This window comes from Sarcophilus harrisii, chromosome 1 (assembly GCF_902635505.1).
Source record: "Sarcophilus harrisii chromosome 1, mSarHar1.11, whole genome shotgun sequence".
In the NCBI taxonomy this organism is placed as follows: domain Eukaryota; kingdom Metazoa; phylum Chordata; class Mammalia; order Dasyuromorphia; family Dasyuridae; genus Sarcophilus; species Sarcophilus harrisii.
Window position 1 is genome coordinate 425,584,658 of NC_045426.1, and position 72,089 is coordinate 425,656,746.

The window sequence follows — 72,089 nt, forward strand, 5'->3', positions numbered from 1 at the left end:
GAATTGTTATTTAAGTATTTTGGTATTCAAATTGTCAGTTGCTTTTCTTTCTATTAAGTAGTCTCTGCTACCAGGTAATGAGTTTTCTAGGGGTAAGGTCTATGTTACATTTGTATATGACACATCATCTAGCCTTTCATATATGTGAATTTAAAACTTGGTGTGTACTGACATTTTTTGGGGAAAAAAACCTTGTCTCTATAAACTTTAAATTTCAATGGAAGGATAGTGCAAAGGTTAGAGCACAGACCCTAAAGTCAAAAAGACCTGAGTTTAAATCTGGCCTCAGACACTAGTTATACTAACCTGGGCAAGTAACTTAACCCATTGCCTTCCTCCCAAATAAAATGTCAATGTCATAGAATATGTTAAACTTATTAAACATGAATTGAGGCTTGAGGGAGAGCCTTCTATTGGCTAACCAACCTACCTGACAAGCAGTCTGACAGTCAATGCTTGACAACCTTAAGACGCCCCTCTATTGCTTCTTGAGGAAACCCATTTTCCTTTAAGAAAGGCCCAATCATTAGAAAGCTTATCCTTAAACTGAACAAAATTTTATATTTTTCCTTTCCCACCCTTTCCTTCTAGTTATGACAAAGTAGAATATTTCTAAATTCCCTTCCATTATAACCTTCAAATACTTGAGGATCGCCATCATATCTTCTAATCTGTCTCAAAAACAAAACAAAACAACAACAAAAGCATACTGTTATCTTCACTAAATACTCATATGGCAAGAAGTCAAAATCCAACTTATCTGTAGCCTTTCTAAAATTAAGCACCCAAAACTGAACATGGTGTGATCTGATTGGAACAAGTAAGGAAATAATCTCAGTTCCCTAGTCTGGGACACAATGTCACTGTCAAAGAATCATGGGGGATTCTTTACTTCCTTGGCTGCCACAGCATAGCATTTTTCATGCATAGAGAAAGACTTCCATAGGGAAGAAGAGGATAAATTCTCAATTGAAAGAAAACATGAGGGATAAAAACAGTTAAATTAGGGTATTATGAGGTACCTTTTAGATGAGGAGATTTAAAATAAGATTTTTAGAAATGAATATGGATGGACACCATGGAAATACCACCATTGGGAGATATAATATGATGATTTTCAAAAAGAGATCACAGAGATTGACAATGTTTCAGTAGATGTCCTCACTTTAATGACTCATTTTGAGGCAGAAGGGATAGTGAGCTATGGGAGTCTCTGAAAACTGAAGGAAAATTCAGGCAATTTCAACTAAGTAAGATGAAAAGATTTTAAATATATGTCTTAAAATGTTAGATATTAAATAGAACTATGTTATTCATAGCATCAGCACATTACATATTTAGAAACAACATATATTTGAATTTCACTTATGATTCATGGCTCCTGGGTGATGTTGTACATAGCGGCTAATTTATGTGTTGAAGCTAAAATAACTCTTTAATCTGTCTATTAAGATGTATAATGTTAGAAATCAGTTCAGGGGTTAACTATACACATGAAAGTTTATACACATGAAAGATTTCTATAGTACTGAAGACACAGGGTGATCTTTCATAAGAGACAAGGTAGTTGGTAATGCAATAGGTTTCAGAATCAGATATATCAAAGCTAGGATATCTTCTACCTCATTACCCACCCCCTCCAACCCTATCTGGCAAGATTATATTAGTTTTTTTAGAAAGTAATTTTGGTGAGCTTCAAAAAATGATAATTCTTTTGGACTTCTTTTGCCATACCTTTTACTATTTTTAGCTTACTGAGAATCTTCCCTGTTGGTGATTATGAGAGACACTAAAAATGATGAAACTAAAATTATTTATGGTTTTTGCTTGTTAAATAATGCTCAGACTTGTGTTTGGGAGAGGTGGTTGAAATTATTGACATAAAAGACATTTGGAATTTGTTTGGGGATTTTGATTATTCATGAGATCCCATTTTCCCATTACTATTATAAAACTGAGAGTAACAAAATCTGCATACAAATAGTATTCTGGTGGCCTGGGATAGAGTCTAATTTACTCTTAAAAGCAGAAAGAATCCATTTTGTTATATGAATTTATAATGATTAGACCAAGTTTTCTTTTAGGAAGGGAGTTGAGGGGTCAGTCTTTGCGTGCTTCCGAGTTGACCCAGTTTAAAAATCACCATATATTGTTTCAAACTATTCAATAAACAACTCATTCTGGTATTGCTAGATTTTCTCTAAATCCCAGGAGATAATTAATAGCAGTGCTATGAGGCAATAAAATGCTGGAAAAGAGGTTGAGAAGTGAGATATGAACAGCAATCCAAAAATGAATAATGCAATATTCAATATTTAAATATAAAAGGTATTGCTTCATTAGCAAAAGACTACTGTTAATATTGTCATTAGAGAATACAATGTATTTTGCCATGTGGCTTTCTTGTATTTTTCAAACTTTTGATAGTGTCATATTGAAGATAATTAAAAACTATGAAAGTAGTAGCAGCTAATGTTTATAATTAAAATATAAACATTTTTTTAAAAAATATTTAAGCAAATAGAACTGTTTTAAATTATTTCATCATTTATTTCCCAGGGAAAATTTCCCATCTCCACCCACTTCATTTAACAAATAGAAACACCCTAAAGTTTCTTTATGCTTCAAATAAAGAGGTTTAAAATTATCTTCTATATAAATCATACCCATTGAAATTTAGAGAGACATAATATTCCTATATTTGTAAGAATAAATTTTGTAGCATCAGGAATGTTGTTTGTATTTTAGATTATTTTTCAGAGGACAGGATTTCAGATGGCATGCATTTGTTCATCAGCCTGGTAAGTAGAAGTCATATGGGAAAACAGTGCTTGTTCATTTTCATTTATAGATCTGGATTTTTAAAATAGTGGGGTAAGGCTTGGTGTGATAGAGTAAAAAATCAAAGTATATTTGCACAATGTACTAAAATTTTCAACTTCATTCAGATGCAGAGGAAGCGAAATTAATCACTTTCTCTCTGTGTGTTTGTGTGTATGTGTGAGTTATAAGAGAAAAGTTCTGACTACAAATATTTTCTGAATAATTTGTCATTCATTCTGTTTTTCCTGTCATGGAAAATAGTAGTTATATAAGACAAATATAGCTTTAAAAACCTTGTTTCTAGAATGTTACCTTCCAATACTTTTTTAAAAAAATACTTCCCTTTAAAACATTGTATTATTTTATTCATTTTTTTCTAGTTGTGAAACCCAAGAAAACCAATTTTCTTTCAAAAACATTACTGGATGTCATATAAGCACGAGAAATTTATCAACAGGATCAACAGAGAAGAAATATTATTTGAAAATACACTTTATACTAAAACTTTTTCATTTTTATAATTTTTATTTTAATCAATTATACACATTCATTATATCTAAGAATATGACCATTTACTTTTAAAGAGTAATAACAAGCACTATTTGTTCTTTTCTCTGACTCATAGTAAGGGAGATGAATTCCACAAATGTAATCAAATATTCAATCATTTTGATAATAGAACAAAATGAATCTTTTACTGAAGATCAAATAATAATAAATACCAGGAAAAAATAAGGAAAGAGAGGCCTTAACAATATTTTCAAATTGGAACAGAGCAAGTCCAGTATAAAAATAAAGCAAAACACCTATCAACTGCTGTGACAAATGATTATTTTATTCCTTTGTTTGATAAAACAATGGACTGTGATTTTGGTAGAACTTAATTTTACTTGGGTTTGATTTAATACTTCAGTTATGGACAAATAATACATCCCAAAATCATGAATGATAATAATCACATATAGTACTGCATCATAAAATATTTTATAAAATCCCAAATAACAAATGTATTACTATGTTATATAATTTAATCAATTTAAATCTCTTGACATAACTAAACAGTGAACAGTGAAACATTCCTTCAAAATATGCTTTATTAGCAGACATACAGATTCTCCAATTCCTAGTATTAATACCTGAAATGTGTCCCCCATATATATTAGAGTTAAAATAGGAGAATCAAGATAATTGTAATAAACAAATTTAATATAAATATGTATAATTCACAATAATATAACACTTTAAAAACTGAAATTTTCTTTTTTTCTTATTAATCCCCAGTGAGAAAGGCAATGGAAGTCTTAGTCACTCTGTTTTGTATATAAAGAAATTGAGATTTAGAGAGGTTGTGATGTTTCTGAGGACCCACAAATATATATGAGACAATTGGGCATATTTAAATATATGCTCCCAAACTATAAAATAGAAGAGCCCAACATTTCAGTGTTAAAGTGATGGAAGAAGTATTTGATATAATACATAACTAAAAAAGACTCCACACTACATAATATCCAGCAAGTGAGAGGAATCTTCATGGAATAATATGTTTTGAATTTGGACAGTTCTAAAGGTTGGGAAGTTTTTTAGTTATATTGCATGAATCTGGCCCCTTTCAAATTTGCCCCTCTGTCCCTAGATTTTCTATGTAAAGACAACTTCAACTGAAGTTGGGAGGGAGAAAATAGCACATGAACATACAAGTGCATAGGGAAAGAGTATAAAGAAGGCGATCTTAAGAGGACCCTTAATTTAAACCCATTATTGTATTATTGTATGTGTTCTATGAACACATAGAAAGTGTTTTTTTTTTTCCCCAAGTTTTATAGCATAGGATTAGTAAGAGGAGGAAAGGAAATTATCAAGAATCAAATTATCAATGTGCAAGGACAAACGATTCTGCCAATTTTGGACAGTTCCAAAAATGTTAAATCGCCCATTATATGCTGTGCTAAGTATCTGATTTTCTGATTTATTTACTTTTTTTCTCCTTTCTGTTGCAGATTCCTATGATAATATTACTTCTCTTTCTGCATCTATTGTTCTTCAAATGTCTTCCACTATAATTTGCTCACAAAAGTATATCTTCTTAATACATAATTCTGTTCCTTCTCTCTTTTTATCTGTTGCTTCTAAATATGGTATGTCCTTTCACACTGGGGTTTCCTTCCAACAATGAAATCACAGTTTTGGTAAGAACAAATAAACGAATAAAACAAAACAACAACAACAACAAAAAAAACCTCTTCCAGAGGTAATGTCATTTTCAAATCCTCGAGGGTCATTTCAACAAGTCAATAATATTTAACAGGTTAAATTCACTTCTTTCCATTAGGCACTGTAATTAATTTTTTGGTCAGTATGATGTATATGATTGAAGATTGAGAAATGGAAGGGATCCTGACAATCACCTTGTCAACTCTTTCTTTTTTTTAGATGAAGAAACAGGCTCAGAAAAGTGACTTGTCTATGATTAGACAATTAATAAGCAGAAGCTCCAGGATTCAAACTTCAGATTCTTTGAAGGCAAATTCAGTATTGTTTCCACCATATGTTTCAATTCTCTCACTATAAGTTTTATTACCAATGTATCTCTAGGATGTTGTTCCTTAACAGAGAAAGGGAGAGAGAGAGAGAGAGAGAGAGAGAGAGAGAGAGAGAGAGAGAGAGAAAGGAGAGAAAGGAGAAAATAGATAGACTAGCTAACAGGTAAAAAGAGGAGGAATGTGTGTGTGTGTGTGTGTGTGTGCACACGTGCATGTGTATGTTTGTATTCCTCTTTTTCCTACATCTTAGCTGTTCCTTCTGATTAATAGCTTATTGAGTACATGTACACTATGTTCCCTTCCTTTCCTTTTCAGTACTTGTCATTTATGATGGGTAAGAGCTCAATAAGCATAATATATAAAATATAAATGAAATGGTCCTCAACTTAAGAAATATCTAGGGGAAGCAAAGCTTTGAATATTATCTAGGTTGAGGTAAGATAAATCTCCTCTCGTATCTTAACTGGCTCTAAAATATTCCTGTTTATAGATGATCATATTTGCACAGAAAGATGCACAATGATATCTTTGAATTAAAAGAGCAGAGTACTCTGCTTGAAGAAGTCTCAATTATGGAATTCACACAAAGTCCTTAAGTTTCATACTTTTACAAATTAATGTTATTCAGCCACCTCATTTCATGATTTTGCAGGACAATTTTAGAATACTCATTATAGGGATAATCATAGTAGGGATAATCTAGGAGCTGCCTATAATACAATAATGGGTTTATTATATTAGAATAATTATTAGAATATTTATTATATTATAATTATATATTACATATAATTATTATATATTATATTATATATGCATTATAATATATATTATACATATATAATATAATAATAATAATATAATATATATACTATACTATAATATAATATAATATCAGTATCAATATTAATATCAATAATATAATAATATATGATATATGTTATATATAATATTATATTATAATTATTATATATATTATATTATAATTATATATTAGAATATATTAGAATAATTATTGTAATAATTAGAATTATATTAGAATAATTAGAATAATTATATTACAATAATTAGAATCATTATATTAGAATAATTAGCATTATATTAGAAAAACCTTTGATGAAGAAAGTAGTAAAATGCTGGACTTTCATCACCCTCAACAACTCCTTGAAGGTTTGGATGGATTCAACATAGAACTCTCTGACCAACCCAAAACATTGGAGCAATTACTTGTTGATTGTAGAAACACTTTAAAATATGGAGTTAAAACAGGTAATACATAAAATAGAAAAGTACATTTTCATATTAGATTGTAATTTTTGAAAATAGAGTAATACTATTGTTAAGCTTATTACCAAATGTAAGTTTTTGGGAAATCTGAATAGTATATACATACATACATATATATATATATATATATATATATATATATATATATATATATATAAAGCATATACATGTATGTATGTAATTTTATTTAGCATTGACAGAATATTACTGGGGTACTTGCTTGAAAATATGATTTCATCAATATATTTACTCTTACCTTCATACCAAGCTACTCCACTATAGATCCTTTTAACCTGTATCTTTTTCTCATTTTTATAATCATTATTCATAATTTTTCCTTATTTTATAATGCCTGTACCCAGTATTCTGAGTTTATAAAAATGCATATTAATTCTTTACAAAAACAAGTGAAGTACATGAGTTATATATTTTATGCAAAAACTTAAAATGTGAGATATTTGCAGCATGGAGATTTCCTTCTTAAATATTTGTCACAATTTTTCTATTTCTTGGTAGCTGAATCTTGCTGAGATCCATAGAAGTTAACTAAAAAAGCAGTTAGTAAATATCAGAAATCAGAATTTTATTCAGTTTTTTCTAATTTAAAAAAACTTTTAAAATGCAAAATTAATTTTACATAGAATATTCACATTTATTATTATTATCATTAAATGAATTCATATATTTATATGAAAGGCTCTTCCAAGTCCTTCCGAAACCTTGTCAAGTGTAAAGTGTTATTAAAAAATGTTTAAATAATCTGATTTTTTTCGATGAGCTAGAACTTTGAAAAAAATTAAAATAAGTTTTTATATTCTCACCTTTCAGCCTCTGGCCTCACTCCCTATACTCCTAGCCCTAAATGGGAGGGTTAAAAAAAAGAGAAGCATAAAATCCTTACATTATATTTGTAAAACTGTTACAAGATACAACTTGTGTATAATCAAGTAAAAAAAAAAATTCTCATGTTCTCCATCTCTAAAAATGTGTATTTCATTTTGCATCTTAAGTTTATCCCCTCTCTCTTAGTGAGGGTAGTACTATTTGATTTTAGTTGTCGATTTAATATGAATGATTTTTGTCATGTTTTTCAGTGCATTTTTCTGTAGTCATCCTTGCTTTTTTTCCCCTCTTATTTGTGTTTAATTAAAAAACTTTCCCTCCTCTACAACTTATTTTGTTTCTTAGCTTTTGTTTTTATCTTTCTGCATTTTCACCAGGATTACTTTTCTTTTTCTCTATATTCATTATCTTCTTTTTCTTCTTTCTCTCTCTGTTAATCCTAAATGTTTATTTTTTATTCATACTGTTGATACATTTTTATTTATTATTTTGCTTCTTTGCATATCTCATGGAATTCAAACTTCTAAAATAGCTATGTTCTCTTTTCTAATTTTATACTATTTTTTTAATATTTTTGCCTTCATTCCTTTTTTCCACTTGTGTATCTCAATCTTAGAAATACCAGTTCATGAGAAAGATAATCAAGATAGAAACATTGCTTCATGGTTAAAATCTTCTTGTGTTCCAAATAGTGAAGCCTAAATCTACTCTCTCCCTTCTTCATTATTATTTTCTTTCTCATTTGCCTTGCAATCTTTTCTGTGGATCCAACTTTCAACACTTCTAGATGTCAGTTTCTCCTAAGTGTTCTAATTTTCTTTCTTGGGAGGCAAGATATTATCCATGAAGGCACAATACTCTCAGAAAAATTTTTCCTTCTGTTCATCAACTCTCTGAAATAAAGACCCATTGTAGATCCCTATTTATCATTATAGACTATACTTTTACCCATTACTTGATTATTTAAAATTTCCACTATTCGTTTTCCATTTAGTAGTGCATCCTTTCTTGATTTCACCCATTCTCTTCTTTCCAAGACATTATAGGCATATATTTCCTTTCATAGTTTACAATAGGCTTGATCAGATTAGGCAAGCAGGTAGCAATGGATAGAGTTCTGAGCTGGTCAGAAAAGCCAAAAGTCAAACCCAGGCTTAGATATTTATTATCTCTATGACCTGTGAAAGTCACTTTTCTTGTCTGCCTCAGTTTATTCAATTCTAATATGGAGGAATATAATTATACCCCCTATGCAGGGAGGTTCCTTTCTTTTCACCTCCACAACTGAGTTTCTCAGGCTTCATTCAAGGTCATCAAATCCCATCTTATACATGAAGTATTTCCCATATCCTGAATTGTTATATCTTTCTTTCTCGGATTATCTTTTATTTATATCTTCTATGTGTTTAGTTTTAACATCATTAGATTGCAAAACCATTTAGTTCAGGGACTATTTTTGTCTTTCTTTGTATCCTAACGGTTAGCCTAAATTAGCATTTAATAAATGCTTTGAACTAACTGACTACATTTTAAAACCTTGCTTCTTGATAACATATAAGAAGCCTCTGTTCTGTTGTTTCTTCCCAGGGTACCCTCGCTTTTTTAACCAGCTCTCCAGTGGGCTTGATATGATTGGATTAGCTGGTGAATGGTTGACAGCTACTGAAAATACTAACATGTAAGTAGTCTTTAAACCAAAATCACCAAACAAACTAATTCTTTTGAGACAATATTTTGCTCTGGCCAAAGTAGCCCCCAAATTTGAGAATCTTATCACATGGTGATATTGTGAATCACAGTTGGGATACTTGAGACATCAAAGCCTAGGAAACAGGCCCAAGTCATTTTTATATTGAGGTATCATTAGAGCCAACTTGTAGCTTGGAAATTTTTGCCATGCATATCATGATATTAATCAGCCTTATGCAATACATTCTGACACCTGAGATATTCATGTAAAATCCTTGAGCCAATCAGACACCAAATGTTCAGGGATCAGAACTTCCTGAGCACAAAGTACATCCCCAGAATAATTTAACTTGATCTTCATTACCATAACACCATTGGAAGTAGTAAATCAATTTATCTCCATAACCTGGCAATGCATATTTTAGTATCTAGGACACAAGCAGTCAATGTATGCTTGTTGAATAAATAGAGAATTGTTGAGTGAGTGAGTGAGTGAATATGTAGGAACATGGCAAAAATATAAATCTTTTGTAATTTTGTTATATAATCTATAGTGATGATATATCTTATTTGGCTCTGAAAGTCATCATCACTGTGATTCTCCAAAAAGTTCAGGATAATTTTCCACTTAAAGAAAAACGAGGAATAAATAATGCTTTATGAATATATATACATATATATATGTCTATATATGCACATATACACCTACACACATATGACAGGTGCTACACATAGACAATGAAATGGGTCAGGAATAAAATAAAATGGATTGCCTTTGGGAAATTTTAAGGTATATTAATGGCTTCTCACTTCTCCCTGAAATGAAAATCAATCTTTGTAAAATAAATATTCCTTTGGTGTATGGCTTTATGTCATAGAATATAATAGGCTCCAACCATTTAATATTAAAGGTTATCCAAGAGGCAATGGAGGGGTTCATGATACAAGTGAGTATACTATAGTATTATTATAAAAGAAATGCACAAGAGAATCAGTATGAAAGGCATCAACAGAGAGATATATGTCTAGGGGGATAAAGGCCACTTATATAACAAAAGCAAAGAAAAACCAATAGAAAGACTGAAAGCTTTACTAGTAGGTACATAAAATTAAGAGGCCTAGAGGAATACTCTATAATAATATATAAACTTCTTCTGGAATATAAGAGAACATGGGCAGAAATCACATGCAATGAAAAGGAAGGGATGAGTTGTGACTTGCATTGCTAGAAAGAATATACTCAGGGATGAAATTACCACTCTCTCTATATATATACAAGCATGCAGCAATCCCAACAATGAGGTTGCACCAAAAACAATTAACAAAGAGGAGCAATAGATAAGTTGAAGTTTTTCTTAATTTGTTCTCTTAATTTGTAGAAGAGGTAGTCAGGAACAGTGCTTAGAGAGAGACCTGGTCTTTAAACCACAAAAACATGGATTCAAGTTTTATCTGTGACACTTACTGGCCATGTGATCTTGTATAAGTCACTTAACTTCTCATTGCTCTAGGTAGTCTTAAAGACAAAAAGTTTCAGAGAAGATATCTATCTGAGATGGTAGAGGGATTTTCATTACCTAGGTTATATAACCAATAAAATTCTGAAGACCTCAGTTTGCAGTGGATCTCAGACTTTTAATAGCTTTGTAATCTTAGGCAAATCACTTAATCTGTTTACTTCATTTTCCTCAGGGGGATAATAGCATGTACCACCCAAGGTTGTTGTGAGAATCAAAGGAGTTATTTGAATGTGCTTAGCACTTAGTATGCCCTCCCTCTTTCTTTCTTCCTTCTTTCTTTTTTTCTCTCTCCTTTTTTCCTCCCTCCCTCCCTTCCTCTTTGTAATATATTGCTTTAATTTTCTTTGTAGTGTTTATATATATATATATATATATACACACACATATATATATGCACACACACATTTACATATATATGGATGTATGTATACCGACACACATACATATACATATATGGGTATGTATTTATGTATATAACCAAATGGTAAAGCTCCCAGGTTATAGATAAAATATTGCTAGAAGTCAGAAAAAAGCAATTCAAATCTCATGGAGAATGAGGCAGGAAAACAGCCTTCTACATTAAAAGATCAAGGGAGTTGGAATATGATGTTGTAGAAAGCAAAGTAGCTAGGAGTATGTTTCAAATATGAATCAAAAATCATTTCAAAAATAACTTTAGTATTCTTTAGAGAACTTTATCTTTAGTTTACTTTTTTTGTTGTTTTTACACTTCTTAGTTTAGGTATGAGCACCATATTTGTTCCATAAGAGGGAATTTGGTATGATTTATTTGCCTATTTTTCTACACTGTTTGCATAGTTTTGCAATTAATTATTCTATAGATATTTAGTAGAGTTCACTTGTGATTCCATTTTCTCCTAATGCTTTTTTTCTTAGAAAAGTGATTTATGGCCTGTTCAATTACTTTTTTCTAAGATAGGGTTATTGAAGCATTCTATTACCTCTTCTGTGCATCTGAGCATTTTATATTTTTGGAAATATTCATCCATTTTTCTTAGATTGTTAGAATTATTGGCAAGTTTAGCAAATTAAGTGCTTTAATTTCTTTTCATTGGTACTAAATTCATCCTTTTCATTTTTGATGCTCATAATTTGAGTCAATAAATCTCCTTAGATCATACCACCTTCAAAGAATTGAAAACTTACAGACCTCCAGAACAAGATCTGAAACCAGGAGCACAAATAACTGAAATTTGGAATAATGCTCCTTCCACCATGATAGTGGAGCCCAACTTTAACATCAAATTAAAAGTCAAGAAATAGATTTGAAAAATAAGTAAATGACTAAAAAAGAATTAGAACGAAGAAAGTTACTATGGTATCATTAAAGATTAAGACACAAATTAAAAAAAAAAAGACCAAAACAAAATAAAAATAGTCATAACAAAGAAAAAAAAAATCCAGATTAGACAAAAGTCCAAAAAATTCCAAGAGGAACTCAAAAAGTATTTTAAAAATCAAAAGACAGGGGAAATTGACTTCTGGGAACTAAGATGGCAGAATAAACATTAAATCACTGTATATCTTCCATATTCACCTCTGAACACTTTCTAGCTGTGTAACCCTGGCCAAGTCACTTAATTCCAATTCCAATTTTCAGGGGAAAAAGAAAGAATATAGATATGGATGTTATATTATTTGATGTATATCTGTTCAGTATTGATATTACTAAATTGCACATGGTATCTTTTAGGATAATGTAGTTTTTCTGTGTATCTCTTTCAATTAGGTTTATTATTCCTTTTGTTTTGTCTGAGAATCTGATTACAACCCCTGTGGGGTTTTTTCTTGTTCAGTCAAGGATAACAAATTTCACTTCAGTCACTTATTTTTACTTTGCTGTCTCTGCCTGTGTTCTTATCTGTAAACAGGCATAAGAACTCTTCACCTTGAAGTTTTGATCAGGCCCCTGTGACCAGAATCTAGACATAAGTGATGGCTTTTCTAGGATTGTAACCTGAAAGTCCATTTGGTCAATGTGAGAGTTATATACCCAGTAGCAGCAAAAGATCTCATGTAATCTCATTTTTTTCAATTCTCTGAGAGCTCTTAAAGCTGCTGTCTCTGATGGCAGCTGCCTGCAAGGCCGGCTGCTGGCTTGCTGGGGTGAGCCATGCTGCTTTGTGCTACAGTTTTGACCACCATCCCAGTGAGAAAGATCTTTCTTGATGAACTAAAATACTTCAGTTCCAAAATTTGTTTCATCCTGATTTTATGCTCATTCTGACAATTCAAAATGTGATTTGAGGTGATATTTAAAATCTGTTTGGAGGAGAATTTGGCAAAGTTCAAATGAGTCCCTTCTTTTTCTATACCATCTTGGCTTTGCTTCTATTAGGATGCTTCTGACTGAAGAAATACACCTCTATGGGTAGAGTGTTTTGGAGGCCACTAAGATTTGTCTTCAGAAATTTCTTCTTTTTGTCTTAATGTTGTTTCTATAAAAATCAAAGTAGGATCTCCTGTGCTTTTATAATGAGTCACCTTTTATAATGAGTGGCCTGATATGCTTAATGTTTTTCCTTCTCTATTGGAATATAAAAATAACTTAAATCATAAATCTGTTCATTTGTTTCCTCTGCCAAGAACTTTATCTAGTGCTTTATCTTTACATATTTATAGAAAAAGATCATTCACTTCAATTATAAGTTTATTGTTGTTCAGTCATTTTAATCTTGTCTTCTTAACTGTATTTGGGGTTTTCTTGGCAAAGATACTATCTACTCCCTTCTCTAGCTCATCTTATGGATAAGGAAACTCAGGAAAATAGGCTTAAGTGAATTGCCCAAGGTCACAAAGCTAGTAAGTGTCTAAAGTCAGAGTTAAACTCAGGAAGATGATTCTTCCTTACTTCAGGTCCAGGGAACTCTCTCCACTGCAGCACTTAGTTGCCTGTTATGATACAGATTTGCAGAAATTTTGCTTCCTTATCAGCTAATATAATGTGAAAAAGAAGGATATAAAGGCCAGATGATGTAATTGATGAAATTCTGTGCTTGGAATTAGGAATATTGAGTTCAGTTCTTGACTCAGATAATTACTAGCTTTGATCATGTTACTAAAATTCAGACAGCATTTTCATCTCTAAAATGGGAATAATAATAAAATCTACTTAGGATTGTTCTGAAGATGAAATAAAATAGCATATATAAAAAGCTTTGCAAAATATAAAGGTTATTAATTTTAATGCTGAATTTATTTTCACTGTGAATTTACTTTACTACATCCTTTTGCAAAATAAAACTTTAATAATCAGAAAATTGATCTCCTGACTCATGGGTTTTGTTTCCAAGCTGTTTTGAAGCAAATCATAGTTTTATACAACAGTGCCTTTGGCAATTAGGGAATAGTAGGTGATGAGTTAAACAAAAATGAAAGTAATCTCTGTCAATCAGAAATATGGAGGAAATGCCCTATAGACATGAATCTTAAAAGTCAAACTCAAACAACTGAGCTAGATAATCAGTTAATATATTTTCCCACAAAAATTCTCTTTCATTTAAATATTATTAATGCCTTTGAAAAGCTTATTTTTCTACTTTACATTTCATAAACACTTAAGAAGTAGGACTAAAACTATTATAAATTCAAAAATTATGATTTAAAATCAACTAGATTCATATCTATTGCTTGTTTTTTGTTTTTGTTTTTTTTTTCTCTCTTTTAAGAGGCAATGCAGTGTTATGGAAATGACATTGAACTTAGCTTGAGAAGCCCTGGTTTTGGATTTTCTTTTTGCTACTCATTCTGTGCCAGGAGGCAACTGAACAACACTATTTTAATCTTCATTTCCTTATCCATAAAAGGGAAAAATGATAGTGCCTATTGAACTTACCTCATATAGCTGTCATGAGCTTCAAATGGGATGGTGTATTAAAATACTTTGTAAATCTTATAGTACCCTATAAACAAGGCACTATTACTACTTTGTCCTTACTAATTTTGTTGTTTCTCCTAAGTTTATTTTAAATGTCTTTTTAAGACAATAGAAGCATCTTTAGATAGAGGCATAAGAAATTTGGCAGGACTAATTCTGTAATTATACTCATAATTCTGCTTTATGAAGCATAATTGATAATTTAGAGAATTACAGTTCTTCAAACCAACAATTTTCCTTAAACATATAGTGGGGGGAAAAAAGGAGATAGATTATTGGGTTATGCAGCAGTGAAAGGACTTTTACCTTTATTTAAAGATATCTTCCCAGTTTCTTTTTGAATATAGAAAAGATAAAATGTGACAATATTATAATTATCATTATTATCATCTTTCAAATGTATTATTATGTAATTTTGCATAGCCAATATAGAAGATATGTGGTATAGTGTAAATAACAGTAGACTTAGACATAGATTCAAGTCCTCTCTCAGATACTTATTGAATGTCTCACTTCAGGTAAGTCAGATTTGGACACAGTTTCCTCACACATAAAATGTGATTCAAAATTGGACTAACTTTACATATTGTGGTTAAGAGATTAATATAATTTATGTAAAATATCTTATAAATATTTAAATCCTATGTAAATATTACTCATTACTACAGATAATATTTATTTTATGTATGTATAAATTATAATGCAATCAACAATTTAATTTATATTATATACAGGTTTACATATGAAATATCCCCTGTATTTATTGTAATGAAAATGATACTTCTCAAGAAAATGCATGAAATAATTGGCTGGGGAGAAACAGAAGCTGATGGAATATTTTCTCCTGGTAAGCAGAATATTTAAAGACCAATTTAAAGCATGTAACGAAATATAAAAAAGAATGACTTGATATTTATTTTTAAAGGAAAATTTAGGCCCATCTTTCTTTTAATAGTAATGATGCTAATTATTTATTTCACTTGGATTTTTTTTTCTCCCCACTTTTGTTCTTTTTCTTTATACTGGAAAAAACTTAAAAAAGCATAATTAAGTTGTATTGATTGTAATGTATTGGTTGATTTTTGCTGATTTTTCTCCCCTTATTTAAAATAATAAATATTTACCAAAAGAATGTCTATTTAGAAGCAAAGAAAGGGAAAGATACAAGGGAAATATTAGGCAATGGAAAACGATAATAAAAATTACTTTAAGTTGGATACTTAGCTGTTCTAAATATATTCAAACATTTGGGTTTGAATTCTGATATTCCACAAAAACAGCTATAAATCTCTGATCCTACTTAAAATCCTATAAATTTTGACAGATGATCTCTTGATCATCTCAGATATGGTAGTGAAGAGCTGTAAAACTAAAAATAGAAAAAATTACTAGATTTTTCACATACAAAGAAAGGATAGATTCTGAGAATTATCACACAGTAAAATTTTCATTAATTTTAGAGTTGATTATTGCACTAATGACTTTGAGCACTTAAACAAGTAAAGAAGATGTGTCAACTAAAGAAGTATGTGTCAAGTTAAAATAAGTTATACCAAATTAATTTAATTTCCTATTTTTATTACAATTGCTAGACTGGTAGGTCTGGTCATTTGTAGAACCAGAATGTTTTCATTTCAGGAAACATCATGCGTTAAATACTTGACTAAAATTCATTCATCCTAGGTTTCAGTGTATTTTTTATTTTAGCTTTGCTCTTTGAAGATTTTATTTAGCATACCTATGTTTCAATATACTTATCTGCACAATAACAGTATTAGGCTAAATGATTACCAAACATTTTTCCAATTCTAATAGCCTAGGAGACTATATGGACCTCCAATTTCAAGTCTATTATAATATTTTCACATTATATATATATTCACACATATACATACATAAATTTTTTTCAATGGCAGTTTCAGGTCATATGTTTTATGGAGGAGATTCCTATTTGGGCACCAGTTAGAAGAGATGGATTCAAATCTTCTCCAATAAATGATCCCATGAATATGGTTGGCATTTTAAAAAAATTACATTCCCCTCATAAGACTTTGTGTTTTATTTTATTTTTGCTTCATTCTAGAAAAAGAACTTCAAAAAATAAGTAACATTATTAACCCTTTCTCTTAATATTATGAGAATATTTTCAAAATATAGCAATGGCAATTTAATTTTAATTGGGTGAATTTCTGAATTTCATGTTATTATCTTCATTCTAATTTGTTAAAAATTGAATAATTATTGTCCCCTTTCTCTCTTTTCCATAGGTGGGAGTATATCAAATCTCTATAGCATATTGGTAGCTCGTTATAAAATGTTTCCGGAGATTAAAACCAAAGGCATGGCTGTACTTCTACAGATTGTATTATTTGTTTCTGAACACGTAAGTAAAGATTTAAGTGAATAAACAATCCTAAACTTTATAAGTTAAAAATAATATGCTCTGAGTTACACACCAGCCCCAGCAACCTTCATTGCATCTCCTTCACCCTGAGAGACTTCTAGCTCAATATGGGGGAGTCTAGACTGCATCCCCTCCCTTTCACCCATGAGGTCAAGGCCGAGTGGACCTGGTGCTTACCTCAAGCCCTCTCTATCCCTGGCATGGAGTACCACTTGGGCCAGTCTCCAGCCTGTCAAAGTTTGGGTGCTGGAAACCTAGGCTTGTGGACGGCCTGGATTATCAAGATACCAGTAGCAGCTGATTACCTGGATTACAAGGATTAGGGTTCATGGAAATTCCAGGTGTAATAGATGGGAGGAGAGAGCTAAGTCCTTTCCTTCTCCATGCTAAACTAAGATTCCTCCTTTCTGAACAGGAAATTGTGGAATTTTAAAAAGTGAAAATTATCAAATTTGAATTCAGAATCCTGATTGCCCATTTGCCACCTTTGTAACTTTAAACAATTATCTTCTTTCTAGGTTTCTTTGTAATTTTTTTTGAGGGGAAGGGATGACCTTCAAAGTCATTGCTAACAACTTATAATGGAAGAAAAAGGCCTGTTTGGTTTGGCAGGAGATAAGGATCTCAGTTTTAACTCTGGATTCAGTGGGATCTCAGACATTCTACCATGCCACAATTTAGAATAATAAAAATTCAAAAATAAAGGTGTCTGTCTTCCAAAAGACTTAAATGATCAGCTAAATCTCCCCCAGCCAAGTAGGAAAGGACTTGATTTTTTTAGAACATTTGACAAGCTGCCTCTCCTCAGTGATGCAATGAAGAAATGTTGTTTTGGGGGTCAATAGTCCTGTGCAAATTCAGGAATCCAGACTATGCCACTGAAAACAATATGACCATGGGCAAAGACCCAAATCCTTCCATTTCAGAAATGGCAAAACTATATGAAAAATTCTCAGAAAAAAACAAACCTGTAAAGACTCTAGCTATATGGAATCTTTCAAAGAAATCTTTCCAACCTGCAAAAAGTCCCACAAAAACTCACTTCCAACTTCATGGTCTAGCTTAGATGTGGGCAGCCTTAACATGAAAATTTCATCTACTTTGGCCTCCAAAGGAACTGGACATAGTCCAAGAACTGGTTGGGGTCAGTTTAAGGCCAGCTCCATCCAACAGGTTATACTCCAAACCAGGTGGGGCCCACAGACCCTGGAGAAATAGTCGATAAACATTAAGGAAGTCCAGCATTAATTGCTTGGCTAAATTTTAGCTTCACACAGCTAGTCTGATTTGAATTTGTCTTTCTGATTCCAGGGCCAGTGTTTTATCTACTGAAACACCCAGCTGTGCTTGTTTTTAAAAACATGGGGAAAAGTCCTGGTAATGCTAGGTGGGCTTGGAATAGTAGGAGATCCTTGCAGGGATATGGAGTCACACTCTGGCTTCATTCCACATTGTTATGACTGGGGGAACCTGTTTGGGTATTGTCTGCCAAGTTCATATTTCAGTCATAACTGAATTGATTTCCTTTTGCTTAGGTGGGTCTGCAAGTACATTATGGGATTGGAACGAGTGAAATGGAGAAATTGGTGTTTAGTAACAAGAGTCCTAGGCTGATCACAGATCTGGACCATTACTGTTCATCTTAACTCTGCCTTTAACTATGACCAGACAAGGACTTCAGTTTTTCTGTGCAATGGGCAGGTTTGAACAGGATGGTATCTGACAGTATTTATTAAGCATCTACATCTGTTAAGTTGGTTGGTTCAGTGGATAGAGTGCTGGGCCTGTAGTCAGAAAGACTCATTTTTCTGAATTAAAATTTAGCCTCAGACACTTACCTATGTGACTGGGGTAAATCTGTAGGACTGGGAACCTGGATTTCAGCCCTGTGGACTGCCTTGATTTTCAAGACCTCAGTAGAATCTGGAAACTCAGTTTTTTTCCCAACAACTTATTACCTTGATTACAAGGATACAAATAGGGCGAACTCTGTTTGCCTCAATTTCCTCATCTGTAAAATAAGCTAGAGAAGGAAATGCAAAATATCTTTGCCAAGAAAACCTAAATGGGGTCATAAAGAGTCAAAAATAATTGAAAAAATGATGTGCCAGGCCCCAGGATGATAGCTAAGGATACAAAGTCCTGTCCTCACAGTCTAACTGGGGATACAATATGGAAACCACAAATTACAAACAAATTATAGGATTAATATTTAATCCTCAGTAGAGGTGCTATAAAAAGGATTAAGAAAGTCTTCTTGTAGAAAGCAAGATTTTAGTATTCCCAAAAGAAGCCATGAGATAGAGGCAAGAGATATAGGAGGAATGGATCTTTAAAAAAAAAATCTAGGAGACCAGTGTGGGAAACTATAAAACACTAGACGAGGCTAGGAGGTTGGATCATTGAAACTCAAAAAGACATGTTTCCATGATGCATGGAGCCTTTGAGTAGCTTTAACTGAAACCTGTTTAGTCAACTGAAATTAGGTTGCAGCAGAACTCAAAGTTTCCTTCCAGCTTATATTCCCAGGAGTGTAAATGGATCCCTTGGATGTATGTATCATTTATGTAAGGGGTGGTGGTATATTTCCAGTTAATTGTGAAAGAAAGTCAGTAAGATCTCACCTCTTTCCAAATTAGCCCTTCTCATGGACCTTTTCTTGGGCATTTTAGGGAGTCCTGACTTGAGAGCATGTCCTCAACTATTCCTTTCCAGAGCTTCACTCTTCTTCACTAAATCTCATCCCTAATATTCTGACTACTTAGATAATTTTTGAGTTATTATATAATAAGAGAATCTTTCCTTCCCTTAATTTTATCCATTTCAACAAAAATTGCAAAAAAAGAAAGGAAGGAAGGAAGGAAGAAAGAAAGAAAGAAGGAAGGAAGGAAAGAAAGAAAGAAGGAAGGAAGGAAGAAAAGAAGAAAGGAAGGAAGGAAGGAAGGAAGGAAGGAAGGAAGGAAGGAAGGAAGGAAGAAAGGAAGGAAGGAAGAAGGAAGAAAGGAAGGAAGGAAGGAAGGAAGGAGGGAGGGAGGGAAAGAAAGAAGGAAGGAAGGAAGGATAGAAGGAAGGAAGGAAGGAAAGAAGGAAGGAAGGAAAGAAGGAAGGAAAGAAGGAAGGAAGGAAGAGAAAGAAGGAAGGAAGGAAAGAAAAGACCCTAAAAAGACAGAAATGTTACTCCATGTAGCAGGCAGATTCATATTGTTTTTCCCCTGGGACAAGATCTATGTGGCTATATTATAATTGGTACTCTGAAGATGGCTGATATAAATAATTCAATATGTAAAACCTCTATTTTAACACATTACAAAAATAGGAAAATTGATAAAAAGATATAATATTCCCTTTATCTGAAAAATAGAAGTTTTCAGAATCTTTAAAGCAAGCACATTTTGTCTCTTTTTTAATGAAGTAACAAATGTGGGGTGAGAGGATCAAAGTTTCTGATTTTGGGACAAAGATGTTTGTTAGAAAGAAAAACTTTGATTGAAGAATTGGTTTGTAAAAAAGTAGTGTATTCCAAAAATACTATTGCAATTTTAAAAAATACTTAAGTCCTCTATTACTTTTGGGACATTGGGTGTGGATGTTTTTTCATGGAGATATGTTATGCTAAACTGTACTATGCTATGCTATGCGATGCCGTAATTAACTTTATTGTTCAGTCATTTCATTTGTATCTGTCTCTCTGTGACTTTATTTTTTAATTTTGTTTTGTTTTGTTTGTTGTCAAAGATACTGGAACACCATTTCTTTTTATAACCTGTTTTATAGATGAAACAAGTGAGGCAAACAGGGTTAGATGATTTGACCAGGTTCACAAAGCTAAATATCTGAGGTCATATTTAAATTTAGGAAGAAGAGTATTCCTAACTCCAAACTCAGTAATTTATCTGCTATACCACATAGCTTCAAAATATGTCAAATATAATAAAATATATATTTAAAATAAATATACACCTATATCTCCTGAGTGCACAATATTGCTTTTACTTTCTACTTTTGTTTTCTTTCATTATTTTTTAAATAAGTGAAATCTTGTAATTGACCTGGTTTACTCTGCCTCTCTACTGCCAAGTCATGTAAAATCAATTACCTTCCAATTGCTAATTTTCAAGTTCAACTTAAACATTGTGTTTCCTTTGGGAGATGCAATTTGTACAATCATCTTAATTTACACATGTTGTATGCAACTGCTCTATTTAATTTATTTGCCCCAAATGGTTAATATTCTGTGTTATCCTTCCATCTAGATGCAAATTTAGCACCAAGTGTACAATGTAACAATGTTAAGTAAATGAGAATTCTATTACTCTAATTATACATTTCTTGGTATTTAATTATGGTACAAGAACAATTTTTATTTTATTTTATTTTATTCTTTCTCTTTATAGCATGGGATGAAAAGGATTTTCCAACCTTTGGGAAATACTATGTTAGTACAATAAATCTTGTGCTAACAATTAAAATAGCACTTAGGCTAGTAGGTTTTCAAAATAACCTATCACTACCATCTTGGAGACATTCATGAGATGATAGCATGTGCTAGTGCTAGACAGAATGTAGAGTGGGAGTTTGAAGATCTAAGTTGTAGTATTGACTCTGTTACTATTTATTTTACTTTAAATTGGTCACTTATATTCATTCTTTTATGTATATGAGGAGAAATTGGGAAAGATGTTAGGGGGGGATCCAAGTTTTTTGGCATGGACATTTCAGAGGTGGATGGATATGCATGAGAGAACATAGGATAGTGTCATCATCTTAACCACAGGGTCAGTGATGAAGATATGAAAATAGAGACCACCAATGTAAATAGAGAAAATATCCATAATCCTGGAAAAGTATCTTCTTAAATAATAAATATAATATTGTGTTATAACAAATAAATTAAATATTACACATTAATATAACTAAATACGTGTTATCAATTCATGTTACATATATTCGTATGTTTGTATGTATAATTTATATGAATATATATAAAGCTGCATGCATGGATATGTTCAAACCTGTGAGATCATCAGTACAGGTGATGAGCTTCCTTCACAGTTGATAATCTGCTCAAAAACTGTCAATGTTAAGGATTGTTCAGGGAGAAGAAAGGTTAAATGGATTTGGGGAGAGGGTGGTCAGATAACCAGTATGTGTCATAGGAAAGTCTTGAAATGAGATCTTCATGGCTTCAAAGCACTTTTCTATTCATGAAACTATTCTTTCTCTCTCTCTCTGCATTTCTTTTTTCTCTGTTTAAATGTCTCTTCCTATGTCTTTCCCTCCCCTCCTCATATGGTTCTTGGAGGAGTAGACAAAGCAATAAAGAAGTATAAGATACCATTCTTGTTCTAAAAGAAACAAATATCTAAATCCTTTCTTGACTCTGCCTATCCTTTATATATCAATATATCTCTATCCTTTTTTTCAAGAGTTATTATTCCATAAAGAGAACAGCAGCAATACTTGGCATTGGGACTGATAATGTGATTCTGGTAAAATGTGATGAAAGGTAAGATTTAGCTCTCTTCTTATAAATCTATAATTAACCTAACATCTGAGATATTATTATGGTTTAATTTCATTCATGGTTCTTAGGAATACATCTAGTTCAAAGCAATTTAGGATTTCTGAGCATTCTCAGCATCACTGAGCATTTTTTCTTTCCCCTTTGCCTTCAAAGATATGTTTTCTCTATAATTAAGAAAAATATTTCACTAAATTCTATCATTCGTTCTAGCTATTGTCCTATATTTCACTTATCTTTTTCAAATCCTTGAAAAATCTGCTGAATTCACTGTTATCAAACTACTTTCTGACCAATGTTATCAAAATGCTTTCTAACCTTACTACTAGAAAATGTTCTCTCCAAGGTTTCCAGTGTCATCTTAATTGTCAAATCTGACAGTCTTTTCCCTGTCTTAATCCTTTGAGACTATTGATGACATTATCCTCTTGGATACTCTCTCTTCTTTGGATTTTCTTTTTATTGTTTATTTATCTCTTGCCTATCTTATTGCATCTTCTCAATTCCATTTACTGGTTCTTTATCCACTTCACATTCCCAAATTTTGGAGGTTTGTCAAGATTTTGATCTAAGGCCTCTCCTCCCCTTCTTCCCTTTCTTCTTCCTCCACCATTTTCTCTTCTCTCTCTCTCTCTCTCTCTCTCTCTCTCTCTCTCTCTCTCTCTAAATTCCATTAGTTAAATATCATCTTTATGTTTGCATGTGTGTATGTATATGTATATATATATATATTTATATACATATTATGTATGTATGTATATATGTATATGCCAACTAGTTGTTCTCTACACATTTCCTACTGGATTTCCTGGGGATAGCCTAACTAATCTAAAACTAGACTCATTTCCTTTTGCCTAAACACTGTTATTCAGTATTCTAGTTCATACTATCACACTATTGCCAGAGTAATTTTCCATAGAGGTTTGATCAATTGGAAATCAAATGTTTATATATCAAATGACTCTATAACCTTAAAGCACTATATATTTATAGAATGACAATGTTGCTATTGAATATGATTATCAATGCATTATCATGATTACTTTGAATAGACAAGACACTGCTAAGTTCAGTGGGAGATAGAAATGAGCTATATTAGAAGATGTTATAAGAAGAAGGTTTTAAGAAGTTTTAAGAAGAAAGCATCATGTTGGGAAAATGAGACTTAAATCATTTTCAAGTCAATAATAAAAGACATAATAAGTTTAATGCAACAAATAGGAAATGTTTTGTCTTCCAAATTCTGAAGAACCTACAGGCTCATGGTCAAGAATATGTCTCTTTAATTTTATATGGAATCCTTAACAACATACTAAAAATATTACTGTTCTTTCTTGTTTTAATCTTTTTTTTCTTTTTTTATTATAGCTTTTTATTTACAAAACATATGTATGCAATTTTTCAACATTGAAACTTTGAATTCCTTGCAAAACTTTCAGTTCCAATTTTTCCTCTCCTCCCCCCAACCCCTCCCCTAGAAGGCAAGTAGTTCAATACATGTTAAATATGTTAAAATATATGTCAAATCCACTATATGTATACATATTTATAGTTATCTTGCTGCACAAGAAAAATTGGATCTAGATAGAAAGAAAAAATCTGATAAGAAAAACATAAATGCAAGCAAACAATAAAAAAGAGTTAAAATGCTATGTTGTGGTTCACACTCATTTCCCATAGTCCTCTCACGGGGTGTAGATGGCTCTGTTCATCACTGAACAAATAGAACTGGTTTGAATCATCGCATTGTTGAAGAGAGCCACATCCACCATAATTGATCATTTTATGATCTTGTTGTTACCATGTATAATGATCTCCTAGTTCTGCTTATTTCCCTTAGCATCAATTCATGTAAGTCTCTCCAGGCTTCTCTTAAATCATTGTTGGTCATTTCTTACAGAACAATAATATTCCATATGCCACAATTTTTTCAGCCATTCTCCAATTGATGGGCATATATTTAGTTTTCACTTTCTAGCCACTACAAAAAGGTCTGCCACAAACATTTTTGAACATGTGGGTCATTTTTTCTTTAAGTTCTCTTTGGGATATAAGCCCGGATCAAAGGGTATGCACAGTTTGATAATATTTTGAACATAGTTTAAGGAGTTATTTTCTTTTTCTAATTCACAAATTATTTTTTCCTGCGAGTTCTTTACCTTTTCCATTTACATTTCAGGGAGGTATTTTCTTTTTCTGCTTCATCAAATCTTTCTTTTAATAAGTTATATGTCTTTTCCAAATTCTCTTGCAGAGTTTTCCTTTCCTTTCCCCATTCTTCTTGTAGCTCTCTTTTAATATCTTTTTTAATTTCTTCTAGGAGAGCCTTGTGTGGTGGGGATCAGGTTATATCACCTTTTAGGGCTTCATCTGGGGACAATCTGCTATTAGTATCCTCTTGGTTGGAAATCTGTTCTCTTTCTCTATAGAAGCTGTCAATAGTTAGAGCTTGCTTTGCTTTTTCACTCATTTTTTTTTTTTTTAAAGTTGGGATCTGTCTTTAGTGCAAGTAGGTGACAAGCTTCCTCTACAGATCAGGAAGGGATAGCAGCTGCACTAGCTGAGTCACTACTGGTGTGGGTTGGGCATAGCCAGGTCCTGTGAGCCTCCAGCATTTTGGAGTACACTCTTTACCTTCTGCATTTGTGTTTAATGTTTTATAACTTCTCTGCTGATCTACTGGTTTGCAACCAATGCAGAGTGGCCAACACTATGGTAGATTCCCCCTCCCCCCCCAATAGATTCTCCACCCCATGGAGACTGCACCCTGTCCCTGGTCTGCTCAGTGTTCTGTTTCCATGCTCAGCCTCCCTGCCTGGGCCTGGCCTTCTCTTGTGCTCAAGCCTGATCAAGAGAGACTTTTGTTGGTGATCTTTGAAATGATCTTCTGCTGGTAATTTGCTGTACTACCAATATTTGTAGATTCTACTAGTCAAATACTATTTCAGAGGCTGAATTTCATAATTAGTAGTGAGGGTAGTAGGAGAACTCAGAAAGAAGTTAGTGTCCTCTCTGCTATCCTGGCTCTGCCCCTCCCCCACTGCAAAAACCCATAATCTTTATTTACAAGTTTATTACACATATTTCTCATGCAAATAATCATTAGATTATTGCTAATAGCTTTTTAGTAAAATCTCTGGGGTTCTCTAAGTATAATTTCCTCTTCATTAGTGGCAAGTTCTCCCTTTTCATTTTTAAGACTAACAATTTGATTTTCCTCTTTTCTTTTTCTAATCAAATTAACTAAAGCTTTATCTATTTTGTTGTTTTTTCACAAAACCAAATATTAGTTTTATTTTTTTAATTCAATAGTTTTGTTTTTTTTTTACTTTCAACTTTATTACTCTTTTATTTTTAGAACTTCAAGTTTGTATTTGATTGGGCTTTTTAATTTGTTCTTTTTCTAGCTTTTTTAGTTGCAAGCCCAATAGAAATATTCTATTTCTCTATTCTATGCAAATTAGCATCTAGAAATATAAGATTTTAGAAGAGGAAGACATTGATTCTTTCTGCTTGTCCAAATGTTTTAAGGGAGATTCAATATATAGAATCATGGTACTTACTGTTAAAGAATCTAGGTTTATAACAGTTGGATCAAGTAATATATATGATACTTAAAAGAAAACCTGTTCATATTGCCAGAAAAAAAATATTAGTGCAATTCTCATTTGCTAGATTCAATGCAACACATTTTTCATCCATAAAGAGAAATTGATAAATGGTATGATTTGATGATGAGCCTTAGAGAGTTTGTGAATTGGTCTCAGAAAGCAAATTTATATAGCTCTGCATGTTGTATTAAAGGGCCATAGGCATATTCAGAATTCTGGAACTATTTTTAGAAATAGTGAGCTTGGGGGATGTCCACTTTGATTAATTTTGTGTAAAACATTTTGGGATTTCCAAGTAGCCTAGTGACAAAAGAAAATAAACCCCAACAATCCCTCCACAAGGGATTTTTGTGTATCTATTGTGTTTAAAAAAAATCTTATAAGATATAGTCATTGTGCTAGCAACTTGATATACTAGTAGTTCTATCACTGAAGGAGTTTTCCTAGTGAACAAGTGACAAAATTATTGCTCCCTCCTCCAAAAAAATCTCAGAGAAAATTGATCTCAACTTTTCTCAAAGCATTGTATACTATGAAGCTATAGATTTGTAATATTGGAGAGGTCACTCACCCTCTCAAGAATATTATAGAATGACAGTGTTGACATTGAATATAATTATCAATGCATGATTACCTTTGAATGACTATTATATATAGAACACTGCTAGGTTCAGTGGGAGATGTAAAAGAACTGTATTAGAAGATGTTATAGGACAAAGCCTTGATATCCTCAATTGTAAAATATGTGATTTTTAGATGTCTTATGAGATCCCATTTAGCTCAATATCTTTATCCTATAATAATCACAGAATAGAAAATTAAGTTGTTCATACTTTCAGAGGACTGAAAAAATGAATTTGCTTTTCCTTATTTTCTTTTTCTTTCACTGTCATTATAATGTTGAAATATCTCAATGGGAAAGGATCCGTATGTCATTATTGGTAAAGTATAATCTCAGAGTCAGGAAGACTTTGCACTTATATTGTGCCTCATATACTTGCTAACTGAATGATTCTAAATAAGTTACTGAAGGCCCTTGGAAGCCTCAGATTTTTTAATCTATAAAATGGGGATAATGATAGTAGAATGCCAAAAAGTTGTCCTGAAGTTAAAATGAGATAATTTATGTAAAGTAATTTAAAAACATCAAAGCTTTATTTGAATGTAAGCTATTAGCTGATTAGGAAAGAAAAGCCATTAACTAAGAAATGCTAAAAATTTCAAAATAGTATATGCATACTGCAGTTGATTAAAAAGACCAATTAATAATCAAAAGAATGATTTTAAGCACCCAGTATGCATAGATAAATTTGCTAGATACTTAAGATATTTCTATTAAAGTTGATATTCTTTGGAAAATGCTATACAATGAACCCGACCTTCAAAACTTATGTAAATTCTTTAGTTCCCCAAAATGAATAGCTAACCAATGTGTATATCTTTCCTGATGATCTGCACTTTTAAGGGGGAAGATGATTACATTAGAATTAGAAGAAAATATACTCCAAGCCAAGAGAAGGGTATGTTTTTAAAAGCCTGTGAATGAAATATTAAGTGCATTTAATTGTCCATACTGTACAATTGAACAAAGAAACACATAAGAAGTAAAATTATCTCTAAAAGATGACACCTAAGGGAGCTGCACAACCTCTACTGTTGTAAGACATGATGGATTACTTCTCTGCTATATTTGTTTCTGGCAAAAATCAAAAAGATAATCAGCAAACCATCAGCCTATGCTCTGATCTGTGGTATTCTTTTTTTCATATGGTAGGTGTATTTTTCTTTCACACAGATGAAATGTATTTTAAAAATCTCAACACTTTAATGGACTCAATGAGAGACTATTTTACAATAAGAAATTTATCTAAATATTTTATAATTATATCAACGTTATAAATTGTTAAAGAATTCTTTTGAAAGAATCAATAGTTAAATTAATGTTTTATCTCAGAAGTTATAAGAATGCTGACACATGTCAGTGACTTTATTCTTTTTACAGGGACTTAGCCACAGCAGGTACTACTGTGTATGGTGCCTTTGATCCTCTAGATGATATTGCTGATGCGTGAACCGCACAGCCTCTGGATGCATGTGGATGTAAGTAACTTGTTTGTGACATATATTTCCTTGAGGAAAAAAAATACTACTATAAGAATATGTCATCTACAATTCTTTGTGTGCCCTGAAGGCAAGGCAATAATTTTCTTCAAACCTCATTTACTTAAATGAATGTATGTGTGCATGGTGTTAAATTGGCCTACATTGGGGAAAAAATGAAAAGGCAATTTTGAAAAATGCCTTTAAAATGATAATGTATAGTTCCTCTTTTATTGATTGTTATATGTCACTTTAGAATCTTCAGATCTCTTTATCTTTTAATTCTAATTCTAAAGTGTTCATAATAGTGTGTCAGTACACGCAGTTGACCATCTCATTAATGCTATAGAGTCATAACTTACTTTCCTTTAACTTAAAATAATGCAATAATCAAAAGCCATTTAAGAGGATCTAAACACTTTGAAATGAGCAGTTCATAAAGCTGCTCTTTGGCAGTGTTCCCCAACTCTGTCAATGAGAGTCTTGCCCCAGTAAAAACTAATGGAATGGAATTTTAGTTGTTGTGTTTTATCACCAAATTTGATGGAAAATAAGTATTTCATCTATCTCCGGTGATTGTTTTCAAGAATTTTTCATAAATTTAAAAATAAAAACTTTGATTGACCATGCAATAGAATTATATCCAGAGAATAGTAAGCAGTAGTGTTATGCTTTTTGAAAGAGGGATTATTCAAGCCCAATTTAAAATTAATCTGCTAAATTGAGCAAATTGATAAAAATATTAATATTTTAAAAACTAAGAAAAAATATAAAAATTTTCCTGTCCGCATTTATTTTAGGCAGAATGGGGAGGTGGACTGCTGATGTCCAAAAATCATTCTTATAAACTTCATGGAATTAAAAGGTGAATAAATGTTATTACACTATTTTGGGAAAAGATTTGGCCTTGAAAGAGTGGTAGTTATTAATTAAACATGCAAAAAATTAACTGTTATTATATGTAAGGCATGGTACTAAATCCTTGATATATCATAAAAGGTAAAAATATAGGGGACATGGTACAATATGTACATATATAATCACATACAAAATTCATTTAAGTTAATCAGAGGAAGGAGAAGAATCTAAAAGGAAAAGATTTGGGGAATGAAAGAATAGTAGGTATCAATCAAAACATCACACAATATACAAACACACACACACACACACACACACACATACACACACACACACTTTCATTTTATATAAGGCATGGTAAACCTTGGATATATAATAAAAGGTAAAATGTAGAGGAGATGATACAACACATATATGTATAGTCATATACAAGGTACATACAAAATTGACTGAATGTAATCAGGGGAAAGGGAAGAATCAAGTAGTTGGGTCAACTGGTGAAAAAGGCTTCTGAGTCTAGCAGAAAGAGGAATTTTAAGAGTTGACAGTGAAGGAGGAGAATGTTCCAGACATGGAAAATATCAATGCAAAGTTATGGAGATGCGAGGTAATGCTTAGTACATGACAACCAGCATGTTATCCTCCGCAAACATTGTTACCATCATTAACAACTACCACCTGTTAGTCAATTACTATGCGTTAGTTATTATACTGTGTTAATACCAAGAAAAATACAAATTGATTCTGTATTCAAGAATCTTGCATTCTATTGGATAAAATAGAATAGGCATACATGGGTATACACAAGAAAAATGGCATCATATGTTAGGTACATCAAGTCATCTAATACAGCTTGACCACACAGCACATGGAGAGAAGAAAAGTAGAAGAACACTGGCATGGAAGGAAGAGATCAGCTTATGAAGAATTGAAAATGCCAAACAATGGGACTTATACTTGAACCTAGAAGTAATAGAAAGTACTGGAACTTACTAAATAAGGGGTGGGGGATGGGGGTGACATGGTCATATTTGTGCTTTAGAAATATGCTGATATCTTTTCTGTCTTAATATGAGTTCTATATAAATTTGCAAGTGATTTGTCACCCAGGGCCAATTGTGTGACTTGAATTCCACATAAATTGATGGGAGTTCCTCTTCAGTGTTCTGTTGTTCTGATCCAGGAAAAGGTCAGTTGTCTACATTTCTACATTATGAACTTCTTTACATATGACACAAGACTCACAATGTATAGTAAATGTCCTGGTTATGAAAGTATAGATATAAAATAAATATTTGGGAGCACCTTGGTTTGAATATCTAAAATGATGGTTGAAAATTACAAAATTAACTTACTATGAGTGAATGATTTAGCCTAGTTGCCAGCCAATGAATAATAGTGTGTCAGCTTTAGAGATAGATGTTATTTCAGGTGTGGATTATTGACAGTGCTACAAATATAAATAATCATCTCATTAATACTACCAAGAGTTATGTTTACTTGCACTGATAAAGCAATTTCAGAAATCATAGGTTTTTAGTGAAATCCCTGGGATTTTTCTGATCAATATAAACATGAATGATTATTTATGTTTCTATCTGATTATAAGAGGTTATATACATGCTTTTGAATGCTTTGTTCATTTGTGGAATTCCATCTTAGTTATTTTTCTAAATATATAAAAGTAAAGTGGAAAGAGCAATTTTATTTACCTCAAATGATTACCTTGTTGCACTTCAAAAAAAGTTAAGAGACTGTTCTCTTAAGATAATGATTCTAAAAATCATGAACAGAGAGAGTATTTGTTCCTTAAGTATTTGAAAGGAATAACAAAGACCGAGAAATAGGAGGTAAGTAATGTTGTATGGAAGTGGGCTAATTGATTATATTTTAGATTCCTGGTAGCTTTTAATTTCTGAAAGTAGCAAGAGACTTGGGAAAGCCTTGTTTTATTGCTTCATTATTTTTAGTTCTCAAAGTGTTAAAAGTCATCTAAGAAAACTATGTATACACTGATAATATGCAACATATGTATTGATAATATTACGTGAAATATAATAATACATGTAAGCTGTTTTGTAAATCTTAAGGTATTATATACATATTAACTATTATTCAACTACTAATATCATTGTAGAACTTCATTGAGGAGAAAATGTATCTCTGGATTATTCCACTTTGGATTACATATCCAAACTGTAATGTACCATATCTAGATAGACAATTTAAGATTTTCTAGTCATATTATGAGCAAAAAGTATAAAAGAATTAATATATACATGTTGCTTTTTTGGTTTTGAAGTTGATTTTTTTAATCGAGAAAGTGATGAAAAGACATTAAGTTAAACAATAATATTTAACAATACATTTAGTATCTTTCAGAAAGTCTTAGATAATTGTCAAATTATAGCTTATAACTAAGACATTAAAACTAGATGAGTTTTTTTTTTTTAATTTTGGGGGGGATGGATGATAGCTATTCAACATTAAAGAGACAAAACATATTAGGCTTGAGCACAAGAGCAGAAAAAAATCTACTTTCTCAAACAATGAATTGAAGATATAGTTATGGGGCAGGAAAAGTTGAAGGAAAGGAAGTGATTTTTCATTTCTCATGCATCCTCCATAAAGCAGTAATCTGAGTATTTCTTGCCACAAAACTAAGAGTACAAAGAATAGTTACTACTGGCAGTGGTGGTCCATAATAGAGAATATGGTGTTCCTTGTGGATGATTTGCTTTTCTGATTGAGATCAATGGGACGTGGAGTAAAGCCTTCCTACTCTGTTGATGAATGAATGGGCAATATTCTGTTGTGAAATGACATTTTCCTGAACTATCTTGAGCTGACTCAATTCACTGACCTTTTAATGTGGATAGGAAAGCCCTCAGTAATCTTTTAGATGAGAATATTAAGATTGAATTTGCATTCTGAGCAAGAACAAAATAGAGAACCACTATGTTTTATCAATGTAGGAGCTGTAGGTCTTACTGATCTTGTCTATGCATACCCATTTATATGAATGGAAATTATAGTTATTTATTGTTATTTTCTAATATCATAGGAACAAATAGTGTACCTATCATTAAAGTATATCTCATATATTTCCTATATTCTAAGCCTAACTTTAAAGGAATAATCATTTTCCTATGCTTTTTGAGTTGAGATGGTTAATTTTTGTTGAATCATTAATGAAATATAGTCCCAGTGAAAACATCTGCTAATGTTTTCAAGTTTAAACTAGGTATTTCACATTTTTCTAAGTGAATTAGATTGTATTGAATTCAAAAATCAAAATCATATTTTTCTCTTAATATTTTTATTGTTATAGCTTTTTATTTACAAAACATATGCATAGGTAATTTCTCAACATTGACTCTTGCAAAACCTTCTGTTCCAACTTTTCACTTCCTTCCACACACCCTCTCCTCTAGATGAAAGGTAGTCCTATACATGTTAAATATGTCAAAGTATATGTTAAATACAATATATATATATATATATACATATATACATATTTATACAGTTATTTTCCTGCATAAGAAAACTCAGATCTAGAAAGAAAGAAAAAAAAGTTGAGAAGGAAAAGAAAATCTAAGCAAACAATAACAGAAAGAATGGAAATGCTATGCTATGGTCCACACTCATTTCCCATAGTTCTCTCTCTGGGTGTAGCTGACTCTTTTCACTACTGAACTGGAAACTGATTTGTATCATCTCATTGTTAAAGAGAGCCACATCTATCAGAACTGATCATCATATAGTATTGTTGTTGAAGTGTATAATGATTTCCTGGTTCTGCTCATTTCTCTTAGCATCAATTTATATAAGTCTCTCCAGACCTCTCTGAAATTAACCTGTTGTTCATTTCTTACAGAACAATAATATTCTATAACATTCATGTACCACAATTTATTCAGCTATTTTCCAATTGATGGACACCCATTCAGTTTCCACTTCTAGCCACTGCAAAAAGAGCTGTCCCAAACATTTTTGTACCTGTTGTTCTTTTTCTCTTCTTGAAGATGTCTTTGGGATATAAACCCAGTAATAACACTGTTGGATCAAAGGGTATGCACAGTTTGATAACATTTTGAGCATAGTTCCAAATTGCTATCCAGGATGGTTGGATTCATTCACAATTCCACCAACAATGTATCTGTGTCCCAGTTTTCCCACATCCCTTACAACATTCCTCATTATCTTTTCTTGTCATCTTACCAATCTGAGAGGTGTGTAGTGGTATCTCAGAATTGTCTTAATTTGCATTTCTCTGGTAAATAGTGATTTGGAGTACCTTTTCTTTTCTTTTCTTTTTTTCTTTAATAGCCTTTTATTTACAGGTTATATGTATGGGTAACTTTACAGCATTGACAATTGCCAAGCCTCTTGTTCCAATTTTTCCCCTCTTACCCCCCACCCCCTCCCCCAGATGGCAGGATGACCAGTAAATGTTAAATATATTAAAATATAAATTAGATACACAATAAGTATTCATGACCAAACTGTTATTTGGCTGTACAAATAGAATCAGACTCTGAAATATTGTACAATTAGCTTGTGAAGGAAATCAAAAAAGCAGGTGGGCAAAAATATAGGGATTGGGAATTCAATGTAATGGTTTTTAATCATCTCCCAGAGTTCTTTTGCTGGGCGTAGCTGGTTCAGTTCATTACTGCTCCATTGGAAATGATTTCATTGATCTCATTGTGGAGCACCTTTTCATATGACTAGAAATAGTTTCAAATTCTTCATCTGAAAATTGTCTGTTCATATCCTTTGACCATTTATCAATTGGAGAATGGCATGGTTTCTTATAAATTTGAGTCAATTCTCTATGTAATTTATCAGAATCTTTGAATGTAAAAATGTTTTCCCAGTTGATTTGTTCCCTTCTAATCTTCTCTACATTAGTTTTGTTTGTACAAAAATTTTTAACTTAATATAATCAAAATTATTTATTTATTTTGTGATAAATAATGATCTCTAGTTCTTCTTTGGTCACAAATTCTTTCCTCTGCCACAGGTCTGTGAGGTAAACTAACCTATGTCCCTCTAATTTGTTTATAATCTCATTCTTTATGTCTGGATCATGGACTCATTTTGACCTTATTTTCATATACAGTGTTAAGTGTGAGTCAATGCCTAGCTTCTGCCATACATATTTTCAATTTTCCAAGCAGATTTTGTCAAACAGTGAATTCTTATCTTAAAAGCTGGGGTCTTTGAGTTCATAAAATACTAAATTGCTAGAGTTATTGATAATTTTGTCCTGTGAACTTGACCTATTCCACTGATCAACTAGTCTATTTCTTAGCCAGTACCAAATGGTTTTGATGAATGTGGCTTAATAATATAGTATATGGTATAGCGAGGCCACCTTCATTTGATTTTTTTTTTCATTAGTTCCCTTGAATTTCTTGACATTTTGTTCTTTCAGATGAATTTTGTTATATTTTCTAAGTCAGTAAAGTAGTTTCTTGGGAATTTGATTAGTAAGCACTAAATAAATCAATTAGTTTAGTCATCTTTATTATATTTGCTTGACCTATCCAAGAGGACTTAATATTTTTCCAATTGTTTAGATCTGACTTTATTTGTGTGGAAAGTGTTTTGTAGTTTTGTTCATATAGTTCCTGACTTTCCCTTGGCAGATAAATATCCAAATATTTTATACTATTGTGAGTTATTTTAAATGGATTTCTCTTTGTATCTCTTGCTGTTGGATTTTATTTGTGATGTATAAAAATGATAATGATTTATGTGGATTTATTTTGTATCCTACAACTTTAATAAAGTTGGAGATTATTTCTAATAGCTTTTTAGTAGATTCTCTGGGATTCTCTAAGTATATTATGATATCATCTGAAAAGAGTGACAATTTGGTTTCCTCATTACCTACTCTAATTCCTTTTATGTCTTTCTCAACTCTTATTGCCGAAACTAGCATTTCTAATACAATATTGAATAGCAATGGTGATACTGGGCAACCTTGTTTCACCCCTGATCTTATTGGGAATGGTTCCAGTTTGTCTTCATTACATATGATGCTTGATGATGGTTTTAAATAGATACTACTGATTGTTTTAAAGAAAAGTGCATATTTATTCCTATACTCTGTAGTGTTTTTAATTGGAATGGGTGTTGGATTTTATCAAATACTTTTTCTGCATCTACTGAGATGATATGTTTTTGTTAATTTGGTTATTGATATAGTCAATTATGCTGATGGTTTTCCTAATATTGACAGCCCTGCATTCCTGGTATAAATCCTACTTGGTCAAGGGGATCCTGGGGATGATTTTCTGTAATCTTTTGTTGTACTCTTTTCTGTCTCCATTCAGTTTTCTTTTCTTTTCTTTTCTTTTTATTTAATAGCCTTTTATTTACAGGATATATGCATGGGTAACTTTACAGCATTAACAATTGCCAAACCTGTTGTTCCAATTTTTCACCTATTACCCCCCACCCCCCCCAGATGGCAGGATGACCAGTGATGTCAATTTAAAATATATATTAGATATACAATAAGTATACAGGAAAAACATTATTTTGCTGTACAAAAGAATAACTCTGAAATATTGACAATTAGCTTTGAAAAAAAAAAAATTCAGGTGGGCATAAATTGGGAATGGGAATTCAATGTAATGGTTTTATCATCTCCCAGGTTCTTTCTCTGGGCATAGCTGGTTCAGTTCATTCTGCTCCCTGGAAATGATTTGGTTGATCTCATTTCTGAGGATGGCCAGGTCCATCAGAACTGGTCATCATATGTATTTTGTTAAAGTATATAATGATCTCTGGTCCTGCTCATTTCCTAGCCAGTTCTGTAAGTCTCTAGGCCTTTCTGAAATCATCCTGTTGGTCATTTTTACAGAACAATTTTTTTCTATACCACAATTTATTCAGCCATTCTCCAACTGATGGACTCATTTGTTTCAGTTTCTAACTAAAAAGGGCTGCCACAAACATTGTTACATGAAGTCCCTTTCCTTCTTTATAATCTCTTTCGGATATAAGCCCAGTAGTAACACTGCTGGATCAAGGGTATCCAGTTTGATAACTTTTTGGCATGTTAAACCTCTCCAAAATGGTTGGATTCCTTCCTCCCCAAACAATGCATCAATGTCCCAGTTTTCCCAATCCCTCCAATCATCATTATTATTTCCTGTCATTTAGCCAATCACAGGTGTGTGTATATCTTAGAGTTGTCTTAATTTCATTTCTCTGATTAATAATGACTTGGGCATCTTTTCCTATGACTGAAATAGTTTAACCTCTTTCCGGAATTTCGTTCTATCCTTTGACCACTTTCAATTGGAAATGAACATTTAAATTAAGTCAGTTCTCTATATATTTTTGGTGGGTTTTTAGAACCGATTACAAAAATATTTTATTTCTTGCTTCCCTTCTAATCTTTTCATTAGTTTTGTTTTTTAAAAACTCTTCAGTTTTTATAATCAAATTTTTTCTATTTTGTGATCATTGATCTCTAGTTCTGCTTTGGTCACAAAGTCCTTCCCCTCCACAGGTCAGATAAACATCCTTGTTCCTCTAATTTATTAATTTTATTCTTTATGCCTAGGTTAACCCATTTGCCTTATCTTGGTGGTGTTAAGTGTGGATCAATCCTGTTTTCCTTTGGTTTCCAATTTTCCCAGCAATTTTTTTCAAACAGTAAGTTCTTATCCCAAAAGCTGGGGTCTTTGGGTTTTCAAAGACTAGGTTGCTATATTTGTTGACTGTTTTATCCATTAACCCCTATTCCACTGATCCTAATCTTTCCTTAGCAAATACCAAATGGTTTTTGGTAACTGCTGCTCATAATTAGTTTTAGATTTGCTAAGCCACCTTCATTTGATTTTTTTTCATTAATTCCTTGAAATTCTTGACCTTTTGTTTCCATATGAATTTTTGTTGTTATTTTTTCAGGTCATTAAAATAGTTTTTGGAAGTCTATTGGTATAGCCTAAATAAATAGATTAATTTAGGTAATATTGTCATCTTTATTATTTGCTCCCCTATCCAGAGCATTTAATATTTTTAATTGGTTAGATCAGCTTAATTTTGTGAAAAGTGGTCTTAATTTTGCTCATAAGTTTCTGATTTTCCCTTCAGATGATTCCTAAATATTTTATATTATCAGTAGTTCAAATGGAATTTCACTTTGTAACTCTGCTGTTGGATTTTGTTAGTGATATAAAAGAATGCTGATGACTTATTGGGTTTATTTTATAACCAACAACTTTGCTAAAGTTGTAGATTTCTTCTTTTAGTAAATTCTGGGGTTCTCAAATACCATTGTCATCGGCAAAGTGATATTTGGTTCCTCATTGCCTATTCTTTTCCAATCTTTTCTCAGCTCTTATTGCCAAAACAATTTCTAATACAATTTAAATGGTAAGGTGATGTGGGCCTTGTTTCAGATCTTATTGAATGGTTGCAGTTTGTCTCTATTACATATGATGCTTACTGATGGTTTAAATGATGCTGCATTATTTTAGGAAAATCATTTTTTTCTCTCAAGTGTTTTTTAATGAATGGATGTTGGATTTTGTCAAATGCTTTTCTGCATCTATTGAGGATGATTATATGGTTTTTAATTTGGTTGTTAATATAATTTTATTGTTTTTCCTAATATTGAATCACCCCATTCTGGTATTCCTACTTGATCTGTGTATTATCCTGGAGAGTGTTCTGTGTCTTTTTGTAATATTTATTTAAGTTTTAATCAATTTCATTAGGGAGATTGGTCTATAATTTTCTTTTCTGTTTTCAACCTACCTGGTTTGGTATCATCCATGTTCGTCATAGAAGAATTTGGTAGGACTCCTTCACCCTATTTTATCAAAAATTTATATGTTGGGGCCAATTGTTCTTTAAATGTTTGGTAAAAATTCACATGTAAATCCATCTGGTCCTGGGGATTTTTTCTTAGGGATTGTTTAATTGCCTTTCTTTTTTTTCTGAAATGGGACTATTCAAGCAATTTACTTCCTTCTCTTTGTCTGGGAAGTCCATATTTTTGGGGTAGTCATCCATTTCACTTAGGTTTATCAAATTTATTGGCATAAAGTTGAGCAAAATAACCATTATTTCTCTAATTTCCTCTTCATTGGTGGAAAGTTCTCCTTTTCATTTTAAGACTACTTTTCATTTTCCTCCCTCCTTTTCTAATCAGATTTCCAAAGGTGATCTATTTTTTGGGTTTTCATAGAACCCTCTTGTTTATTAATTAGTTCAATGTTTTTTTACTTTCAATTTTTTAATTACTCCTTTTATTTTAAATTTCCAATTTAGTTTTGATTGGGGTTTTAATTTTGGTCTTTTAGTTTTTTTTTGCCCAATTCATTAATCTTTTTCTTTCTCTGTTTTATTCAAGTAAGCCTCTAAGGATATAAAATTCCTCTTATCACCGCTTTGGCTGCATCCAAATTTGGTATGACGTCTCATCATTGTCATTATCTTGGTAAATTATTAATTCTATCAAATTTGCTCTTCAATCATTCTTTAAGATGGATTGTTTAGTTTCCAATTAGTTTTGGTCTATTTCCCCTAACTTTTTGTTGAATGTAGTTTTTATTGCATCATGATCTGAAAAAAGCATTTACTATTTCTGCTTTCTTGCATTCAATTTGAGGTCTTTATTTCCAAATTGGTAATTTTGAATAGGTTCCATGAACTGCTGAAAAGAAAGTTTTTTCTATCTCCATTAATTTCTCAAAATCTAACATACCTAATTATTCTAATTTCTATTTACTTCTTTAATTTCTTTCTTATTTGTTTTGTGGTTTTTTGTCTAATTCTGACAGTGCAAGGTTGAGATCTCCCACTATTACAGTTTTGTTGTCTATTTCTTCTTGCAACCTCTTAACTTCTCCTTTGGAATTGGATGATCTACGGTATATATTTTAATTTGATTTGCTTCGTTGTTTATCTTTTTAACGAATGGTTACCTTCCTTATCTATTTTAATTAGATCTATTTTGCTTTTGGAGTGGAAAGGATGGCTACCCCTCCTTTTTGACTTACCTGAAGCATAATGATTTTGCTCCAGCCTTTTCCTTTACTCTATGTATCTCCCTGCTTTAAATTGTTTCTTTAAACCATTTGTGGGGTTCTGACTTTTGATCCGTCTGCTATCTCCCTCCTCTTTATGGGGGATTCATCCCATTCCATTTTGGTTGGATTACTAAATCTGTTTTCCTGCCATCCCTAATAACACCAGATTATGCTTTTTTTTTTCTTGCCTCCCCCAACCCTCTTTCCCCTTTTGAACTTATTCCTTGTATCTTGGCACCTCTTTATAATCCCTCCCCTCCCCTTTGAATCTTTTCCCCCTTCCTTCCCTTATTACTTTTTTCTTTTCCTTTTTCCTCTCCCCCGTTTTAATGAGGCGGAATGAATTTTTCTCTAAACAAATGTCAGTTTTTTCAGGAACTCATAAATAAGATTCACAATTTCCTCCCCCCTCTAAATTCCCTCAGATATGATAAGTTTCCTTTGCCCTTCTGGGATGTGGTTTTCCCTCTTTTTATCCTCCTTCCCCTTATTCTGCCTCATCCCTTTTCCATATCTACTTCCCTTTTTATGTTATATCATTCAAAATTATACATGTATTCTTTTGTATATCCCACAACAGAAATTAATTCTCAAGGTTATTTTACCTTTTTCTGCATCTCTTGGTTCTACGGTTGGAGATCAATTTTTTGTTTAGTTCTGGTTTTTCTTCAGAAACAAATGGAATTCATTTGTTTCATTAAATGTCCATCTTCTTCCCTGGAAGAAATGTCAACTGGGTAGTTTATTCTTGGCGCATCCCAAGTTCTTGTGCCTTTCGAATATCATATTCCACCCTTTTTGCCTTTAATGTGGGCGGATCTTGGGTGATATATTTACCTCTATTTAAATTTTTTTTTTTTTTTTGGCTGCTTGTAAAATTTTTTCCTTAATCTGATAGTTCTGAAATTTTACAATATTCCGGGTTTTTTATTTTTGGGTTTCTTTGAAGGTGTTCGATAATTCTTTCAATGCCTTTTTACCTTCTGATTCTATTACATCTGGGCAGTTCTTTGATGATTTCTTGTAAAATATATCTGGCTCTTTTTTCATCATAGTTTTCGGAAATCCAATAATCCTCAGATTATCTCTCCTAATCTTTTTTCCAAGTCTATCATTTTTAAAGTAGATAATTCATGGTTTTCCACTTTGTTTTTTGTTTTTGTTGTGATTTTCTTCTCAATGAATCATTAGTTCTATTTGTTCAGTTTAATTTTTAAAAATTATTTTCTTCATTTCCTTTTTTGCTTCTTTCTGTATATGTCAATTGAGTTTTTAAATGTATTCTTTTGGTCTGTGGAATTTTTTCCCATTTCACTCATTTTTTTTTTTTAGTGAATTATTTTCTTTTTCCAATTCACAGATCCTATTTTCTTGCGAGTTCTTTGTCTTTTCCAATTCACAAATCCTACTTTCTAGTGAATTCTTTATTTTTTCCAATTCACAATTCTTACTTTCCTGAGATTTTTCTACTTTTTCCAATTCGTATTTCAGTTGTTGCTGGAAGTTGTTGCTCTTTTGTAAGTCTTCTCTTTCCTTTCCCCATTAATCTTCTAACTCTCTTTTGAGACTTTTAATGGTCTCTTCTATGAGAGCATCATGTAAAGAGGACAGTCTGGTTCATGTTGCTGTTTGAGGTCTCTTCAGGTTTGCTGACCTGCTCTTTTTCTGCATAGAAGCTGTTGATCGTTCTTTTCAACTTTTTATTCATGTTTTAAATCCTTTAGGGTATGTCTCCTAGGCAAGGGGGTTACCAGCTTCCTCTGCAGAGCAGGAGAGATGTAAACCGATTTCTGGCTCCGAGGTATGGGAGTGCTCTGAGTGAGAGTTTTCCCTTCCCCCAACAGGAAGTGGATTCAGCACTGGCAGACCTATTGAAGGGCCCAGTAGGTCTGTGTTGGTTAGTGATTGCCCTAGGCTAGAGACTAAGGGGTGAAAATGTCACTGCCCCAGGCCTGAGCCTTTTGTGGGACTGTGAGTATTAGCAGCTGACTGCAGACCACCGATTCTACCGAACTCTGCCCCAGTGTCTCTGCCTGATGCAAATTGGCCCTGGGAAAGCTCTATGGCCCCAAGCCGAGCCCCCCACTGCGCAGATTGGAGGCTAACCTGGGCTGTGTCCTCCTGCCTTACAGGATCACAACTGCCCCAAGGAAAAGCCCTGTACTGCAGGTTGGGGCTGTGAGCTTGTGCTGAGATCTGTGCTTTCACTTTCGGTTTAAGGCTCTCCTCAGAACCTAATTTCTCTCCTAGTCTGCGCTGATCTCCCCCCTGGCCCCAGAACCAACCTTTTTTGGTGAGACTGCAGATTTTCTTTGGCTGGTGAGTTGTTCTACTTCTTATCTTTACGAATTGTATCAGTCAAGACTATTTTTGGGGCTCAATATAATATTGATAAAGAGGGTAAGAGAAGAGCTTAGAAAGTCACGTGTGCCTTCTCCGCCATTTTGGCTCCGCCCCCCTCCATTCAGTTTTCTCCAAAAATCTATCATAACTAACTTTTCTAGGATTCTGTTTACCTCTTTAGCTTCTTTCTTATTTATTTTGTGGTTTGATTTATCTAATTCTGAGAGTGCAAGGTTGAGATCTCCCACTGTTATATTTTTGCTGTCTATTTCTTCTTTCAGCTCTCTTAACTTCTCCTTTAGGAATTTAGATGCTATAACACTTGGTGCATATATGTTTAGTATTGATATTGCTTCATTATCTATGGTACCCTTTAGCAAGGTATCGTTTCCTTCCTTATCTCTTTTAATTAGATCAATTTTTTATTTTGTTTTGTCTGAGATCAGGATGACTACTCATGCTTTTTTTTTTTTTTTTTTTTTTTTTTTTTACTTTAGGTGAAGCATAATAGTTTTGCTCCAGCCATTTCCCTTTACTTTGTGTGTATCACCCTGCTTTAAATGTGTTTCCTGTAAACAACATATTGTAGGATTCTGGCTTTTAATCCAGTTTGCTCTCTGCCTCTGCTTTATGGGAAACCAGGAAATCATTATTTTTTACATTTACATTTACAGTTTAAACTACTAATTCTGTATTTCCTGCCATCTCATTGTCTCAGATTATACTTTTCTCTTTCATTTTTTCCTCACCCCACTCCCCAGTATTAGTAAGACTCTATGCCTTTGGGGTACACTCTTTACCTCTTGTATTTGTGTTGGATACTTTGTAACTTCTGTGCTGATCTACTGACTTGCAACCATAGCAGAGAAGGCAACACTGTGCTAGAGTCTTCTCTGTAGATTCTCTGCCCCACAGAGACTGTACCCTTCCCCAATCTGTTCAGTGTGCACTGGCCAATATGCTCTGCCTCTCTGCCTGGGCCTGGCCTTCTCCCATACCCAATCAAAGCATAAATTTTCTGGCAATCTTTGAAATTATCTTCTGCTGGTAATTTGCTGCACTCCCACTATTCATGGATTCTGTCAATTCAGCATGATTTCAGAGGCTGAATTTTGTAATTAGTGTGAGGATAGTAGGAAAGCTCAGAAAGAAACATGTGTCCTCTCCACCATCTTGGCTCTGCCCCCAAATCAAAATTATTTAAATTACATGGTTACCATAATTGTGCAAGTACATATTTCAAATGGCATTAAGAAGAAGAACTAGAAATAAAACTGGACCTGTGATTTAATTGTTACAGGGTGCTTCCTGGCAAGCAGAGTTATCACCTTATCTACACCAAATAGTATTAAAGCATTGGTTAGAACAGAAAGATGAACTGATTTAATTGGAGTTTTTTAGGTATTAGGGATAACAATAAGAAACTTTGTGATCTGAAAAGGAAGGGATCTTTCAGTTATCAAGAGCAAGTGATAGCACACAGAAAATTCAAGTTCTGTCTGAGTACCTAAGAAAAGTTAAAAGATCCAGAGTCACCTTCCAGCATGTTGGTTTTGTCCTCTATGCAGACTTTTGAGGGAATTACATAATCCAACTCTGTACCTTTGCTTTGGATAACATTTCCCCAATTTCTTGAAAGTACCTCTGCATCTTAAAATGAAGGAAGTATTTAGGATACTATTTTTTACAGTCACTCCAATTACTTCAATTATTAATGTTCACTATTTTTTGAAATTGTTGTTTGTATACAATTAAATTCTTGGCATTTGCAGTAATTATATTGTATAAAGTCACCTTGAACATTGAATTAATGAATCCTTCACTGTTGATACTAATGAAAATGCTGAGTTAGATTCATGCAAGTCTCTGGTCACAATATTTACTTTATGAAGATCAGCAAATTTACTCTTTTTTCTGGATGCATAGATTGTTTTTTCATTTATAATTGTAATGTTCTGCCTAGATTTCTGGAGGTCCTCTGAATGGGCCTTGGTTTCAGCAGAATAATCACCACAAGAATAGTGAGGAATAAAGTCAGAAATCTTCATTATCTCCTTCACAGTGTCTCCTTCACCTGGGGCCAGGGTAGCTTTCTGGGGGATCTTCAGATGGGCTTTGGTGTCAGTGGAGAAATGCAGGAGGCAGGAGAGCCACCAGGATGGTAGGAGATGGAATGTCTCTCTTCCAGTCCTTGTTGACTCTTATATACCTTATTGTAATTACATCATTACAGCATACTGATTTATGTGTGAACTTAAAGAACTATTACATCACCATGCTAAGTACTAAGATAACCATTGCCTCATCAATTCCTCTGAGTTAACATCTTGTTTCAAGTATACATCCCCAGAGTTTTGGCTCTCTACATATAATGAATTCAGGGATAACTGAACATATAACTCATATATAGTTTAAGCTATAGCTCATGTTAGAATGAAAATAATCTAACAAGGGTTAACCTACAACTAATTTCTTCACAAGGCATACTGCAGCCTTCTTGCTTTCAGGAACAACAGACAGAATTTCAGTGCTATATTTGGGGAATATTTTGAATAGCAAAATTGCTCAAACAACCACTAAAATAAAAACTGTACTAAGTAGAATGGTAACAGAATTGTTTAAAAGGAGCTAAACCATGGAAGTATAGGATTATCTTCTTGGCCCTCAGCTTGGAACATGTATGTATGTCAAGTGATTCAAATTTTTTTTGCCATTTTTCACATGCCCACAAATGACTGAAAAAGTTCTGCAAATATTAAATTAGTGTAAAAAACAAGTTTTAGCCAAATTTGAAAATATGGAATACATGAACAGTGAGGATCAACTGTATGTTTTATGTTTATCAATAAAGGAAAATATCACTAATGATATATATTAGTGGATAAAACCCAGTAAAACTGCATTAAAATATCAAATTATTTAATGTAAATGCTAAATTGATTGAAAAAATAGTTAAAAAAATTAGAGATAAATAGGGTTTATTTACTAAATATATAATTCTTTTTCCAGGGTCTTCTTGAATCATGTAACCAAATGTGTGCTGAATATCTATTCCAGCCAGATAAATACTACAATATAGACTATGACACTGGAGATAAGACAATTCAATGTGGCCAACATGTTGATATCTTCAAACTCTGGTTAATGTGGAAAGCAAAGGTAAGAGTTTACCATTTTATATCATTTGGGCTTTGAGCTATTTGGGGGAAATGATTATGTTAGCTTATCATACCTTTTTGGGCACCACCTTCATTTGTAAGCTCCCAGAAAATCTATTCTATAAAAAGAAGCTTCATGGATCATCACCTAAACAAATCTATCTTCATAATCTAGCACTAAGGTTTTTACTTTTACTAACCAGTCATTAATTTAAACAAATGATACTGTATTAAACAGTATAGCAAATAAAATAATAAACAGAGATTTTCCAATGTACATATTGGATATTATATCATTAGTTACCATATTACCAATAGGGAAGAGCATATAATCAGAGAAGTATTTCCAAAGAACATACATGTAGGGGACACAGACATTAAAGGAACATGCCAAAAACCCAAATGAACAGGAAGCATATGTGGCCAACACACATGGTAGGAGGTGTGGAAAGAGCACATGCATAACTTGGGCAACTCATAACTCTGATACTTCAAAGTAACTGATACCCCTTGTAATTCTACCATACTGTTCTTTACTAATATATACTGGAAATACTGTCTTTTCTGGGTTTGTCATTTCTCTGATAAATAGTGAATGGTGATGTCATATACTCTCTGCTTTCAAGTATTTTAGCTTTAAAGTCCATCTAATATGTGTTTCACTTCTTATATTAACTTACAGTTTCAGGTCTGAGGCAAATCTGTTTTAAGGTTTGAAATTTCTTACAGCATACCACTCTACTGCATCTTCTGCTCAGTTATCATGTGATACACCCCTTACCTATTACCCACTTCCCTGTAAACTGAAGTAGCTCATTACATTTCTAGTATCAGATATACTCTTCTGTTTGTAAGTTACAGATTTTCATGCCCTGACACCTTTCTATATTTTATATCCTTTCAACATACATTCTAGCTATAGTAACATACTAGGAGTTCCTAGCACACAACATTTTATATCCAGATTCTGTACCTATGTACAGGTTTTATCTGTTACTTCAACACTATTCTTCTTTATTCCTTTATCCTGACCTCTTTCAAGATTCAAAATTCAGAGTGCTAGTCCATTCTTTTTAAAATTAGCTTCCATCTATTCTGGATATATATATATATATATATATATATATATATATATATATATATATATATATATATATATATATATATATCATACATATATGTATATATACATATACATACATATATATATATATATATAGTATATACAACAATTTCAATGTTGTCTCTGCCATTAGGATATGTACTCCTTGAGAATATGTACTCCTTTCTTGTCTTTTCTCCTTTTTCTTTTGTCTTTCTCTGTCCCACCCATTCAGCAGTGTCTAGCACATAGTTTATAATTCATAAATGCCTGCTGATTAACCTATTGTTATTTAATCATTTGTTGTTGTCCTATGTGCCATACCCTTTGTGTCTGCTTGAAAAAAAAAGGAGGAGGTCATGAAGAAATCAAGGCTATAAAAGCCCATAACTGCTAAACAACTATTTCTTTTTTATTTCTTTTTAATATACATTGCTTTATGAATCATACTGGGAGAGAAAAATAAGAGCACAAAGGAAAAACCATGGGAGAGAAAAAAGAACAGAAAAAATAAGTGAACATAGTATGTGTTGATTTACATTCAATATTCATATTCTTTTTCTGGATACAGATGACATTTTCTGTCCAAAGAATATTGGGATTCCTTTGGATCATTGAACTATTGAGAAGAATCAAGTCATTCACAGTTGATCATCATACATTCTTGTTGTTATTATGTACAATGTATTCCTGGTTCTGATTGTTTTACTTAACATCAGTTTGTGTAAATCTTTCCAGCCCTTTCTAAAACCAGTTTGTTCATCATTTTTTATAGAGCAATAATGTTACATTTCCTTCATATACCACAACTTGTTCAGCCATTTCCCAATTGATGGCCATCTACTTATTTTCCAATTCTTTGCTACTATAAAAAGAGCTGCTACAAATATTTTTGCATATGTGTATCCTTTTCCCTTCTTTATGATTTCCTTGGGATATAGATCCAGTAATAGCACTGCTGGGTAAAAGGGTATGCACAGGTTTATAGTATTTTGTGCATAGTTCCAGATTGCTCTCCAGAATGGTTGAATAATGTCACAACTCCACCAACAATGCATTGGTGTCCTAGTTTTTCCACATTCCCTCCAACATTTATCATTATCTTTCCCTGTCACCTTAGCGAATCTGAGGTGGTACCTCAGAGTTGTTTTAATTTGCATTGCTGTAATCAATAATAGTTTAGAGCATTTTTAATATGACTATAGATGGTTTTAATTTTATCATTTGAAAATTCTTCCTATCCTTTGACTATTTATCAATTTGGGAATGACTTGATTTCTTTTTATATTTTAGAAAAGAGACCTTTATCAGAAACACTGACTATAAAGATTTTTCCCAGTTTTGTGCCTGTAATGTGAGCAACTGAAAGAAAAAAGAACTTACAACCATGAAATATTTGACTTCTTTCCTTTAAATCAAAAGAAATTAGTTGGAATAACATTAGGTGGGATACATTAAATTTTATAAAATCAATAAGCATTAATTAAAATCTTACTGTGTGATCAGGTATTGGAATGAGCATTGTAGGTACAAAGCAAGACAAAAACATGGACATATCTTTAAGGACATGTGTGGTCCTTAAAGAGTTCCCAGTTGTAGTAAGGGAGACAATGCATAGGCAATTTGGTATTCATGACATATACAGAGTACAAAAAAAAAATTATCTCATAAGAAAAAAGCTCTAGTCTCTGGGGGTGAGGACAGGGGAAAAAAACTTCCTAAAAAAGGGGATTGGAAGTGAGTCTTGAAGGAAATGAGGGAAGGTAAGAGGCAGAAGTAAGGAAACAAGAAAGCCAGGGAAATGGTAGTGATAAGGTATCATGTGTTATATGTATATATTTCGACTGTAGAATATGTAGAAAAGAGTAAAGTGTAAAATATTCAGACTAACTCAGAAGAAAGAGTTGATCTTTTTAAAAAACCCAATTTTAAAAAAATGCAAAATGTGAAGTGAAGTGAGTTCCTTGGCTGAAAAAGTTGAGGAAAGGGATTGAGTGATTAGCTTGAAAAGAGATTGAAAAATAACCCTATTACTATGTAGAACACAATGACCTTAATTTGAATTTCAGGACCTGAAATGAACTCAGAGAAGAGACTGCTTAGTTTTGAGAATGTGTTCTCCAACTAAGCATTTCATAACTATCCTTCAAAACCCCCAGAAATAGCATATGCATTAAAATTCCTCATTATCAAAATTCCCTATCTGAACAAAGCAATTTAATGTTGCAAAAGGAATAACTTAATTAGGACAGGATGTAGAATTATCATATGTAGTTTTTGCTATTGATGACAATTTGACTTTTTATCTTTGCTTTGCCTTCACTTTTACATAGATTCACAGGATTATATAGCATTATAGCTAAAATAACCTGTCAAGTCTTCTTATCCCACCCCTTATACTGTAATTGAAAAAAGAAAAGTTCAGAAACTTAAATGAGCTTTTGTTCTATTTAATGTGTATGTCTTCCTTTGGCATACACATAGGCAGTTCCTGTTTTATGAAATGTTTAGGTTTCAAGAATTTTAACTTATGTATGCAAAACAGAGTTTTATAAATATATGGAAAAATAACCATCACTTATAATAGATAAAGATCTTAAGAGTGACAGTATTCATTGCAGGGTACCTATGGCTTTGAAGCGCTGATAAACACATTTATGGAGTTGGCAGATTATCTTTACAAGATTCTGAAGAAAAAAGAAAATTTTGAGCTTGTATTTGATGCAGAAGTAAGTTTTTAAGTGGTCTTTTTCTTCCCTTTTTTCTCTTTCCTTCCCTTTTCCTTTTCCCTTTTCTCTTTTCCTTTTAATTTTCTTTCTCTTTTCCTTTCCCATTTTCCCCCTTCACCTCCCCCTTCTTTTCTTTCTTTTTTTTCTTTCCTTTCCCTCTCCTTTTCTGTCCTTGCCTTGCCTTGTTTTGCCTTGCTTTACCCTCCCTTGCTTTTACCTTCCTCACCATTCCTTTCCTTTTTCTTTTCTTTTCTTTTCTTTTCCCTTTCTTTCTGTCCCATTCCTATATTTTATTTTTGTTTGTCATCTTCACTTTCCTCCCATTTAAAACTGCCTTCTCTCCCCTTATCTCTGCTTTCTTTCACTTTTTCAATTTTTTAAAGAGAGGTACTCTGATGAGCCAATGAAAATTGTTTTATTTTTGGTTTTGTTTTCCTAGTCTACGCCCATCTTGTTTTCCCATGTAATTAAAGTAACTGCTTCTTGTATGATATGGACTTTAATTTAGTTAAATTTATTTAAATGTAAAAGTTATTACAACTGAAGGAATTTTCTTAATAAGCTAAGTTTCAAAACCAGTTAAGCTAAAAATTGTATGCAATCTCTTTGTTTTCTACTATTATTATTTATCCATGATCATTGATATACTGTTTTTTCTGATATGATATCTGGAACAATCTAATATTTCTTTTCCCCCTAGGCTATATAAAATGCAATTTTTCTAGGTAGCATGAAAAATGGACATTGCAGATAATAAGTGAGGTCATGTAATATTTCTGTTAACAGAGATAAATTAACAAGTTAACAACACTGTTTGGTGGAGTTAAATTAATTTTTCTTCATAGCCCATTTTCCCATCCTCGGGTTTAATATGAATGTTATTCACGAAAGAATGGTAGTAAAATGAAGAGTAGGCATAATTGAAACAGTTGTTTTTAAAACAAAACTATTAGTTTTCTCAGACAATCATGTGATTAGTTTTTTTTTCTATTTACCACCAGTTTTTAAAGAAAATAAGAAATGAAAAAAATTATAAACTAAATATGGTAATTTGTATGAAGCATTTTTGATTCTTAAAATGCTGTTTGAATGTAAGTTATTATTCTTAGAAATTAAAAGAATTCTGTAGGCCTTTTCTAAAAACAAGTAAGATCAGCTTTGCGAAAATTAAAGTCACTAAGAATCTAAAAACTTTAACAATTTTATTGTATTCTTTATATGTTATCCTTTTTTCAAGCCTGAAATCACTAATGTTTGTTTCTGGTACATCCCACCAAGACTTAAAAGTGTCTCAAATAAGTATAAGAGGCAACTTCAAAAGGTCATTTTTTATTTTGGTTTGGTTTTTGATGTTGTATTTTAGACTATGTACCTAGTTTTCTCCTATATTGAGAGGATAGTATTAATGAAATTTATGACTTGCAAGCTTAATATATGGAATTGACCTAATGAATTCAAGAATAAAGCCAATGATTTTCCAGGCTATTCCTCAAATCCTCTTGGATTGGGCAATGTAGCAAAGATAGATGAGCAGTATTCTATGCCCTCTACTGAGATAAAACTAAAATAAATAATGCAGTGAAAGTGTCATTTTTCATATAGGAATGATAACAGGATATGAGGGCATTTATTAAAGTTTTATTCTTTACATCAGTGATAGAAAACAAAACAGAATTTTGTTTATTAGTTCACTACATCAATTTTGGTTTCATTGTGTTATAGAAATTGAAAGTATATTGTGTTTATATTTAAGAATGCTAGGAATTACATTGCAGAAATAGATCTTTCTACTCTTAGAAATTAGAAAAAATATTGCTTGATTTTTTTAACCAATGGTAATACCATTTCACAATAAACTTGAAATTTGAGACAAGTTCCAAAGAGAATTAATTTTTCTAGGAAGCTGAGTCTTATCACATTTCAGACTATTGTCATCAAGTGAAGAACACTTATTTGTAATGTTGATTTATTCTGTTCATTCAAGCACATAAATACATATACAAACTTGACTATCATAAGAAAGATTCTCCTGGTGCCCAGTTTTGACATTAAACCATAATGGCCTAAAACATTGACAAACACTAGTGATACAAAAAAAAAAAAAAGAAAGAAAAAGAGACTCATAAATTAAGCTGCATAAATTAAAAAGAAAAGAAAAAAGGAACTTTTGGAAACTAAAATGATGAATTAAGCATTAAATCATGGTAATTCTTTTATATTCACTTCTATATTCTCGGTATTATTTATATTCAATCTAACAACCATAAAGTAATCCTAGAACAGCAGCACCAGCAAAAAGATGAGGTAAAACAATCTTTGATTCCCAGATACTTGAAGATTGGCGGGAAAGGTCTGTCTAACTCAGATAAAAGGGAAGTGCAATCCAGGAGAGGAAGTGTCCCAACAAGCACTATTTCAGCAAACTAGCATGAGTTCTGAAGCCCAGGATAATGGAGAAGGCAAATACCAACAGCAGGATTTGCCATATGCCTCAGCATAGCCAGGTTAATGGGAAAACTACACTTTTAAGAACTATCATGTTTCAGCATAGTTTTTGGCAAACAGTCAGTGGTCAGAATACCACTTGATTCAAAATAGCCACAGAAATATTCCACCTGTCCAGCGCACACACTAAGTACTATAATGTACTACAGAGTAGTCTTAGAAATAATAAGTTACTACTTCACTTACCTACTTAATGTCTCTAGTTTCTGCTACTTGACTGTTGTTTTCTTGATGGTCATATTCTTGACAATATCTTTCTTGCAAATTCTTGTGACAAAGGAAAGTCATTGATGTAATTTTCTAATCTCTCAGTTTTCCCTTCTTTATGAGGCCATCTGGTCCACTAAGCTTATTTTACAATTGAGGAAATTGAGACTCCATCAGTTTAAGTGATTTGATATGTTACATGGGTAATCCATATTAGTGAAAGTTTTTGACCCTGGTTTTCTAATTCTTTATGTTGCCCCCTGTTTTGTGACCCTATAATTATAATACATTTGGGGAGAAAGGTGGATATTGGCTTTAAAGTAAACAACAGTATGCTTAATTTATGTAATTATTACCTAGAATGACGTTTTAATCAAGGTTCATGTAGCAAATCAAATAATAAGCTGCCCTCCAATGTTTCAGAAGTAAGAAAATGAACAAAGTAGCATTTTTTTTTTATTTAATAGCCTTTTATTTACAGGATATATACATGGGTAACTTTACAGCATTAACAATTGCCAAACCTCTTGTTCCAATTTTTCACCTCTTACCCCCCCACCCCCTCCCTAGGTGGCAGGATGACCAGTAGATGTTAAATATTTAAAATATAACTTAGATACACAATAAGTATAATGACCAAAACGTTATTTTGCTGTACAAAAGAATCAGACTCTGAATTATTGTACAATTAGCTTGTGAAATCAAAAATGCGGTGTGATAAATTAGGGATTGGGAATTTAATTAATGGTTTTAGTCCTCTCCCAGGTTATTTTTCTGGGCATACAGCTAGTTCATTTCTCCATTAGAAATGATTTGGTTGATCTCCCTTGCTGAGGATGGCCAGGTCCATCAGAACTGGTCATTATTTATTGTTGGAATACATAATGATCTCCTGGTCCTGCCATTTCCCAGCATCAGTTCTTGTCTCCCGGCCTTTCTGAAATTATCCTGTTGGTCATTTCAAGAACAGTAATATTCCATAATTTTCATACCACAATTTATTCAGCCCATTCTCCAAGTGGACATCCATTCAGTTTGTTTCTAACCAAAAAAGGGCTGCCAAAACATTCCCTGCACATGGTCCCTTTCCCTTTTTATAATCTCTTTAGGATATAATCCCAGTAGTAACACTCAGGATCAAAGGGTATGCAAGTTTGATAACTTTTTACATAGTTCCAAACTCTTCCAAAATGATTGGGTTCAAACTCCAAACAAAATGCATCAATGTCCCAGTTTTGCATCCCCCAACAATCATCATTATTTTTTTTCCTTCATCTTAGCCAATTGACAGGTGTTGGGTGTATCTTAGATTGTCTTAATTTGATTTCTCTGATTAATAATGACTTGGAGCATCTTTTCATATGACTGAAATAGGTTCAATTTTTCATCTGAGAATTGTTTTTATCCTTTGACCATTTTCAATTGGAGAATGGCTTGATTTTTTATAAATTAGAGTTAATTCTCATATTTTTGGAAATGGGCCTTTATCAGAACATTTGACTGTAAAATATTTTCCCAATTTTCTTCCCTTCTAATCTTGTCTGATTAGTTTTTTGTTTTGCACAAACTTTTCAGTTTGGATAATAAATTTTTCTATTTTGACAGATAACTTTTCGCTTTGGTCATAAAGACCTTCCCCTTCCACATCTGAGGGTAAACTATCCGGTTCCTCTAATTTAAATAATTTATTCTTTATCCTGGTCATGAACCCATTTTGACCTTATCTTGTGTATGGGTTAAGTATGGATCAATGCCTAGTTTCCCATATTATTTCCAATTTTCCCAGCAATTTTTATCAAACAGTAAGTTCATCCCAAAAGCTGGGATCTTTGGGTTTTCAAAGACTAGGGTTGCTATATTTGTTGATTTTTTTATCCGTGATATTCTTTCCACTATCAACTAATTATTCCTTAGCCAAACCAAATAGTTTTGGTAACTGCTGCTCCTTATAATATAATTTTAGATCTGGTACAGCAAACCATCATTTGATTTTTTTCATTAACCCTTGAAATTCTTATTTTGTTTTCCATTGAACTTTGTTTTATTTTTTTCTAGGTCATTAAAATAGTTTTGGGAGTCTGATTTATAGCCTAAATAAATAGATTAGTTTAGGTAATATTTCATCTTTATTAATTTGCTCGCCCTATCCAAAATTTAAATTTTCAATTGGTTAATCAGACAATTTGTGGAAAATGGTCTGTAGTTTTGCCAAAACTTTCTATTTTCCCCTTGGCAGATAGATTCCCAAATATTTTTATATTATTAGTATTACTTTAAATGGAATATCTCTTTGTAACCGCTGTTGGTTTTGTTAGTGATATATAAAATGCTGAACTTATGGGGTTTATTTAAACCAACAACTTTGCTAAAGGGGTTTATTTCTAAAACTTTTTTAAGAATTTGGGTTCTCTAAGTATAATCATGTCATCGGCAAAATAATAATTTCTATTGCCTATTCTTATTCCTTTAACTTTTCTCAGTCTTATTGCCAAAGCTAGATTTTAATACATTTAAATAGTTGGGATAGGGGCCCTTTTTTACCTCCAGATCTTTTGGGAATGGTTGCATTTGTCTCCATTACATATGATGCTTCGTGGTTTTAAATAGTGCTGCGATTATTTTGGAAAATCCATTTTTCTATACTCAAATGTTTTTAATAGGAATGGATGTTGGATTTTATCAAAGCTTTTCTGCATCTGTTGAGATGACTTTATTTTTTGTAATTCAAAATTATTATTAACATGGTTATTAACATGGCCAATTATATTGATGTTTTCCCCCCTTTTGGTATAAATCCTATTGATCATAGTGTATTATTTGGAATTTTCTGTAGTCTTTTGGCAATATCTTATTTAAGATTTTTAGCATCAATATTCATTAGGGAGATTGGTTAAATTTTCTTTCTTGTTTTCAGCCTACCTAGTTTAGGATTCCTTTGTTATAGAAGGAATTTGGTAGGACTCCCTTCCCATTTTTCAAATAATTTATATAGCATTGGGAATTGTTCTTTAAATGTTTTAAAAATTCCAATTAAATCCATCTGTCCTGGGGATTTTTCAGGGGTTGTTTAATTGCCTGTTCATTTCTTTTCTGAAAGGGACTTTCAAACAATTCTTTTCTGTTAGTCTGGGAAGTTGTATTTTTGGGGTTGTCATCCATTTCCTTAGGTTATCAAATTTATTGGCATAAAGTTGAGCAAAATAATCCTTATTATTTCTCTAATTTCCTCTTCATTGGTGAAGGTTCTCCCTTTTCATTTTTAAGACTTAATTTCTTTACCTCCCTCCTTTTTCTAATCAGATTTATCAAAGGCATATATTTTATTGGCTTTTCTTAGAACCAACTCTTAGTTTTATTAATTAGTTCAATGGTTTTTTTATTTCAATATTTTTTTCTCCTTTTAATTTTAGAATTTCCAATTTGTATTTGATTGGGGTTTTAATTTGGTCTTTTTAGTTTTTTAGTTCAAGCCCAATTCATTAATCTTTTCTTTCTTGTTTTTTATTAAATAAGCCCTAAGGATATAAAATTTTTACCCTTTGGCTGCATCCCACAAATTTTGGTATGATGTCTCATCATTGTCATTATCTTAGTGAAATTAAATTGTATCTAAATTTTTCTTCGCCCAATCATTCTTTGAGGATTGTTTGTTTCCAATTACTTTTTATCATTTCCCAACTTTTTTTGAATTAGTTTTTTTGATCATGATCGAAAAAAAGGCATTTACTATTTCCTTTCTTATTTTAATTTTAGGTCTTTATGTCCTAATATTGGTCAATTTTGAATAGGTTCCGAACTGCTGGAAAAAATTATATTCCCTTCTATCTCCATTCTTTTCCAAAGATCCAACATCCTAATTTTTCTAATATTCTATTTACTTCTTTAATTTCTTTCTTATTTGTTTTGTGGTTTGATTTGTCTAATTCTGAGTGCATGGTTGAGATTCCTCTATTACAGTTTTGTTGTCTATTTCTTCTTGCAACTCTCTTAACTTCTCCTTTAGGAAGTTGGTGCCATACCACTTGGTATATATGTTTAAATGATATTGCTTATTGTTTACACCCTTTAGAGGATGTAGTTTCCTTCCTTATCTCTTTTTAATTAGATCGTTTTTACTTTTGCTTGATTTGAGATAAGGATGGTACCCCTCTTTTATGACTTCACCTGAAGCATAATAGATTTTTTGCCCACCTTTTACCTTTTTATATGTATCCACCTGCTTTTTAAATGGTTTTTGCAAACAACAATTGTGGGGTTCTGATTTTGATCCAGTCTGCTTCTGCCTCCTCTTTAGGGGAGTTCATCCCATTCACATTTTTGGTTAAATTACTAAATCTTATTTCCCCATCCTAATAACCCCAGATTGTGCTTTACTTACCCCCTCCCCCAACCCCTCTTTCTCCCTTTTAAACTTATGTACCCCTCTTGTATCCACGATACTTTCCTTTATAATCCCTCCCTCCCCCTTTGAGTCTTTTCCCCTTCCTTCCTTTTACTCTTTTCTTTTCCCTTTTTCCTCCTCCCCGTTTTTTTGAGGCGGGAGAGAATTTTCTCTAAAACAAAGTCAATTATTTTTTCTTTGAGCCAACTCTGATGAGAGTAAGATTCACACAATGTTCCTCCCTCTCTAAATTCCCTCAGATTGATAAGCCTTACCTCTTTGTGGGATATGGTTTTTTTTTTCCTCCTTCCACCTTATTCTGCCATATCCCTTTTCCATATCTACTTCCCTTTTTTTGTTATATCAATACAATCAAATTATACATGTATTTTTTTGATATCCACAACAAAATACAATTCTCAAGGTAATTTTAACTTTTTACATCTCTTGAGTTCTATGTTGGGAATAAATTTTTTTGTTTAGTTCTGGTTTTTCTTCAGAAACAAATGGAATTCATTTGTTTCATTAAATTCCATCTTCTTCCCTGGAAGAAAATCTCACTTAGTGGGTGTTTTTCTTGGCTGCATCTCAAGTTCTTGTGCCTTTCGGAATATCAATTCCAGGCCCCTTTCCTTTAATGTAGAGGCGCCAGATCTTGGGTGATCCATTTGGCATCGGTATTTAAATGGTTTTTTTTTGGCGTTGTAAAAATTTTTCCTTAATCTGATAGTTCTGAAATTTTGCCACAATATTCCTTGAGGTTTTTTATTTTGGGTTTTTTCAGAAGGTGTTCGATGAATTCTTTCAATGCCTATTTTCCTTCTGATTCATTCATCTGGGCAGTTCTCTTTATGATTTCTTGTAAAATGATCAGGCTCTTTTTTCATCATAGTTTTCGAAAGTCCAATAATCCTCAATTATCTCTCCTAGATCTATTTTCCAAGTCTGTCGTTTTTTCAAGTAGATAATTCATGGTTTTTTCCAGTTTGTCATTTTTTTTTTTTTTTGCTTGACTGATTCTTGCTGTCTCAATGAATATTAGTTTCTATTTTTCAGTTCTAATTTTTTAAAATTATTTTTTCATTAGTTTTTTTTCCTTTCTGTATATGTCAATTGAGTTTTTTTGAATTATTGTTTTTTTCGGGAATTTTTTTTTTCCATTTCACTAATTTTTTTTTTTTTTTAGTGAATTATTTTTTCCAATTCACGATCCATTTTCTTGCGTGTTCTTTGTCTTTTTCCAATTCACGGATCCTACTTTCTTGGAGTTCTTTGTCTTTTCCAATTCACAAATCCTCTTTCTAGTGAATTTTTTTTTTCCAATTCACAATTTTACTTTCCGAGATTTTATTATTTTTTCCAATTCGTATTTGGTTGTTGCTCTTTGTAAGGTTTCTCTTTCCTTTCCCCATTTATCTTCTAACCTCTTTTTGAGACTTTTAATGGTCTTTCAGAGATCATGTAAGGACGATAGTTTGATGCATTTTTTTTTCTGTTTGGGTCTCTTCAGGTTTGCTGACCTGCCTTTTTCTGCATAGAAGCTGTCGATGTTCTTTTCATCTTTTTATTCATGTTTTAAAGCCTTTGGGTGGTTCCTGGCAAGGGGTTACCAGCTTCCTCTGCAGGCAGGGAAAGAGAAACCAACTGGCTCCTATTGGGGTGCCTGGGGATTTTCCTTCCCCAAAAAGGGATTCAACTGGCCGAGCATAAACTTAGTAGGGCTGAGGGGTTAGCTTGCCCTCGGCTAGAACAAGGGGTAAAGGTGTCACTGCCCCGGCTGGAGCCCTTGTGGGCGGGTTTGCGTGACGCGACCACGACCGCGACTCGGGCTGCGACTGCAGACCCCTCTGCCCCAGTGTCTCTGCCCAATGCAAACGGCCCTGGAAAAGCTCCTTGGCCCCAAGCCAAGCTCCCCACTCGCGTTTGGAGTAACGGGGCTGGTCCTCCTGCCGTGCAATCACAACGCCCAAGGAAAGCCCCATACTGGGGTTGGGGCTGCTTTGTGCGGAGATCTGGCCCACCTCGGTTTGGACTCTCCTCGGGAACCCAATTTCTCCCCGTCTGCGATCTCCCCTGGCCCCGGAAAACCCCTTTTTGGGAGACTGGATTTTTTTGCCGGTGGTTGTTCCCTTCTTATCTTTACAATTTAGAGTCAAGTTATTTTGGGCTGATATAATATTGATAAAGAGGGTAAGAGAAAGAGCAGAAAGTTGGTTCTTCTCCCCATCTTGGCCCCCCTAGCATTACTGAAGAATTTCTTTATATCAATTCCAGTTTTCTTTGATCCTTATTTCCTTTTAGGGCAGGGATATTTCTTGCCCCAATGTTATCTACATGGGGTCCTAACTTTAACCTAACTTTAGTTTGCATAGTGCTATTCTAAGAAACTATCCTTTTTTCTTGACTTGAATAGATAAAATGTTTTACTACCTTAAAAAGTAAACTTGTTAAATAAATATACTTATATTACAGTAGACATGAGATTGCAATGTTGCAATAAAATAAGCACTAAAATCTAATATTATTGTCTCTGACAGAAATTCTAATGTGCCTAACAATATTTTATTTTGGCCATTTCCAGGTGTTTCAGTTATTTATTTGCTACATACATAAAAACTTTTATGGTTTAAGTGTGACTCATTTTATTTTGATGCTTCCTAGCTGTTTTACATCTTCCTATAAACATTCACAATGGTGAATTATGTACATGAAGATGCAAACATTATGAGTGCAAACTATAGCTCTCTCTTCCTCCCTCCGTTGAGTTAAACACATCTTCCTTTAAAATATACTTAATAGCTTGCAATTACCATAGTTCCCCCTCAAGTTAAATGCATGATTTTAAATATCCTGAGTGAAGAAAATAAAGTATTCGATTGTGTGTATATATATATATATATATATATATATATCATATTGTTTGACTGTATATATACATATAATATATATCGTATTTGTATGTTGTACATAGATTGCGCCCAAGATTAAACCCTGATGATAGAAGAAGGTACAACCATGGTCAGCTATAAGTCACATGGAAATAAAGTCAATTTTTTTCGAATGGTCTTCTCCAACCCTGCTACCAAACAATCTGATGTTGATTTTGTAATTGATAAAATTGAAAGGCTTGGGAAGGCTTTATAATGCCTGTTACTTACACTTGTAACAATTACATATTTTATGACTGAAAATCTCTTATTGGAAGACTTTCTATTGAGCCTTTTTCCTGCCTCATCTAATTTTTATTTTGATTTTATTGCCATGTTTAGAGGATGTAATCAAGAGAATATCTACCTAGTAGTAATAATGTCACTAGTACTAGTTAAAATGGAGATCAAGTTCTATTCTGTATATCATATTTTTCCCTATACTTGTTACAATTCTTAATTTGTTCTGTCAATAGCAATATTCATGAAATATTTCTCTTCCATCCTGTGACAAATTAGGTGAAACATTAAAGATTTATCAAATGTTCTGTTTCTGAAGAATAGAAGGAAAATTGATACATTTTAATAGCTAGCAAATTTTTACATAAAAGCCAATGGGCTTACAAAGTACTTTACAAATAATAAAGTACTTTGCAAATATTGTCTTATTCTCTCAACAACCTGGTGAGGTAGGTGATATTCCCTAATTAAAAAAGTTTAACATTATGAAGAGGCACACAACTAGCAGATTTTCCAGGCAAAATGGACTCCTTTCCATTTTTCAGTCCAATACACTATCATTAATACTCTCTAGCTGCCTATATTCCTATTCTTAATTCTGTTAACATCACATTTCTATATATCCACACATACAATTTTAAATTTTCTCATTTCATTATTCTTCCACCTCTTTCTCTCCATTCTCATTGCATTGTTACATAGAATGGAATGCTATAAAAGACTACATGTTTAAGATTGTTTAGTAACTCAAAATTTAATTATTGTCCTTATAAAAACATAATTTTAAGAAAATGACAAATGATTTAGATATTAAATTTTGATGCATACCATTACTCATTAGTTTTGGTTTTGCTTTAGGTTTATTTTGAATATTAGTTTATTGTAATGAGCTATTAAAATTGGGGGATACACTGATATAAATTATATTAATAATTAAAGACCAAAAGACCAAAATAAATTTTAATTAGAATTCTGGAATATTGAGTTATAGGATATTGTTCTAGATCATTGCACAATAATAAGTGTCATTGAATGTAATAATACTTTGTAAAATATTTTGCCAAAAATCATTAAATGTTACATCACCTTATTAAATTGTGAGCTCCTTGAGAACAGGACTATTTTTTTGCCTTTTTTCCCTTAGCACCTAGCTTGGCAGAGAGTATGTAACAATATTTGTTGACTATAGTTATAGAAAATATACACTTTGAGTTGAGAATAATTGTATTATTGTATTGTATTATGTATTATTATACATTTATATAAATGTATTATATAATAATTATATTATTATATCATATATTCTCCATAACAGATAAAAGGAATAAAATGTATATAGACTTTTGTTAGATAATTTGATCAACCATTTATCATATTCTTCTATTTTCCCCCAATAATTCCATATCATTCCATTTCATATCAAACTGAAATGATTCTTTTGCATCCTTTTTTTTTTTTTCTTTTTCTTTTTTGTTTCCTTTTTATTTTTATTTTTATTTATTTATTTATTTTTTTATTTAATAGCCTTTTATTTACAGGATTTATACATGGGTAACTTTACAGCATTAACAATTGCCAAACCTCTTGTTCCAATTTTTCACCTCTTACCCCCCCCCACCCCCTCCCCTAGATGAGGATGACCAGTAGATGTTAAATATATTAAAATATAACTTAGATACACAATAAGTATACATGACCAAAACATTATTTTGCTGTACAAAAAGAATCAGACTCTGAATTATTGTACAATTAGCGTGAAGGAAATCAAAAATGCAGGTGTGCATAAATATAGGGATTGGGAATTCAATGTAATGGTTTTTAGTCATCTCCCAGAGTTCTTTTTCTGGGTATAGCTAGTTCAGTTCATTACTGCTCCATTAGAAATGATTTGGTTGATCTCGTTGCTGAGGATGGCCTGGTCCATCAGAACTGGTCATCATATAGTATTGTTGTTGAAGTATATAATGATCTCCTGGTCCTGCTCATTTCACTCAGCATCAGTTCGTGTAAGTCTCTCCAGGCCTTTCTGAAATCATCCTGTTGGTCATTTCTTACAGAACAGTAATATTCCATAATTTTCATATACCACAATTTATTCAGCCATTCTCCAACTGATGGACATCCATTCAGTTTCCAGTTTCTAGCCACTACAAAAAGGGCTGCCACAAACATTCCTGCACATACAGGTCCCTTTCCCTTCTTTATAATCTCTTTGGGATATAATCCCAGTAGTAACACTGCAGGATCAAAGGGTATGCACAGTTTGATAACTTTTTGAGCATAGTTCCAAACTACTCTCCAAAATGATTGGACCCGTTCACAACTCCACCAACAATGCATCAATGTCCCAGTTTTCCCGCATCCCCTCCAACAATCATCATTATTTTTTTCCTGTCATCTTAGCCAATCTGACAGGTGTGTAGTGGTATCTTAGAGTTGTCTTAATTTGCATTTCTCTGATTAATAATGACTTGGAGCATCTTTTCATATGACTAGAAATAGTTTCAATTTCTTCATCTGAGAATTGTCGATTCTTTTGCATCCTTAAGAAAATGTACTTATTTAGGTTTATTTTTCTTGTCTTCCATTTGAATGTTAATGTTTGATTCAACCAAGCTCTTTAAATAAAATGACATTTTATTCATTGATATATGTATTTTCCCTCCTTTCAAATATAGTTTGGCACTTTCACAGTTATTTTGTTCCTAAGTGAAATTATTATTATTTATTAGATCTTGCTCATTTCTCCAAAGTCCACAATAAGAGAATCTTTAATTCAAGATAAATTCTTTGGCACTTCAGATTCTGCATGGGCTCACAAGCAAGCAATGTCACTCAGAAAAAGAAATAAGAAAATAATAGAAAAAAATGTTGACCTAATTATTATAGTTTGATTATGAAAACTACCCTCTAACTATACTCACATGTGAGGTTTTCTTAAAGTATAGTAGGAAGCCCAAAGAGCACAACTTAGCATTTCTGGTATAACATATTACATGACTCCAATGGTGCTTGCAGTATCATCTGGATAAAATGGTGTAAAGGGCAACAAGGAGAGAATATCTCTGAGTCACTTCTTGAGTTCCCATGAATTCAGTTCTTTATCTTGTAACACCTGCTTCATAGAATCTTATGGTCATGAGTCAACTAATCAAATTTCCTCTCAAGGTGAAAATCACCACAGGTACTATTTTGGCAAATGGTCAGCCAATCTCTATCTGTGATCTCCTAATGACAAGAAGCTTACTATTACAAAGAAGCCAATCCCATTTCTTTTTTTAAAATATTTATTTATTTGTTTTTATGTATACATATATATATATTTATTTGTACATAATGCATTTTTAAAATTTTTAATAGCTTTTTATTTACAAATTATATGCATGGGTAATTTTACAGCATTGACAATTGCCAAACCTTTTGTTCCAATTTTTCCCCTCCCTTCCTCCACCCCCTCCCCTAGATGGCAGGATGTCCAATACATGTTAAATATGTTAAAGTATAAATTAAATACAAAATAAGTATACATGTCTAAACCGTTATTTTGCTGTACAAAAAGAATCAGATTCTGAAATATTGTACAATTAGCCTGTGCAGGAAATCAAAAATGCAGGTAGGCAAAAATATAGGGATTGGGAATTCTATGTAATAGTTCTTAGTCATCTCCAAGAGTTCTTTCGCTGGGTGTAGCTGGTTCAGTTCATTACTGCTTCATTGGAACTGATTTGGTTCATCTCATTTCTAAAGATGGCCAGGTCCATCAGAATTGATCATCATATAATATTGTTGTTGAAGGATATAATGATCTCCCAGTCCTGCTCATTTCACTCAGCATCAGTTCATATAAGTCTCTCCAGGCCTTTCTGAAATCATCCTGTTGGTCATTTCTTACCAAACAATAATATTCCAATCCCATTTCTTAAAAATAATTCATTGAAACAAATTTTTTTCTTTTACTAAATTGAAATAATTCTAATATAATATGAACCCATTTGTCTTAGTTCTTTCCTTTGGTGCTATAATAGATAGTTCATTTCATTCAATATAACAAATATTTAAGGGTCAAGTAGGAGAAGTATTCTGCTAGATACTTTTAACAGAAAGGCAAAAGCAAAACAAATCTTGGATCCTCTGGCTTAGAGCAGTAACTGGCACATTGTAAGTAATTAACACATGCTGAGGATGTAGTAAGTGTTTGACTCAAGGAATAGATTGTACTGGGTAGAATACAATATGTACATACATACATATATGAATATGACATGAAGAAAAAGAAAGCACTAAGAAACTGGGTGAAAGAGAGAACTGGGACCTGTGAGAAAATCACTTGAGATGAGCCTTGAAAGAAGCAAAAGATCAAGAAGTGGAGATGAAGAAGTATGTGCCAGCTTTGGAGAGTGGGCTATAAAAAGACATAGAGGCAAGAAATCAAATACTGAATTGGGAGATCAGCTAATAAGATATGATTGGATATAAAGGGAGTGAGGCAGGCCAACAAAGGAACAAGCATTCATTTGGCATTTACTATGTGCTAGGCACAAAACTAAGTTCTGAGCATGGAAAAATAAGCAAAAAGAAAGAACATATCTGCCCTAAAGGAGGTCACATACTGACAGGGGAAGACAATGTATAAAAAGGAACTGAAATGGAGAGTTAGTGAACAGGCTTCATGATAAAATCTAGGGAACTACTAGCAGATCCAAGAAGGAAATGAAGCTGGGTCAACCTGGGCCCCTCCCCAGAATTGAGAAGTTGGGAAATAATCAACTTAAGTTTTAGCACACTGCCAAAGGGTTCAATGATTTGAAAATATGTATGGACTTCAAGGGTGAAGCCAAGATGGCAGAGTGAAGCCAGGAAGCAGGAAAAATCTCTCCCAATTTCTCTCTAAAACCACACAGAACCAAGCCTCTGCATAGAATCTGATAGAATGAAACCACTCTCCAGGTCCAGAAAGATTGGAAAAAAACTTCAAGAAAGGTAAGCCTCACTGGCGTGAAAAAGGAGTTCAGTCCACCTCAGACAGATTGTGAGAAAGCCAGTAAGAAGGTTTTATTTACTTTAAATAAGCAACTTTGACTCTCAGTTCTGGCTCAATAGAGGAGCAGATCAGTGAAACAGTCTTTAATTCCAGCTCTGAAGGCAAACCATAGGAAACCAGGCTCTTTCCTGAAAAGAGAATGTATTGTTGACGAAAAGAACAGAGCAGAATTGAAAATTTGATCTTCAAATACAGAACTCAAGAGAAGCATAAAAAGGTAAAAAGGAAAGAAAAAATAACTTTCTTTTAAATGTTAAAAAGCTTATATCCCTATATGGGTAGCTCTGTAATTCTGTTATGGATATACATAATGAGTGCAGGTATAATTAAATTTTATTGCAATGATATAAACAGGAAACTAGATGAGGAAAGTTTCTAATTAAAGAAGAGGAAAATCGAGTTAAAATGGGGCAAATTACATTTCATGAAGAAGAAAAAAAAAGACACATTACAATTGAGGGAAAAAGGGAGGGAGGTGAGCATAGTGTGAATCTTGTTCTCATTAGATTTGGCTCAAAGAGAGAATATCAGACACATTCAGCTTCACAGAGAAGCTTGTCTTACTCCATAGTGAAGTAGAAGGGGAAAAGAGAAAGGAAAGGGGGGAGCTAATAGAAGGGAGAACAGAAGTAAAACAGGAAAATTATTAGAAAGTAGAAGGGGTTGTAAAAGGGAGGGCTGTTTGAGAAAGGGGGTGGTCAGAAGCAAAATACTGTGGAGGAGGGAAAGGGAAAAAGGAAAGAGAAAATTGTAACTGAGGGAAAACAAGATGGCAGGAAATACAGAGTTAGTAATTTTAATATGAATGATGAATTCTCCTGTAAAACTAAAGTAGATAGCCAACTGGATTAAAAGCCTGAATCCTACAATTTGATGTTGACAAAGAAGACATTTAAAAGAGGGTAATATATTTAAAGTAAAAGTAAAAGGTTGGAGCAGAATTTATTATGCTTCAACAGAAGTAAAAGAACAGGGGTAGAATTCCTGATCTCAGATCAAGCAAAATCAAAAATAGATCCACTTTAAAGAGATAAAGATGGAAGCTATATCCTATTGAAAGGTACCATAAATAATGAAATAATATCAATACTAAAGATATATGTTGTAAATGGTGTAGCATCCAAATTCCTAGAGGAGAAGTTAAGAAACCTGCAAGAAGAATTAATCACCAAAACTACACCAGTGGGGGAGCTCAATCTTTCTCACTAGATAAATCAACCCACAATATAAATAAGCAAGTTAAGGAGATAAATAGAATTCTAGAAAAGTTAAGTATGATAGACCTTTGGAGAAAATTGAATGGAGACAGAAGGGAATGTTATTCCAGTGGGCAAATGAATGGAAAGCTTGAAGAAGACATATTAAAAGAGGGTATATTTACACATCTGTAAGTTTAAAGTAACAAGGTGGAACCAGCAATTTATTACTTCACACTTAGAAGTAAAGTTAAAGGGCCTAAATCTTGATCTCAGTTCAATTAATCAAAATAATCCTAGAGATAAAGATGCGACTATATTGTCCATTAGTTACAATATAGAAATTAATCAGTACTAAAATATATGACTTGCCTAAATGGGAGATCCAAATCTATGAGAAGTTATAGAACCTTAGCTCAGAGAATTATCACTACAGTGGTGAGTTCAGGATTAGCCTTTCTAGAATCAACCACCTAAATCAAATTTAATGAAATGTAAGAATAATCAGAATGGCTCTAGAAAGTAACTGTTTTGAAAGATAGAAAATTAATGAACAGATGAATATTCCAGTGTCAAATGAATGAAAAGCTAGACTGAATACATAATTGTATATTTACAAGAGCACATCTGGTGACATATATCAATTGGATAAGATAGGACAACATTTATTAACAATCTTCTATAAATGACTTAAAGAGGCTTCAAATCTTATGCATTTAGTATAATAAGTCTGGAATATCTTGCTCACTTGTATTTCTAAATTAGAATGAACCAAAAATTTAGTGATTGCGGAGTCTACATCTATAAGTCTGATGAAGTAGCACATCTGATTGGATCTAGCCTTTAGCACTGTACCACTAGTCAATTAATAATGATAATATTCCCATAGATAAAGTAGACTGTTTGAAATAAAATTTGAACCAGATGAAGATATAAAGCAGACTGAATGATCTTGGACAAGTAGCTCAGCCAACAAGATATGAATTGGTCAAAATCAGAGTACAAATAGTAAATTTCAAATGATAGAGGGAAACAGATGCACAAGGCCACGCATAGGCAATCCTGGCGAGAATCCTGCAACGCTTGTCTAATAGAAAGAGTAAATTTCCGGGCCGGAGCACATGGCAGAGACCCTAGCAGACTTTCTGAGCGTCTTCTTACACCTCTTTACTCACATAGTCCCAGAGCTCAGCCTCAAATATCTGACTCTACAATCTAAAGAAGAAGAGACAATCATCCACCACTAAGAAATCAGTTCTCGCCATAAAAAGGATCTAAGGTCCTAGGAGGCTTTCAGTGGGGAGGGGAATCTAGGCTAGACTGGAGAGAGAAATTAGTCGAGAGCTCTCAAACCAAGGGTGAAGGCAGCAGATCCTCAGCACAAGGACAGCCCCAACCGCAATGCACAGGAGCTTCTCCTTGGGGCAGTTGTATCTCACAGCAGGAGGACCTTAAAGGTAGCCTCCAATCTGGCAGTGGAGCTAGGCTGGGGGTCAAGAGAGCTTTCAGGGCCAACTTCTGAATCGATTGGCAGAGACCCTAGGCAGAGTTTCGTGAGTGGTCTGCGGATCTGGTCAGTGCAAGAACTCACAGTCACAAGAGGCTCCAGCCTGATGGAGCAAAGAACACTTCACACTTAGATCTAGCGAAGGCAAAATAATCCACCAGTCCACTAAGCAGTTTGAATCAGCATCTGAATCCAATTCTTGGGAAGGAAAACTCACAGACATTCCACTAGAGCCAGAAATCAGTTTACATCTTCCCTGCTCTGCAGAGAAGCTGGTAAACCCTACTTGCTAGAGACCACCTAAAGTCTTTAAAACATGAACTAAAAATGAAACAGAACAATGACAGCTCTATGAGAAAAGAGTCAGGTCAGCAAACACGAAAGAGACTCAAACAGCAAAAATGCATCAGATGTCCTCCTTACATAATGCCCATAGAAAGACCATTGAAAAGTCTCAAAGAAGTTAGAAGATAAATGGAAAGGAAAGAGAAGCTTGAGAGCAAGCAACTTCCTGAAACTACGAATTGAAAAAAAAGAATCACTAGAAAGTAGGATTTGTCAATGAAAAGACAAAGAACTGCCAGATGTAAGTAGGATCCGGAATGGAAAAAGACAAAGAATCATCGAAAAGTAGGATCTGAAGAAATCTGAAAAAAAAACCCACTAAAGAAAAAAATTCAGTAAATGAAAAAAATCTACAGACCAAAACAATACATTCAAAACCAGATTGGCATTACAGAAAGGAGTCACAAAAGATCTGAAGAAAATAACTCTTTAAAAATTAGAACTGAACAATTGAACTAATGATTCATTGAGACAGCAAGAACTTAGATGCAAGCAAAACAAGAATAAACTACCAGCTGAAAACAGATTGAAAATACATTCAGGAAGAATGACTGGAGATTAGATTGAAACAAATGAATTGCCATTGACTTTCTACAAGAAACAGAACTGAGATAATAAATCAAAGGTAAAATAGTTGAAAGATCATCAAAGAAAGAACTCTAAGAGATAAACAGAAATGGTAAAATAGAACTTGAAGAATTTATCCACAACTTTTGAAATACACAAAAACACAAGAATACATGTTGCATAATTTAGATATGTATATGATATAACAAAACAATGAAGCAGATAGAAACAGCGATGATGCATTAATATGGGAAGGAGGATAATAAGGGAAACCAAGATCCATGTTCAAAAGAAGGCTAAAGGAAATTATGATATCTCGAATAGGAACTTAAGATGCAGAAAGGAAATAACTCTGTGAATTTACTTCATAGAGTGGCTCATAAGAAAAAATAATTGACAATTGATTTATGAAAACTGCCCATAAGAATAGAACAGGGGAGAGGAATAAGGGAAGAAGAAAAAGAACACATAAAGAGGAAGGAATATCATGGGGAAGAGATACATGAGTGATGATATAGAGGATTATAAAGAGAAAGTAATCATGACATGTTAGAGAAAGGTCTCGCCATTAAAAGGGGAGAGAAAAGGTAATAGAGGGAGGAAGACAAAAAGAGTAAAGGACTAAATCTAAGAGGGTATGTTAAAGAGATGGCAGGCAAACTGTGACAGATTTAGTAATTCTAACGTAAATGTGAATGGATGAACTCCCCATAAGAGGAGGCAGATAGCAGACTGGATCAAAGTCAGAACCCTCACAATATGTTGTTTACAAGAAACACATCTAAAGCAGGGGATGCATATAGAGTAAAAGTAAAAGGCTGGAGCAAAATCTATTATGCTTCAGGTGAAGTCAAAAAGCAGGGTAGACATCCTTATCTCAGATCAAGCAAAAGTAAAATGATCTAATTAAAAGAGATAAGGAAGGTAACTACATCCTGCTAAAGGGTAGCTATAAACAACGAAGCAATATCAATATTAAACATATATGCACCAAGTGGTATGGCACTCAACTTCCTAAAGGAGAAGTTAAGAGAGTTGCAAGAAGAAATAGACAACAAAACTGTAATAGTAGGAGATCTCAACCTTGCAATCTCAGAATTAGACAAATCAAACCAGAAAACAAATAAGAAAGAAATTAAAGAAGTAAATAGAATATTAGAAAATTTAGGTATATTGGATCTTTGGAGAAAATTGAATGGAGATAGAAGGGAATATACTTTCTTCTCAGCAGTTCATGGAACCTATTCAAAAATTGACCATATATTAGGACATAAAGACCTCAAAATTAAATGCAAGAATGCAGAAATAATAAATGCTTTCTTTTCAGATCATGATGCAATAAAAACTACATTCAACAAAAAGTTAGGGGAAATAGACCAAAAAGTAATTGGAAACTAAAACAATCTCATCTTAATAAATGATTGGGTGAAGCAGCAAATTATAGATACAATTAATAATTTCACTCAAGATAATGACAATGATGAGACATGATACCAAAATTTGTGGGATGCAGCCAAAGCGGTAATAAGAGGGAATTTTATATCCTTAGAGGCTTACTTGAATAAAACAGAGAAAGAAAAGATTAATGAATTGGGCTTTGCAACTAAAAAACTAAAAAGACCAAATTAAAAACCCCAATCAAATACTAAATTGGAAATTCTAAAATTAAAAGGAGAAATTAAAAATATTGAAAGTAAAAAACTATTGAAATAATTAATAAAACTAAGAGTTGGTTCTATGAAAAGCCAATAAAATAGATAAGCCTTTGGTAAATCTGATTAGAAAAGGAGGAGGAAATGAAATTAGTAGTCTTAAAAATGAAAAGGAGAACTTTCCACCAATGAAGAGGAAATTAGAGAAATAATAAGGAGTTATTTTGCTCAACTTTATGCCAACAAATTTGATAACCTAAGTGAAATGGATGACTGCTCCAAAATACAGACTTCCAGACTAACAGAGGAGGAAGTAAATTGTTTGAATAGTCCCATTTCAGAAAAAGAAATAGAACAGGCAATTAAACAACTCCCTAAGAAAAATCCCCAGGACCAGATGGATTTAATGTGAATTTTACCAAACATTTAAAGAACAATTGGCCCTCAATGCTATATAAATTATTTGATAAAATAGGGAATGAAGGAGTCCTACCAAATTCCTTCTATGACACAGACATGGTACTGATACCTAAACCAGGTAGGCTGAAAACAGAGAAAGAAAATTATAGACCAATCTCCCTAATGAATATTGATGCTAACATCTTAAATAAGATATTAGCCAAAAGACTACAGAAAATCATCTCCAAGATAATACACTATGATCAAGTAGGATTTATACCAGGAATGCAGGGCTGGTTCAATATTAGGAAAACTATCAATATAATTGGCCATGTTAATAACCAAATTAACAAAAACCATATGATCATCTCAATAGATGCAGAAAAAGCATTTGATAAAATCCAACATCCATTCCTATTAAAAACACTTGAGAGTATAGGAATAAATGGACTTTTCCTTAAAATAATCAGCAGCATCTATTTAAAACCATCAGTAAGCATCATATGTAATGGAGACAAACCACAACCATTCCCAATAAGATCTGGAGTGAAACAAGGTTGCCCACTATCACTGTTACTATTTAATATTGTATTAGAAACACTAGCTATATCAATAAGAGCTGAGAAAAGATTAAAGGAATAATAGGCAATGAGGAAGCCAAATTATCACTCTTTGCCGATGACATGATGGTATACTTAGAGAACCCCAGAGATTCTGCTAAAAAGTTATTAGAAATAATCCACAACTTTAGCAAAGTTGTGGTTATAAATAAACCCACATAAGTCATCAGCATTCTTATATATCACTAACAAAATCCAACAGTCAGAGTTACAAAGAGAAATTCCATTTAAAGTAACTACTGATAATATAAAATATTTAGGAATCTATCTGCCAAGGAAAATCAGAAACTTTATGAGCAAAATTACAGACCACTTTTCACACAAATTAAGTCTGATCTAACCAATTGAAAATATTAAATGCTCTTGGATAGGGCGAGCAAATATAATAAAGATGACAATATTACCTAAACTAATCTATTTATTTAGCGCTATACCAATCAGACTCCCAAAAAACTATTTTAATGACCTAGAAAAAATAACAACAAAGTTCATATGGAAAAACAAAAGGTCAAGAATTTCAAGGGAATTAATGAAAAAAAAATCAAATGATGGTGGCTTAGCTGTACCAGATCTAAAATTATATTATAGAGCAGCAGTTACCAAAACTATTTGGTATTGGCTAAGGAATAGATTAGTTGATCAGTGGAATAGATTAGGTTCAAGGGATAAAACAGTCAACAAATATAGCAACCTAGTCTTTGACAAACCCAAAGATCCCAGCTTTTGGGATAAGAACTTACTGTTTGATAAAAATTGCTGGGAAAATTGGAAACTAATATGGCAGAAACTAGGCATTGATCCATACTTAACGCCGTACACCAAGATAAGGTCAAAATGGGTTCATGACCTAGGCATAAAGAATGAAATTATTAATAAATTAGAGGAACATAGGATAGTTTACCTCTCAGACCTGTGGAAGGGGAAGGTCTTTATGACCAAAGCAGAACTAGAGATCATTACTGATCACAAAATAGAAAATTTCGATTATACCAAACTGAAAAGTTTTTGTACAAACAAAACTAATGCAGACAAGATTAGAAGGGAAGCAATAAACTGGGAAAATATTTTTACAGTCAAAGGTTCTGATAAAGGCCTCATTTCCAAAATATATAGAGAATTAACTCTAATTTATAAAAAATCAAGCCATTCTCCAATTGAAAAATGGTCAAAGGATATGAACAGACAATTCTCAGATGAAGAAATTGAAACTATTTCTAGTCATATGAAAAGATGCTCCAAGTCATTATTAATCAGAGAAATGCAAATTAAGACAACTCTAAGATACCACTACACACCTGTCAGATTGGCTAAGATGACAGGAAAAAATAATGATGATTGTTGGAGGGGATGCGGGAAAACTGGGACATTGATGCATTGTTGGTGGAGTTGTGAACGAATCCAACCATTTTGGAGAGTAGTTTGGAACTATGCTCAAAAAGTTATCAAACTGTGCATACCCTTTGATCCAGCAGTGTTACTACTGGGATTATATCCCAAAGAGATTATAAAGAAGGGAAAGGGACCTGTATGTGCACGAATGTTTGTGGCAGCCCTTTTTGTAGTGGCTAGAAACTGGAAACTGAATGGATGTCCATCAGTTGGAGAATGGCTGAATAAATTGTGGTATATGAAAATTATGGAATATTACTGTTCTGTAAGAAATGACCAACAGGATGATTTCAGAAAGGCCTGGAGAGACTTACACGAACTGATGCTGAGTGAAATGAGCAGGACCAGGAGATCATTATATACTTCAACAACAATACTAGATGATGACCAGTTCTGATGGATCAGGCCATCCTCAGCAACGAGATCAACCAAATCATTTCTAATGGAGCAGTAATGAACTGAACTAGCTATACCCAGAAAAAGAACTCTGGGAGATGACTAAAAACCATTACATTGAATTCCCAATCCCTATATTTATGCACACATGCATTTTTTGATTTCCTTCACAAGCTAATTGTACAATAATTCAGAGTCTGATTCTTTTTGTACAGCAAAATAATGTTTTG

The 72,089-nt window shown here is 32.7% G+C and overlaps 1 pseudogene; it reads left to right on the forward strand.

Moving 5' to 3' along the window:
* Window positions 1-2,780: 2,780 nt before the first annotated feature.
* Window positions 2,781-58,724, forward strand: LOC100919135 (annotated as a pseudogene).
* The last annotated feature ends 13,365 nt before the right edge of the window (window positions 58,725-72,089 follow it).